The sequence below is a fragment of the Galeopterus variegatus genome, unplaced genomic scaffold, assembly GCF_000696425.1.
Source record: "Galeopterus variegatus unplaced genomic scaffold, G_variegatus-3.0.2 Scaffold3663, whole genome shotgun sequence".
In the NCBI taxonomy this organism is placed as follows: Eukaryota; Metazoa; Chordata; class Mammalia; order Dermoptera; family Cynocephalidae; genus Galeopterus; species Galeopterus variegatus.
This window is the reverse complement of record NW_007729774.1, coordinates 120,780-189,961: the sequence shown is the minus strand read 5'-3', so window position 1 is coordinate 189,961 and position 69,182 is coordinate 120,780. Positions and strand designations below refer to the sequence as shown.

The following is a 69,182-nucleotide window of genomic DNA, read 5'->3' as shown; positions in this document are numbered from 1 at the left end:
ACAGTAAAAAAAAATAAATGACCCTATTAAAAAGTAGGCAAAGGAGCTGAATAGACATTTTTCAAAGGAAGACATACAAATGGCCAACAGATACATGAAAAAATGTTCAACATCACTAGTCATCAGGGAAGTGCAAATTAAAACGTCATTGAGATACCACCTCACTCTAGTTAGACTGGCTATGATCAAAAAGATGGTGAATAACAAATGCTGGCGAGGGTGTGGAGAGAAGGGAACACTACTGCACCATTGGTGGGAATGTAAATTAGTACAACCACTGTGGAAAACAATTTGGAGTTTTCTCAAACAACTACAGATAGATCTTCCATATGATCCAGCAATCGCTCTTCTGGGTATATATCCAGAGGAATGGAAATCATCATGTCGAAGAGATACCTGCACTCTCATTTTTATTGCAGCTCTGTTTACAATAGCCAAGATATGGAACCAACCTAAATATCCATTTGATGATTGGATAAGGGAACTGTGGTAAATATACACTATAGAATACTCCTCTGCCATAAGAAAGAATGAAATACTCCCATTTGCAACAACATGGATGAACCTGGAGAAACTTATGTTGAGTGAAACAAGCAAAGCACAGAGAGGTAAATACCTCATGTGTTCACTCATATGTGGGAGCTAAGAGAGAAAGGAAGGCAGGAAAGAAAGACCACAGTAGTGCCATGATCCAACAGAGGGAGGGAACATTCCTAAGGCTAAAATTGAAGTTGAGGGAAGAGGAGGAGGAGGAGGGAGGTTGGGGGATAATTGGAAGGGGACAAAGGGTACAAAAGCAGTTTCTGGTAATGGGTATGTCCCCAATATGAATCTGACCCCCACATCATGGGCAGGAGGGGGGACAATCAGCTTTGTATCTCATGAATATTCAAATAAATTTAAAAAAAATAAAATCCTCGTCAGATAATTCCAATATCCGTGTCATCTCAGTATTGATAATTGATTGTCTATTGATTGTCTTTTCTCATTCAAATTGAGATTTTCTTGGTTCTCCATATGAAGAATGAGTGTTTTTGTTTGTTTGTTTCCAAATGTATCCTGGACATTTTTGGTATTATGCTGTGACACTCTGGATCTTATTTAAATCTTCTGTTTTAGTACTGATACCTCTGACAACATACTGGTAAGAGAAAGCAGGAGTCATCTCATTACTGCCCAGTGGTGGTGGAAATCCAGGTTCCCCACTCAACCTCCACTGTCACCCAGGGTGGGGATGCATGCCTCATTACTGTTAAGTGACTGTGGAAGTTATGACTCCCCCCTAAATCCCCACTGACACCATCCTCATGGGAGGCAGAGAGGTTCCTCATTACTGCTGGGGTGGCCCTTCACTGACATCACGGGGGGTGGGGAGATGGCCTCATCAGCTCTGGGAGTGGTGAAAGTCCTTGCTTCCCAGTCGTTTTCCCTGACACCATCACACCTGGGAGGGGTACCTCACTATTGTCAAGTGGTGGTGGCTGTCGCAGCTCACCATTTGGCCTTTGCTGACAAGGGTGGTAGTGGAGCCACAACATTTCCCATGATATTTGTCTAGAGTAGAGTGGTTATTGTCCAGACATTTTCTGTCTTGTTGGGCTGTGTCTTTCTTGCTCCTTTGTCTAGAGAGAGCAGGCTTTTCTTGGAGCTTATTTTGTCTGTGCCCACTGGTGGTTTCAGGTTGCCAGATTCTCAAGTCCTGAGTTTTGGATATTTGAGGCAAAAACTCAGAAAAGTCACCACTTGTCATTTTTCTGGTCCCGAGGCCTCTGGTTTGCCTTCTCATTCTGGTTTTGCCTTCTTCCCTATCTTTGGGAGTCTTCTTATGCTTGTTTCATAAGTGGTACCCATGGTTTTAAACTGTACATAGCAGGAGAAATAGGGAGAAGTACATGTACTCCATCTTGCCTAGAACTGGAAGTACAGAATGAGACTTCTATCCTTGTAATGACCAAAATAGCTCAGTTTAAGTCTAAAACTTAGAATTAGGGAGAAATAACACAAAGAACTCCCATCTACTGAGAGCCAGCTGTAAGCCAAGAACATACAATCATTTGTTTCTAATCCTTACAATACCATTATAAGGGAGTTATTAGTATTCCAATTTTATATATGAGGTAAATAAATTCTTAGAGGTTAATAATTTGTCCAAGATTTTACAACTTTTAAATACCGGATCCAGGAATCTAACCCCTATCTGATTCTAAAGACTGAGCTATATCCATATACCAAAATATAAAGATGAGGGAGGCATAGAGGTTGAATCTGCAGATGGAAAGGAGATTGAGTGCCCCAAGTTTCAAGCTATTAGTACGAGGATATAAATGTAATGATGTAAATATTGTAAGATGCCATCATATACAGGCAGTGTGTGCTGGACTATATGTGCATGTTGACAGAAGATATTCCTGCTAGTAGTGAGTGAGTACTCCCTCTTTTTACACTTCGATTGTTGCAGTAAAGAGCTCAAAATACGAGTATATGATTAGCATGGGATTCCATTCCATTTATTTGACTCATGATTCTTTGTAGGTCATAATGGTGATATTGGATAAATATTTATTGAATAATAATTACCATTTATGACACACTTATTAGGCCCTGAATTAGGTGTTTGCAACATTATCTCCCTTACAACTATCTTTCAAGTGGGCATTATTATTACAATTTTTTACATAGAGAAATGAAGACTTTGAGACAAATTAGGTGACTTGTCTAAACTAACATAAGTCAAAGAATTGGCTGAACTGGAATTTGAATGCAGCACCCTTCTAAAACCTCGGTTCTTGGACACAACACACACTGCCAAGGAGTGCTGAAAGAAGCTGAAAGACTGCACCTGACTGCAGCTGTGCAGCAAACCAGTGAGCAGAAGTGTTCCTGGAAGTGGTTCTTTCTTCAAGCCAAGATTCAGGTTATGTAAATTCACAGCTGTCAGTTTGAGCCACTTAGGAAGGTGCTTCAAATTTGCCCTTTTAGGAGGAGGCTGGAGGTTTGTCTGATGTTAAGGTCCAAGGACATTTGTCCTGAATTTATAATGGTCTCTTAGTTCTGTTTGGAAAGCTCTGCAGTAGCTGTACGACTCCCGAGGAGAGTCATGCACCATTATTTTTTTTCTGATCCCTTTGTGGTCTTTTAATCTAAACTTTTGCCACTGATGAATCTGAATATGTAGGTATCTGGATAGCATCTAATATCTGGCTAGTTTGACATTAAACTTTGATACGCCTTTGGGAAAGTGAACCTACACCAAAAAATGGTGTAAATAAGATTTCAAATAGGAATATTTATCTATATAAGAGAGCAAACTAGTTAAAAATTTAAGCAGTTTAACAAGAAACCAAATATCAATAGGTTGAGATAAATGTGTCTTATGCAGATTATCTTACATATTAAGTACAGACCATTTTTATTCATTCTCTGAAGTGAAGCCTTTAATAGTGGTTGGATAATCTAGATCCAGTTAGTCTAAACTTGAAGATAAACTATATTTCTTTTTAACTAGTCTATTTTATATTGCTTCCTACAGTATGAATGAGGCATTCACTGACAATTTTGAGAGAATTCTAGATCTGTTAACTAATTTAACAGTTTACATAGTTGTTGACTGATGGTGTTGATGGGCATCTGGAGAGCTCTGAGAGCTCTGGAGGTAACAAACAAAACAACACAAAAAAATTATGTGCAGGGAAATGGATATGAAGGCTTGAAAGTGTTTCTAATCCAAGGGACTTTCTATATCCTTCTAGTGTCTAAAAAATTCTTTGTGTTCTATGAAGCTGTCCCCAGCAGATGAGGGTGAGCTTCTGTTAACTAACTAGATAAACTTCCCCTCTGGTTTCACTTGTAGTTCCTAATCAGAGGTTGGAAAGTGGCTCAAATTACCTCCCACTCAATGGATTTGAATTTAGATCCTTAGATAGAAATGAATAACGATGTTCATTTCCACAAGAGAATGTTTTTCCTGTTTTCAAAGAAAGTTCAAAGTTCAGGATTGTAAAGAATGTTCCTTTGAGTAGTCATGATTCACAGGAGGGTGAAAGTTTTTCAAGTATCAGGGTCTGAAAGGATTATTTCCCTTTTCAGGGACTGGGTTGAAGCAGCCAGTGCATTTCCATAAGCCAGGAAGTGCTTGATTGGTCTCTGGTGGTTTTGTCCAGGTCCATCCATCCTGGGTCAGATGACCAAGAGGTAAACTGCAGAAACAAATCTCTTGGGTAATCCCTTGCTAGCTGCAGAAATATTTTAACTGCTGTTTTTCTATAAATGATAATTCTCACTCCATGGTAAAATGATAAGGAACATACTATTAATTGGTTATTCTAAATTTTGAACCTAAAACTTAAAAAAATCAGGGTCTCAGATATAGAGGCTTTTTGAATAGGAAAAGATTTAAACCTCAGTAACTAGCTTTAGATAATACAGAAACTCTTAGAAAAAAAACAAACCAAGAATAACAACTCCCCACTCCCCACCCTTTCATTTCTTGGCTCACTCTACTGTGTGTGTGTGCATGCATGCACATGTGTGTGTGTGTACTTGCACACATCTAAAATTACTCTCAAATTTGTTCAATTAATACTTTGGTTTCTAAAACCAGTCAGGGTGAATTTGGCATTTTGTTATAAGAGTGTTATGTAAACTCTTACTGGGAGAAGCTTCAAGAAAGGCATTTTTTTTTCTCTTTTAAATAGTCAGAACTAGCTTCTTTGAGGAAAGAATGTAGTTTAATATTCTTAATTTGCTTCTGCATTTTCTGCTATAAATCTGTACAGTGAGAGTTGGTTATACTTCTTCAAGAAGGACAATATTTTCTCAATTTCTCCAGCAAGATGTTAGGTAAATAGCCAACTTTATAAGAAAGCTTTATGTACTATTTAGATGAAAGCATCAGTATTCGATTATCTTTTGCAACGTCGTATAATTTGCTTTGTGCTGTGATGCGCATTTTGAAAATATCCAGGATTCCTTTTGGCTTAGGTATCAAACTACAATAAAATCCCTCTACTGCACTATCATGAAAGAAGTCACTCTTAATAACAAAATTTTACTAGATCAATAAAATACTTTATTATCTAAGATAAATTGGGGAGGGCATGTTAATCTAGATAGTAAAAAAAAATGTAGATCTAAAGACATCCCTGAGCTAAGTTCAGGTTACAGCCTAAGAAGGTGGTGAAGAAGAATGAAGGAAAAAAAAAATGGGCCTATGGAAAAGTCTGCCATGTTAAAAGATCTGGAACTTCAAGTTCAAGTTTCCCTCTTGGTTCACAGTCTTCACAAAAATGCTGAAAATCAACTTGGCCCTGTTCCCAACTCAGGCTAGAAGTGTCTATTTTGGTAAATTTTAACTTAAATATTTCCTAGAAAATTTTATAAACAAATCAAAAATAGTCTTTCTTTCGTGTCTATTTTGGTAAATTTTAACTTAAATATTTCCTAGAAAATTTTATAAACAAATCAAAAATAGTCTTTCTTTCTTTTTTTTTTGGTCTTTTTGTTTGTTTGTTTTTCTGACCGGTAAGGGGATCGCAATCCTCGGCACGGTGTCACTCGCACCACGCTCAGCCAGTGAGCGCACCGGCCATCCCTATATAGGATCCGAACCCGCGGCCTCGGCACTACCAGCACCGCAATCTCCCAAGCGAGCCATGGGGCCGGCCCAAAAGTAGTCTTTCATAATGGAAAGTACATGAATTTGGGGTGCAGGTAGAATTGGTCTAATTGTTTCAACTCTCTGAGCTTCAGCTTCCTCATTTATAAAATGGGGCAAATAATCTAACCTCATAATATTGCAAAGATCAGATATTAAAAATGTAAGCATTGCACTAAAGTACTTTGCACATAAATGCATAATAAAGGGTCACTATTTTTAAATCAAAACAATTCTATAATTAAATCCTAAAAATAAACAGAACCCTTACAAATAAATAAAGTCATTTCTGTTCACCTCCTTTTCTAGTCACGTGCTAGCTGCATTGGTTTTCTCTCCTTCCTTAGTTTATAATAGGTGCTGAGTATCTATATATCTAACAAAGACTTTATTTTGTTTATCATTGCTCTACTTAATCTAACTTTGAAAGTTTTATTATAGTCATGCTCTCTTTCAGAATGTACAGCCTGATATGCTTTTGACAGTTGTGAATGAGTTTCTGTATTTAGGCAGTGGTTAATTGACTCTTCAAAATTAAGTGCATCTCCAAATTGTTTTGCTGTGTGGCTGTGCCATAAGGTATTCATCTTTTGGGTTATCTTAAAAGTTTGTCTCTCTCTCTCACTTGCTCTCTCTCATTGTCAGTGGCAGATTGTATTTTCCACACAGTTTGCAACAATATCATCCATTCCACGTGCTCTTCTTTCAATATGAACTTGACTCTCCTCCCACTGTAATGTGGGTTCTATGTTTCCTCCTCATAAATCTGGTGGTACTGTGTGACACTCTGTGACTTCCAAGGCTAGGTCATAAAAGCAATAAAACTTCTGCCTGGTTCTCTTGGGATGTTTGCTCTTGGAACCCAGCCACCATGCTGTGAGGACACCCAAACTAGGTCACCTTGAGAGACTGCATGGAGAACACCCAGATAAACTTTCTGGCTGACAGTCCAGTGGAGTCACAGCTGAAAGCCAGCATCAACTGCCAGACATGTGAGTGAAGACTCCTTAGGATGATTCTAGCCCTCAGAGGTTGAGTTAACTTTCCCACCCTCCATCTTCAAGTCTTCCCAGCGGAAGTCCCTAACATCATGGAGCTGTATGTACTCTGCATGAAGTCCCAACCCACAGAATTGTAAATATAAAAAAATAGCTCTTTTAAGATACTAAGTTTGGATATGGTTTGTTACTTAGTTATGGTACAGGGGATGCTTTCCTTCCCTTTTCACTGTTCCTTCTCCCACGGGCATGCCAACAGAACTTAATTCTCTGTTACTTACATGTGTATTTTAAGTGGATGTGCAATGATAATAAAGGCTTACCTTAATCAGTACTTACTGTGTGCTAGGCACCATTCATTCTAAGCCCTGTATATATATATCTTATTTAAATCTTCCAACAGTATCATAAGAGAACCACTGTTGTTATTACTCTACTTGCACATGAAAAAACAGAGTCATAAAGAAGTTATATAACTTGTCCAAAGTCAAGCATCTACCAAGTTCTGGCTCCAAACCCCTCACTCTTACATTCTGGAGTATGGAGGCAAGTGAAAGTAATATTAAAATTCTAGGTCAGAAAGAGCTCAGTTTACTTTTTAGGTACAGAGAGTAAAAATATTAAATTCCAGATATACTAAAAAAATTTATTCATTTAAAACTACTTGCTTTTGGGGGTCTTGCTCTCTCTCATTGTCAGTGGCAGATTGTATTTTCCACACAGTTTGCAACAATATCATCCATTCCACGTGCTCTTCTTTCAATATGAACTTGACTCTCCTCCCACTGTAATGTGGGTTCTATGTTTCCTCCTCATAAATCTGGTGGTACTGTGTGACACTCTGTGACTTCCAAGGCTAGGTCATAAAAGCAATAAAACTTCTGCCTGGTTCTCTTGGGATGTTTGATCTTGGAACCCAGCCACCATGCTGTGAGGACACCCAAACTAGGTCACCTTGAGAGACTGCATGGAGAACACCCAGATAAACTTTCTGGCTGACAGTCCAGTGGAGTCACAGCTGAAAGCCAGCATCAACTGCCAGACATGTGAGTGAAGACTCCTTAGGATGATTCTAGCCCTCAGAGGTTGAGTTAACTTTCCCACCCTCCATCTTCAAGTCTTCCCAGCGGAAGTCCCTAACATCATGGAGCTGTATGTACTCTGCATGAAGTCCCAACCCACAGAATTGTAAATATAAAAAAATAGCTCTTTTAAGATACTAAGTTTGGATATGGTTTGTTACTTAGTTATGGTACAGGGGATGCTTTCCTTCCCTTTTCACTGTTCCTTCTCCAACAGGCATGCCAACAGAACTTAATTCTCTGATACTTACATGTGTATTTTAAGTGGATGTGCAATGATAATAAAGGCTTACCTTAATCAGTACTTACTGTGTGCTAGGCACCATTCATTCTAAGCCCTGTATATATATATCTTATTTAAATCTTCCAACAGTATCATAAGAGAACCACTGTTGTTATTACTCTACTTGCACATGAAAAAACAGAGTCATAAAGAAGTTATATAACTTGTCCAAAGTCAAGCATCTACCAAGTTCTGGCTCCAAACCCCTCACTCTTACATTCTGGAGTATGGAGGCAAGTGAAAGTAATATTAAAATTCTAGGTCAGAAAGAGCTCAGTTTACTTTTTAGGTACAGAGAGTAAAAATATTAAATTCCAGATATACTAAAAAAATTTATTCATTTAAAACTACTTGCTTTTGAACTTTAAACAAAACAAAACACAAGAAGTTACCTGTTCTTTTAGTAAATTAATTGTTTCTGGGATCCAGCACACTGGGAATTAGTAAATCTAAGCTTAGAAATCAAGATTAGCATTAAATTCTGCTTTTTACAACTGTGTTTCTTCTATTTTAAGATATATATTTTTCACCATTTTAAAGCTCCTGAAATGAGAATGCCTTTTACAATTGATCATGTGTCATAGTTGAATTGGCAACATTTTAAGTCATTTATAGTATTATATAAAAAATAATGGTCTTTCTTACAATAGATTGTGTCATGGGAAAAGACCATATTTTACATTTTCAGCCTATCAGGTGCTGGAATCTGCGATTGTTGCAACAATGGCATATATGTACAAGGAAATGACAACTCAAGACATTCTAAATAGTTGATGCAATGCTAAACTGAATAGTCAAAAGACATCAAGCATCCAGCAAGTTCTAAAATGAGGCCACACTTAATATCTGTTGCTGTCTTGCAAATACACATTCATGTAGTAACTGTCACCACATATAGGTACTTGGTAATCAATATTTAACAAAGTCTGGTAGAATGAGACTTCATAGGGACACAGCCAAAACGCAGCGAAATTTATTGGGGAAACTGTTGGTGCTGCCAATTCGTCCACTCTTCTGTACATAAAGGCCTCTCCAATATCGAAGGTCTCTGTACCTCATTTAATCCTGACATTTCTCTTGTAAAGTTTATTTTTTCTAAAGCAATGATCCTAAACTTAGCCTTTTCCAAAATATCACAGCACATTTGTAAGCTTTCATGCCAATGTATAGTTTTTTTTGGTTATTTGTAGTGGTGAATGTACTACATGTTGCTGATTCTTGTTTTCATACCCAGTATCCAGTTTTCAAGGTTTCGTTATGTTCCTAAAGCCTGAACTTGGTGATTCTGTGTACCACAACAGACCAGTCTAAGCCCTTGATATCCATCAGAAGAATGATGCGTTATAGTGAGAGCTGGGATTCTTTCAGACGGTGCTTCCGAAAGGAAGGTGTTGCACTGACCAGGTGCTGAGACTGCTGCTGTAACCACGGCTGCTGCGTCTGCTGTGTCTGCTGTAGATATGATCCCTGACTCAACAGCTCCGAATGTTAGTTTATTTTCCTTCTTTTAATTGAGCTGTTGCTCTTAGAATAGAATTTCTTGTCTGCTGAGGAAGCAAGGTTTCAAGAGATTGGTTCCTTTTAAGCCTCTCTGAGAGTTTCCTTTTGTTTCAGAGGCAGATAGCAATAACTAATTATTTTTAGATGAAATGAAATACGTATTTTAGTTCACAACACATAAATTGTAATTAAAGGTAGAATAACCTTTTAAGTCATTATATTGTATATGATGAAATCGCACAGAGACACGGTGATTTCTAAGGCCACAGTTAGATGGTGCGTATAACTGTCATGGTTTACTAAACAGGCCACAGCAGAAGAGGCAGTGTTCTGAGTTAAGATCAGAAAAACAAAAAGGAACCAGTTTGAAGAGCTTCTGGAGAGGAGTGTTTGAGGTGGGAGCAGCGAGTGCAAATTATTGGAGGTAGGAAAAAGTTTCGAACAATATAAGTCTGAGTACCTGGACATGTTGAGCAAGAGGAGACTGATACAAGACTGTTGCAGAGAAGAATAGAATGGAATGGAAATGAGCCACTAGCACCTACAGGCTATGAATCATTGATATTCTCGGTGGTCTCCCTAACTTCCATTTTCCCCTTTTCCATTTTCCTGATTTTCTGAGTCTTACCCTCCTTCATGCATTGATCATGTACTTCAAGGGGATGCTGACTCTGTCTGCAGCCCCATTTATGGATCCTGGTTGGCTTAGGTCAGTCAGCATATATCAATCCAGTGGTCAAGTCATTGTTTCAAGGGTGAGCCTATGACCCAAGAGAGCCAATTAGGAAAAATCACAACTTCAAGGGGATGCTGACTCTGTCTGCAGCCCCATTTATGGATCCTGGTTGGCTTAGGTCACACAGCATATATCAATCCAGTGGTCAAGTCATTGTTTCAAGGGTGAGCCTATGACCCAAGAGAGCCAATTAGGAAAAATCACAGACCCTTGCTCTCTCCTTTCAGACATGAAAAGAACAAGAAAACCTGTTATCCTGATTGTGTCTTATAGACATGAGCTATCATTAGGTGAAATTCAACACTATGGATGGAAGAAGAAAGCAGAAAATGGGGCTTTGATGACAATTTTGAGCTGTTCTACTTCTGAATATTCCTTATGTGAATCAATAAATCCCCTTTATTGTTAAAGCCAATTTAATTTTAGTTTTCCTATTTCAGTATGTAGGAAGTCCATTGGGAAGCCAGGAAGCAGTTTTATGACAGACAGTAGCCCTGTTCTTGTTCCATTTTTAAAAAACATTGTTCTCATTTAAATAATAAAGGATGTTTATTGACTTGCCAAAAGAAAAAAACCAGGGCAAGGAAAATAGGTAAGATGCCTGTATTAGTCTGTTTTTGTGTTGCTATAACAGAATACCTGAGGCTGGGTAAGTTTTAAAGAAAAGAGTTTTATTTGGCTCATGATTCTGGGACAGCTGAATCTGATGCAGGCCTCAGGCTGCTTCTACTTATGGCGGAAAGCAGCCAGGCAGCCGGCAGGTGCAAGATCACATGGCGAGAGGAAGCAAAAGAGAGGGGAGGTGCCAGGTTCCTTTAAACAACCATATCTCGCAGAAACTAATAGAGTGGGAACTAATAGAGTGAGAACCGACTCACTGTCCCCCACCCCCAGGGAAGGCATTAATTTGTTCTTGAGGATCTGCCCCCATGACACAAACACCAACCAACACTGCCACATTGGGGAACAGATTTCAACATGGGCTTTGGAGGAGTGGGATGGGGGGGCAAAATATACAAACTATATCACAGTAAATATGCCTAGAGTGGTGACTTTGGAGACAGAGAAAAGTACATATGGGAAGAAATATATTTTGTTGTTAGAATCAACAGGACTTGTTAAATAGTTGGCTGTGGGGAAAAAAGAATAGAAATAATCATGGATGACTTTCCAAAAACCATGGGAGGGTTTTGGTTTGAAAAATGAAGAAGTAGCTAGGTTAGGGAATGGTGATAACAAAGGTTTCACTTTTAGATATAATAAAGTTTAAGATAACTTTTTCTTTGACGATGAATGTCAAGTGTGTTTTTTTACATGACTCTGGCACTTGGTAGAGAAATCAGGGTTGGGGATAAAATTTAGAAGTCATCAGCATGTAAGTAGATTTTAAATAAATGAATTAGATGAGTAAACCTATGGAGAGACTGTAGATAAGAAATTAAAGCAGAGCCTAGGACAGAACCATAGCACTTTCAATGTTTGGAGGTTGATTAGAAGAGTTTGGGAGGATATTAGGGAACATTGGGCAGAAAAGCAGGTGGGAAATCTGGAGTACGAAGAGTTATAGTGACAAAAAGACATATTTCAAGAGAAGCATTAACTTTGTGAAGTTCTGTTGAGAGTTTGAGTAAGGTAGGGAGAGAGAACTGTACATTTATTTTGACATGATGGTAATCTGAGATATTAGAAGACTCTTGAATAATCCAAGAATAATTTAATTATGTTGTATATTTAAGACAGATACGTTCTAATATCTACGCTTTGAAGATAATATTTCATGAACGATGTATCATAATTAAGCAGAATGACCAAAGTAATGACTCTAACTCAGATAATTCTCAGGCACTATCTGCCTCCATCCAACAAAAGGAATTAAAAAATATTCCCATTTTTACTTGCACTTCTCGAAGAATATTAATGGAAATTTATGTCATAATTCATTGCCTCACTTTTCTTAATTTCCTTTTCTTTTCTCCAATTCTCTCAAAATTGCAGGGAGGAAGGGAGGGAGAGAGAGAGAGAAAGTAGGTGTGTGTTTGTCTGTTTCTCCCTAGTATTACCCCAAATCTCTCCTAGATGCCCCTCTATGACTTTTTCTTTTATTTCCCTTTCCTCTATGTCTTACCACTCTACCTTCTCCCAGCAGTCGCTGAGATTTTCGGTCCTAGTACCAGCCATCTGAGGCCATTCTTGGATGACTGGAAGACCTAATGACCATATTTCTCTGGATCTTCCTACTGGAGGCAAATGTAAGAAGCCCCTTGGAAATTGTGTTTTTCTCTCACTGTTATTGCTTTTTCCTTATAGAGAAACACAGATAAATCAAATTATCTTTTTTCTTAAATCAAATTTTCCAGCCATGTTGGATGAGAGAGTTTATGGTCCAAACTACTTCTCTTTTGGGGGGAATATTCCTCTTAAATAGATTTTCCTACTTATTAAATTCAAAAGTCAAAATTCCAAATTTTAGGACTTAAAATATTGACTGAACTTGTGAAATAGATTTTCATTCCAATGGCTGAATCTTTCTTTGGTTACTGCTTTGAAGGAAATTATGTGTTTTTCATAACATCATTGCCCCACTTAAGTCCATCTGTCTCTTAGCTCTGCACTGGGGCAGCTCTTTCAAGTTCTGCAGGAAAGCTAGATCAAATACTAATATCCACCTCTTAGACAGGTATATGAAAAATGAAGAGCAAAAAAACAAGCCCATACAGAAGAGACAGGCCTGAATGCCCTTGCTCTAACAGCGCAGCGTGAGACTAATTCTTCTGTTACACTGTTGAACGTTACTCATATTCCTTTATCAGTGCATTCACATCCAGGAAACAGAATGACCACTGTCATACTGTGGAAAGGAACAACATAAATTACTACAGAAAGAAATGTAGATAGACCACATTTTCTGGCTCCAGTTGGAACATTAACATGAATCCTTTTATAAAAGCTAAAATATGCTTATGTTGTGTATTTTCAAGAGCTCTCCAAATGGGAGAAACAGTGATTCGCAAATACTCCTCACAACGCTTGCACCTTCCACACTTTCTTTGATTGGTCAGGGCAGGTTTTAAGCGGAAGAAACAGGAAAGAGAGGACTCATGACTCATTTACTTACTTCCTACAGTAGTTTAAATGCTGAGGTGTCCTAAAACTTCAGATATTCTTTGAAAGCTAAGCTGAGGAACTTTTTTCTTATGTATTCCGGTCCAGTGCAAATATTTGTCTATTGAGAAATACATAGCACATTAGAATCATAAACCCACCATCTGCTTAAAATGAGCCAACACCCACTGGTAAGGAGACGGATATGGGCTGGTATCCTGTTCCTCCAGCTCCTAAGTGAAGGCAACTGACGCTATGGGGCCCTGGTTTGTTTGAGCTGCCCCATGCTATGATTGCCTGATAAAATTCCAAAAGGGTGTGTGCATTTGTGGCAGCCCATAAAGATTACTTTCAGGCTCTCATAGAGAAACCTTTTTACAGTAAAGGGGTAAGAAAGAGGCTAAAATGCCATCAGATTTGGGTGAACAGGTGCATTCATGAATTCTGCACTTGGATGTTCTAGTGCAAGGAATGAAATAAATGAACAAAGCATTTGGCGTTGTGCCCTTATGTCAACAGGTTTGACTGCTCATAGTAGCTGAGCGAGAAAGAGATCTTTATTGCCCTTTTCCTAGCAAAGGCAAAGAGGTTGATAGCAAAAAGGGACACTACTCATAGTGGGTTATCTTTTTTAATGAACATTTGTCTTCATTTTAAACTGACAGACGTTTGGCTAATACTTCACTTTACAGTTCTCCCTGAAATGTTTGCTTTTGTCACTTAACAGTAAGCTTATGGAGTCTGGAAAATGAATTTGTAGTGGAGAGTTATTCCTTGAAGTAGCTACCATTGCTTTTGCAAGAAGCTCTCCACAGGACAAAAATTCCAGATTAATCACATCACATAAAATGTTTCTTTGAAGGGCTTGGCTCTGAGATTGTCCTTCTTTGGGAAAACCCTAAAACAAAATACAGAAAATTCACTAGTTATTTTTTAGAGTTTGACAGTTTCAAAACAAATTACCAAGGAATTTTTACCAAGTTTCCAGACTGGTATCAACATGCCTGAACCAAGAAACATAGTTGTCTAAGATTTCTAGGGTGATTTATACAAATTTATACATGTCATTTGCCAAATCCAGCTATGAAAGCAAATCAAGTTAAACCTGCTCTTTTGAGGCATATTGCTTTACTTTGAAAATTTTCTTAGGATACCAAAGAGTTACATGATTACTGTAAATAAAATTCTTAAGTGTTCCATAAGATTAATAAAATTGGAAGAGTTGGACTTTAATATGGTATCAGATCCAGGATTTGGGTAGATAGAACAGATGGTTTTTAGAAGTAGTTGAGCATCCCATTTATTCTACTTCATCGCCTACTACTGACACCTTGGAACTCTAAAGCTTTGATGTCCCCAGCTTTCCACTGTTAAACATGAAAATACAAGTGGAAGTATCATTAATCACAAATACCTTACAGAACATTAATGTACTGAGCTGTTTTAACCATGAATTTTTTCTAAGGGAAATCTGAACAAAGGACAGATAAGGTTTTGAAAGAACCGGGGAAAGCACAAGAGATTGATGAGGGGAAAATTCTCAAAGTAAGGGTTACTTAAAACAGGTCTGGTGGGGGGCAATGGTAGTGGGTAATGTTAAGAGGGCAGTGTATGACTCAGGAAGAGGTATGAAAGGAGTGAAGGACGGTCACCTGCCTACAGTGTTCCTATGGGTAATAGTGCACAGCATTATGAAGTAAGAGCACTGGGTCATTTAGAGCAGTAATTTTTTAACAGGGTTGCATGTGTACAGGATATTGAAATAATACTGCCTTATCTCTCCCCTCCTGGCCCCCAAGATTCTCAGGTTGAGCATCACAGTTATACTGAACCACCAAAGGCTGATAGAACCTCCTCCTTTGGTTTGTTGGGGGCAGGGTGGAAGCTCAAGGCTGGGAATGGAGGGATTGCCTATGATTTTGCTATAAAATGTAATTGAAAACAATGTTAACTGCCCTTCTTTAATAAAGAACATAGTCTAAATATTTTCAGTTGTTGCATAATGTCAGTTTTAGTTTGATCTTCTGTTTTTCACAACAAATCCAAAACAGAATAGTCTGTGGTTACATGTGTGAACTCAGGAGCCAAACTTGCTGGGTTTGAGATCTGGCTCCACTCATTTTTGTGTGACTCTTTTATCCTCATTTAAATTGTCTGTGCACATCTTCAGGCACAGACAATTTAAATGAGGATAACAGTATTTCACATCGGCGGTGAGGTACTAGTGAGATAATCCATGCAAAGACTTCAGCACAGTGCCTGGAACATAGCAAGGGTTCTATGTCTGTTTGCCTTAAGGGAAACTAAAAATGCCAAACACAATAATCAGCTCTTTCTCTGGGAATGACTTTTGCTTTTAAGTTAGAGCCACAGCATTTGCTTTAAGTATTTCATAAACTGGATTAACTTAACCCATGATATAAAACTCTTTACTGAAATAACATTTAATTGGGCGGAAATCTGTTCGGAGGATAGAACTAGGACCTAACAAACTTATTGTAAGAAACAATTCTTCCATTCTAGCAGGGTTTCTTTTTAAGTGTGTGATGTGAAGTCTTGGTGTTTCCTTACCTACCATGGGAAGCATGTAAATTGGGGATGGGAGAAAGCATTTGTATGGGTTTGGTAGGACTGTCATAACAAAGTACAACACATTGAGTGGCTTAAATAACAAAAATTTGTCTCACAGTTCTGGAAGCTAGAGGTCTGAGATCAAGGCATTGTCAGTGTTGGCTCTTTTCAAGAACTATGAAGGAGAATCTCTTCCATGCCTCTCACCTGGTAGGGTTGCTGCCAGCCTCTGGCATTCCTTAGCTTCTGTTGCAGAGACCTCAATCTCTGCCTTCATGTTCATGTGGTGTTCACTGTGTGCATGTCTGTGTCTAAATTTCCCCTTTCTATAAAGACACCAGTCATATTGGATTAGGGACCCCACCATACTCCTGTATGACCTCATCTTAACTAATTACATCTTTAATGACCTTATTTCCAAATAAGGTCATTCTGAAGTACTGAGTGTCAGGACTTCAATCTATGAATTGCTGCAGGAACACAATTCAACCTGTAGCAGTATCCATTTCTGGAAAATAACTATAATATACTTCCAGAACTTGCAGTCATCAGTACTCAGCAAAAATTCAGTTGCATTGCAGTGGATTCATTCCAGAAAAGATGTTCAGAAACTGGTATTCATAAACCGTATCACTGCCAACACCAGGAGAGTGAAGTGTTTAATGGCACCCTATTGTGGGAGCTCCCCACAATCCTGTACTCCCTTGCAGCACTCATGCAATTTATTTTGTAAGATTGTGTGTGTGTGAGCATGATAGAGAGTGGGGGTGGGGGTAGAGATTTTTTGCCTTTCTGTTCCCAAGGGCTTTCCATTTAGAGAAAAAGATAGACATTGCACATGAAACAAGTGTGAAAAGCAGGAAAAAATGCTTATTTTTTTTATCTTGTAAGGATGTTCATGAATGTTCAGATTGTGTATAGTTGTGGTTTAAGAAGTTCTAGTGAAAAAAGAGCTCATAAGTAAATCTCTATGAATCTTTATGTATGTAAGTCAATGTCTTAAAAAAATAAGTTTGACTGAAGCTTGACACACTCTTATTTAATCTAAAATTCTGAAAGATCCTACTAAGAAAATTCTGTATATGTTTGTATTTTAAGGTTAAACCAATAAATAAGAACTTATTTAGTCCCTACAGTATGCCTTATTATTCATTTCATATTAGTTTTCATATTGATGGGATACATTCTCATATCATTCAAGATTCATGGGAGCAGCATCTTGTAAGAAGCCTGACGGTTCTACTAAAAGGTTGGGCCATCTCTTTACTGATTTCACATCATCCTATTACATTGTTTAGTAAGGAGTTATTTTCCATCAGTGATATATCTTACCACTAGACTGTGAATTACTCAGAAAGACCAAAATTACCTTACTTTTATCCAGTTCATCTTTGGATCCACACAGCAACACACAGTATCTGGCACAGAGTAGAATTTAAATATTGGATAATTGGGAAAGGTTAAATACTGTAACATAATTAATTGAGAGTTTTTTTGAACTCAAAAATTGAGAGATTGATTTGAAATATAAAAGAAATATTGCTATTTTTGACCAAAAAAATGGGGAGGACGAAGAAGAGGAGTAGAATCTGGTGCAGTAGTTCTAAACTAAGGTTGTCATATTAGCAATAAAGATACATGTTGCCCAGTTAAATTTAAATTTTTATATAAAGAACAAATATATTTTAGTACAAATATATCCCAAATATTGCACAAGACATACTTATATATTTTTAAATGTTGTTTATTTCTCATTTAAATTTAACCAAATGTCCTGTACTTTATCTGGCAACCCTGTATTTTTTTCTGGGAACCCCATTTTAATCCCTTTAATAGCTTTTTTGACTATTATATCTTTTTGAAATGCAAATGCAAGCTCTGAAAGCTTCTGCATAAAAATGCTTGTGTTCACAGAATTGTGCATACTATTTCAGGTAGTTGATGTTAGTAATCCTTTTCTTAACATTAGATGTGTTAGGGAAGAAATAATTCATTGGAGATTATATGGAAAAAAGTAGTGGAAGTAAAGTGATACATATACACACACTAAGTGTAGTTCTACATTTCAAAGATAGGGGGAACACAGAAGTGATTGAATCCAAACAACTAATTTTATAAAGTAAAGATATTAGGTAGAAATGTCAACTAGGATATAGAGTTTAATTGTTAAAGTACGGTAGAGAAGGAAAGCTAAATTTGTTACAATGCTATACTAACTGATATAACTGATTATCAAATAATGATATGCATAATATATGTGTATTAAATATCAATATACATAAATTATATTCATAATTGAATATATATAACAAAATATGTCTATTAAAATAGAAGGCATACAAATTTTTATTATAACAATTGATTTACTATTTAGTAACATTTTTATACTAATTAAAGATAAATGTTGAATTTTATTCTTAAAACAACAACTAAATAGTCAACAGATCTCTTCTGTAGTTCATTGCAAATGACTGCTGATATTTTCTGCCTCTGCACTATTTATGCAACAATGAAATCAGCTATACAAGGGTACTTCAAAAAGTTCATGGAAAGATTTGTATCTTTCAATTTTATTTTCCTATAAACTTTTTGTAGTACCCTTATATTACTTTAGTCTTCATGTGTTAAACTACTAAATCAGAGAATTCCAGTATATTTTGCTCTTTAAGCATTCATTTAAAAAATTAACTCCAGACTTTGATCTAAAATGCAAAATTAAAATAAGAATAGGATATAATGTAAAAATAAAAATAGGATATTTAATATTATTTTGCAATAGGATACATTGATATCTAGTACTGATGGTTGTGTGACCTATTTCTATCCAAATAGATCAGTTAAAGTCTGCAATAGAATAGTGATCAAATAACACCTGGAGAAAAACTTTCTCTCTCTTACTCATCAAAACCTATGTAAACCTATCTTATATAAAAGTGAACTTTTATATCTCAAAACAATTCAAATTTTGTTAAATGCAGTAAATCCTATGGGTTAGGAAAATATTTGCCCACCTAAAACAGTTTCTACCTTCTGATAATTACTCACAGGTAATTATGGGATTTCCATTAGCAGGAATATTTTTGTGGTTATTTAAAGGAATAGGAAACATGGTATTGACCCTCTGGAGGCTTTCTGTGAAGAATTGAGTTGGTTGTTGGATATTTAATCATTTCAGAATAGATATAATTTTTTTCCTGCTAGTTAACTGGAGAAATTCTTCTATATTCCTGAGAAATTTTCACTTTTCTTAAAATTATTTAACATTTCTACAATGAATTTAGATTGCCTTGAAAACAAAGAAAACTCATTCCATTAAGATCTTTGGGAAAAAATAAATGAGTTGTGTTGGGTCACATATCCTGGGACCTAAATACAATTACTTCTCAACTCTCAAGGCTAAAGAAACCTCTGGGTAATCTACCAAATTCACTTCTGTCAATATTCTCAACCCAACCCCACCCTTCACTGAACAATTTTGGATAAAAATTTTCCCAATTATTAAAAAAAAATCTACCCAGTAATTAAATTAAGGAAAATGTGTAGTTCAGTTTTTAAAATATATTTTTAATTTATTGTATTTAGGTTTTAAATGTCTTTTAATTTAAAGAAGGAAAAGAAGTAAGTGGTTAATTCTGAAAAACATGCTGGTAAAAGTTTAAATAAGAAGTGCACAGGGGCCGGCCCAGTGGCGCACTGGATAGTGCGCCGCTTGGGAAGCGCGGCAGCGCTCCCGCCCGAGGGTTCGGATCCCACATATGGACCGGTTCCTGCTCACTGGCTGAGCGAGGCGCGGGAGCAACGCCGAGGGTTGCAATCCCGTTGCCGGTCCCCGGTCCGCGGTCCGGTACGGGGGCAACACTGAGGGTTGCGATCCGTTGCCGGACACGGAAAAAGTCAAAAGAAAAAAAAAAAAAAAAAAAGAGAAGTGCACAGAGATGCATCTATGTGCTTTGGCAATGTGGAGATCACTTCAGACCTAACCTATCAGGTTCGATAGAGTGGAGAGGGCAGAATTAAAATCAGATCAGTTGGTGGAGTGATTGAGAGGTGAGAAAACGAGTATAGACACCTTTTATTTAGGTCCTCCTATCTCCACCATGACTCTTGGCTTCTGATAAGCTTTCTTTGCTACTGATGCAGGCAGAAATCAAACTACTACATTGTCATGCTCAGGTTTCAACAAATTTATTAAAATATCATTTTACTTCTGTAAGAATATTGCAAATACATTAAAAAATCTAAATAGTAATGTTACAAAATCCATATACTTGCACACTTAGGGTTTGTCAATGAGCCAGTGGTTTTCTTCATGAGATTTGACCTCTTAGAAGTGAAGGCATTTTTCTATCATCTCTTACTACTCTGATTGAATAAGTCTTAATGCTTTCTTCATGTTTTCTATCACTGAAAAAAGGGTAAACATAGGTTATGCTATTAGTAAATGAAAGTATCAAATGTTATAATAACTGTAGAATCTGAAACTGGCCAATTTAAAGTAATAGCTTTAAAAACATGGGGATTCATCTGTGACATTAAAAAATATGCTAAAGGTGTACATTTAAATTTAGGAATTAGACCATTCAGAGCTGGTTGATCAACTTTATGTTAAACAATTTTATCAGAGGGGTTTGAGGGAGTATCTTTATTAACTGATCATTTTGTATTAGTATTGCTGGAACTGGCAAGCATAGTTTTCTTATTTCATGCAATTGATAGTGAATGTTGTAAAAAATAGATTAAAGTCCTAAGTAAAACTGTACATTTTTGTGTATAGAAATTAAAGGTAAGCAAAAAGATTTCATTATTACCCTTTTAGGAAATTGCATGTAATCTCTGACACCAGAATGAACTCTCTCTTAAGACTGGTATCATTTTAATGTGTACTATATTTCTTTTAGTGGTCTCAAAATTCAGTTATCATATGGACCCTCAGGCATCCCTGTTAAAGTAGATTCTGAGGTGCCCAAGAAATTCCGATTTTGGTGGGAGCTAGGCATTTACGTTTTAAACACCATCAAACCCAGCATTCTGATTTGTGGATTGCACTGTTTGTGGAGAAGCACTGACCCAGGGAATCAGGAACCCTTTTAGCAAACCATCAGGGATCAGCTAGTACCACTGATCAAGGTAGTTTATGAAGACTTACATACTGGTAAATCCTGAGGTTCATATGTATACAGTCTATTAGAGTATCTTCCAATTATATCAGCTCTGACTGTTAAAGAAGGATCTGCCAAGAAAAAAAAAAAAAACAAATCACTGAAGTATTAACATGTTCTTACATCATTTTTCCTCTTACTCTAAAACTAATGTCAAGCAAATTTATAAGCAAAATTAGTTTTCATACATGTAGATTACTGAGAACTAAGCCTGAATTCTCCTGTTAGTGTGTCACAGCTGTCTGTCAATCCAGTTTGGGGCTCTGTACTGAAAGTACATTGGGATATTGATTTAATAGCATTAAGTTGCTTTTTAAAATATTTAAAAGTTACAAATTATTAATATAGTGAATTTTGATGGTAGAACCAAGAGCTGTTACTGATTGGATTAGAAATGACTTCCTTTAAAAAGAATAGTACTTGAACTAGCCTTTTAAAAAGAAATAAAAGCAAGAATGCTAAGATTCTATTAATTTTGTAAATCTGATGAGATGATACTACACACATACCCACAAACATGATTCTAGGCACATATTGCCCATCAGGTGATAAATTCTTATCAGTGGTCTCATGCTAGCAGGAGAAGAAAAATATGAATGTTATTGGATTGGATTATTTTTGACAATTTCAAAGATATTTTATGCAAACTAAATTTTCAGTAAATTGTATATGTTTGCCTTTTACAATTCTTTATGACATTCTGTTTCAACCACTACTTAGCTGTTTTTGTTTTAAAAATAGAAAAAAAGGGATTCAAATTTCTCATTAAATTGTGATATTAAGAAAATATTGTAGAGCTCATGTACCATGACATTCAGCATGATGAAATTATTCTGAGCCATTTCTTGTATTTCTTCATTTTGTGCAAATACTTCTTTTAGTGCTGTGGGAGAAAACAAAATGTCAGTTAATTTTAAGGATCAAGACATCTTTAATATAACAGAGCAAAATAAAGCTAATATTTTGCTTTTTTTTCTTGCACCTATAATCTGGGTGTTAATAGTTCATTGGCTTATTGCCACTTTATCCCTCATAGGGAAGCAATGAGAGTCTGTCCATGAAGACTTCAAAGGATAATCACATCAATTAATGCACTAGTTTTATATTTTCACATAACTCATTGATTCATTGGTTAAAACTTCTTTTAGAAAGTTTTCTCACCCCCCTCCATTTTTTTGTGGGAAGAAGAGGAATATCAAATTCCAAACAGCATATAATAGAAGTATATTCAGTAGGTTGCTAACAATCACTGTATTCTTTAAATACCTTAGTAAAAGGGTGGTACTCTGGCAGTTGTCTTTTTTTTTCTTTTCCTCTTGATTAGGAATTGCTGAGTGCCTTCTTAGCTACTCTTACCAGGTCACTTTTCTACTTCATATTGGAAACATAATAAGATCTCAGGAGCTAAAATTACCTTGGCAATATTGACAATTCTCCAAGTGATGAATAACCATCAATGGCTTGTTACTAAACAAAGAAAGTGGAGTTAAGCCAAGTGATTAACTTTTAATCAAAATGTACAGTGGAATTAGATTTTAAGTTTTAGTACTTTCAACAAGACTTAAAGTAAAAATCTCAGGTTTACATATTGTAGTAATGTAGTTCACAGTAGTGTTATTCAGTGTGTGAACTGAACACCAGAACCAACAGCATCAGTATCACCGGGTAGCTTATGAGAGCTGTGAATTCATGGGCTCTATCCCAGAACCACTCAGTCTGGGGTGGGATCAGTCATCTGAAGCTCAACAAGCTTATCTGGTGATTCTTATGTAACTGCAGTGCAGTTAGATAAATAAAAATCAATTCTGTCTCCAGAGATGAAGGGGTATTATGAAAAAGATATTCATTCCCAATGAGCACTTGATATATGATTTCAGGAGAAGAGTCAAAGATTTTTTATTTGTTGTTTTTAAAGTTTTTCAAAAAACATATTAATATTTTACTATTTTCACATCCTTTCATTCTTGTACCAACCTACAATGAATAAAGAACCTAAGTAAAGTTCCCTATCTATACATTTTTCAGGGTCATTTTGATTTTAACTCTGAGCAGAAGTTACTATGGTAGCTGATTGACTTCTTTGCTCTTTAGGTTAAGAGAAAAATTAGAACATTAACTATAGTGAAAGATAAAATAATTATAATTTGGATATATATTATGATTTTTAAAATGCTGCTTTAATCCCAAGAGGATCATGGGCATCAAATGAGATGGACTCTATTGTAAACTTATTCAGCACACATTTTAAAAAATAACAGTTAACAGAAATATATAAAATGCCTGTCATTTCACATGAGCCTAAGCTATACCCAATATTTTTAGTCTCAATAAGTATTAAACACAAACTTTGAATTGTTAATAATTTTATTTAATCCTCAAACTTGGAATATATGTAAATTTCAGCTGAAAATAAATTCTATAACTTACGTTTTAAGATTTAGAATATAGTTAGAAAGCTAGCATTTGCCAACATCCTCAAACTTATTGGTGAAAAGACAGACTAGAGATCTGATGAATGAAATATTATTCCCACTTTTTATTAGTAGAAAACTAATCCTAAAAATACTTATTGATGTTTTTAGAGGCAGATTTAGAACTCATACCTTCTAAACATCAGCCTAGCAATTTTCTACTAGATAACTCTTCCTCTGGTCAAGCTTCGGTAGATATAAGTGTCACAAGTCATAGATCAGTTTAGGGGTGCAAGTTTTTCTGATTTCCTGAATGGATACCATTTCTTCCCAGCATCTGCACGACAGCTGGAAATGAGGGCAGCTACGTGTAGGGGAAAAAGATAGAAGTAACCTTAGGAAAACTAACTTTGGCATCAGATTTCCAGGAAATTAAAGTACAGGAAAAAATTTAGAACGTAGGTGACTCACGCACTCTTAGCAGTTTAGCAGTTTAGCTGTGAGTGAGTTGTTCACACATTCAAACCAAGACACTATTCCATTTCAGTAAAAACACAGGAGTATTTTTGGCAGAAATAGAAGTAGGAACATTCTAACACAGGACTCTGAAAACTTCTTCAGTAGGGACAGATAGTAAGTATTTGAGGTTTTGCAGGCCACGTGGTCTCATTTGCAACTGCTCAACTGTGCCATTATCACACAGAAGCAGCCATACAAAATATGTAAAAAAAAAAAAAAAAGAAAAAAGAAAAAGAAAAAGTGAGCAAAACTTTATTTATGGACTCTGGAATTTGAATTTCATGTAATTTTTACATGTCAAAAAATATTATTCTTTTGATTTTTTTTGAAAGTTTAAAAATGTAAAAATCATTCTTAACTTGCACATTGTATAAAAACAGGTGGTCTCTGGTCTAAAACCTTGTTAACTAGCACTTCAGATTGTGAAAAATCTGAGTGGAAAGAAAGAGTAGCTTTTGGTAGCTTTCCTTTTGATACTGTCTAAAATCAGAGCCTGTAAAAGCCTAGCTGCTTAGCATCATTTGGTGAATTATGTTTTCAAATTCTCAAGTTTCTAAAGAAATAAATTGCAAATTCAGCTGATTTAAAACTCAAAAGTTAAAAAGAGAAAAAAGTTCTCTTTCCACTGCTATGTTCCATAAGTAAACTGTGTTACTATTTCTTGTTTCCTTCCAGAGGGTTTCAGGTCATATACCTGAATATGGATATGTATGTTGTATTATACTCTTAAATATCCATATGCAGGTCCATATTTATGTATATATTCCTTTCTTTGTGAAAAGCAAAAGAACATGTATTTGAATTTTGCTTTTTTAACATATCCTAGATATGATTCAATTGGTCTTCTGTATAATATTCAATTATACAGATATATTTTAATTTATCTAATTAGTCCCCCCAAACATGAGTATTTAAATTATTCCGGTCTCTTGTGTTTAGATTGTTTTTAAATATATACATTTGTAAAAATGTAAACATGCTGTTATTTATATGAGATTTTGCACACATAAATATGGGTAGGTATGTTTGTGAGTAAATTCCAAATGTAGAATTTCTGGGTCAAAGAATGTGTGCATTTATACTTTTGATATATGCTCTCCATAGAAGCTGATCTATTGTGCAGTTTTTTATTGTCTCTGGTAACTGTTTCCTCTCACTAAAACAGGTTATCAATTTTTAAATTTTTCTATCCAATAGGTGAAAAAAGAGAAATTAATGTGTTTTTACTTTCTTATAAAACAGTCAATCTTACTCCAACATTTGAGTTACTTATTTTTCTATTGTACGTACTATCATATACTTTGCTCATTTTTTTCTATTGACTTGTTGATCTTTTTCTTATTAATTTATAGGAGTACTATACATATTAGAGAAATTCAGCCTTGTGATATATACTACAGTTTTCCATTTGTTTTGTTTTTTATCTTTTTCCTTTGCTCATGATAAGTTTTTGGTTACGTAAAAAATTCATTTAATCAAGAATATTAGTTGTTTCTTTTAGGCTTTTTCTTTTCTTTTTTTCCTTGGCCATACTCAAGCCATATTAAAGGCCATATTATGGGCTAGGACTAGGCTGGAGCGAGGGGAGCCTCCAGGTGCATTAGAGGCACCTCTCTTGCCCCATCCTAATCTTGGCCCTCCCCTACTCCAAAAATTAAAGAAATAAAATTTTGCAATAGTATCTTCTAGCACCTTAATGATTTCATTTCTATGATTACATCTTTGTAATTTATTTTGGCATAAATCCAAATTTATCTATTTTTCCCAGATGGCTACTAACTTCTCTTTAACACTAATGAATACATAATCTATTTCCCCTACCCTGATTTAAAATATCACTTCATTAGCTAAAAAATTCCTGTGGTATCTATCTATTTTGGGGGGGCTGGGGTGGTGAAGCTGGCTGGTACAGTGATCCAAACTCATGACCTTGGTGTTATAAGGCTGCACTCTAACGAGTATCTATCTATTTGATGAGTAAAAGTTGTATATATTAATGGTGTACATAATGTTTTGAAATATGTTTATGTTGTGGAACAACTAAATCAAGCTACTTAAATACGAGTGTACATTTCCTTGTATTTTTTTTTGTGGCAAGAACACTTAAAATTTACTCTCTTAGCAATCTTCAAGTATACAATATTGTTATTGTAGTATTAAGTATTGTTATTAAGTATTGTTACCATGATATACAATAGAACTCTTGAACTTATTCCTCCAGTCTAAATGAAACTGTGTGTCCTTTGACCAACATTTCCCCAATACCCCAAACTCTAGCCACTGGTAACCACCATAGAATGGTAAACATTCTAGGAATTCAATGTTTTTAGATTCCATGTATAAATGAGATCATGTGGTATTTGTCTTTCTGTGTCTGGTTTATTTCATTTACCATAATAAACTTCAGGTTCTTCCCTGTAGACACAAACAACAGGATTCCTTCTTTTTAAAGGCTAAATAGTATATGTATATATACCACGTTTTCTCTAGCCAATCACCCTTTAATGGTCACTCAGGTTTCATATTCTTTGGATGCTTACCCAGTAGTAGGATTGCTGTATCATATGGTTGTTCTATTTTTGGTGTTTTGAAGACCCTCCATACTGTTTTCCCTAATGGCTGAACTAATTTTCATTTCTACCAACAATGTACAAGGGTTTCTTTTTTCCTCATCCTCATTCATCTTTTTGATAAGAGCCATTCTGACAGGTGTGAAGTAATATCTCATTGTGGTTTTAATTTGCATTTCCATGATGATTAGCAATATCCAGGGTTCCCCCAATATATTTGTTTGTCTTCTTTTGAGAAATGTCTATTCAGGTCCTTTACCCATTTACATATTTATTTACGTATTCATGTATTTATTTATCTATCTTCTTATTTTTTTAACATTTACTTGTACGTATTTGTGGGGTACAGAGTGTTGTTTCAATACATGCATATACTGCACAGTGATTCACTTAGTGTAGATAGTATAGTTTTGTACCCTTTAGTCCACCACTTTTCCTCCCTCCCTAACCCCCCAGCCTCTGATAACCGTTGTTCTACTCTCTACTTCTGTGAGAACCACTATTTTCTCCCTAGATTCCACATATGAGTGAGATCATAGAGTTATTTGTCTTTCTATGCCTGACTTCACTTAACATGATGGTTTCCATTTCCATCCAAGTTGCTCCAAATGATAGGATATCATTACTTTTTATAGCTGAATAGTTTTCCATTGTGTATATATGCTACAGTTTTGAAAATCCATTTCTCCATTGATGGACATTTAGGTTGATTCCATCTCTTGCCTATCGTGAATAGCATTACAATGAACATGGGACTGCAGGTGTCTTTTTGATATATCCATTTCATTTCCTTTGGGTGTATACCCAGCTGTGGGATAGCTGGCTTTTAAGATAGATCTATTTTTAGTTCTCTGAGGAACCTCCATACGATTTTCCACAGTGACTATACCAATTTACATTCCCACCAACAATGTAGGAGAGTTTCTTTTTCTCTACATCCTCTACAGCATTTGTTATTTTCTGTTTTGTTGATAATAGCCATTCCAATTGCGGTGAAATGATATCTTATTTTGGTTTTAATTTGCATTTCCCTGATGATCAGTGATGTTGAACATTTTTTCATGTGCTTATTGGCCATTTGTAAGTCTTGAGAAATGTCTGTTTAAGTCCTTTGCCCAATTTTTAATTGGGTTGTTTTCTTGTTATTGATTTATTTGAATTCCTTATGTATTTTGGATACTAGCCCCTTAGATGTATGGTTTGCAAATAATTTTTCCCATTCCATAGATTGTCTCTTTACTCTGTTGATTGCTTTCTTTGCTGTGCAGAAGCTTCTTAGTTTGATGTAATCTCATTTGTCCATTTTTGCTTTTGCTGCCTGTGCTTTTGGAGTAATATCCAAAAAATCATTGCCCAGACAAATGTCATGGAGGTTTTCCGCTATGCTTTCTTGTAGTAGTTTTACAGTTTCAGGTCTTATATTTAAGTCTTTAATTGATTTTGCGTTGACTTTTGTATATGGTGTGAGATGAGAGTCTGACTTCATTTTCTGCATGTGCATGTCCAGTTTTTCCAGCACCATTAATTGAAGAGACTGACATTTCCCCATCGTGTGTTTTAAAACTCTTTATTAAAGATCAACTGAATGTAAAAGTATGAATTTATTTATTCTAGCCTCTCTATTCTGTTCCATTGGTCTATGTCTCTGTTTTTAATGCCAGTACAATGCTGTTTTGATTACCGTAGCTTTGCAATAGGTTTTTTTTTCACTTTTTTTTTATTGTAACATAGTTGATTGTACATATCTGTGGTGTACAGAGTTAAATACTAATACCTGTGTGCAATATGTGATCCTCAAATCAGGATAATTAGTATATTCAACATTATACAATGAAATTGTTTTCATGTCCCTTTACCAATTCTTCCCTTACCCGTCCCTCCTCCTTTCCCGTCTCTGGTAACCTCAGTTCTGTTCCCTCCTTTTGAAACTTCAATGCATTATTGTGATTGTTGTATCTTTCTTTCTTCCTTTTTAAAAAAGTTATTTGTTTATTGTTTAGCTCCCATTTTTGAGTTAGGACATGCAGTGTTTCTCTTTCTGTGCCTGGCTTATTTCACTTAACATAATTTTCTCTAAGTTCATACATGTTGCTGTGAATGGCAGTATTTCATTCTTTTTTATGGCAGAGTAGTATTCCATTGTGTAAATATACCACATTTTCCTTATCCAGTCATCTGACAGTGGACATATAGGTTGGTTCCAACTCTTCACTATTGTAAATAGAGCTATGATAAACATGGAGGTGCAGCTATCCCTAAGACATGATGACTTCCATTCTTTTGGGTATATACCCAGCAGTGGAATTGCTGGATTATATGGCAGTTCTATCTATAGTTGTTTGAGGAACCTCCAGACTGCTTTCCATTTTTGAAATGCCAAAAAAAAATGCTGAACATTTTTCATGTGTCTGTTGGCCATTTGTATATTTTCCTTTTAGAAATGCCTGTTCAGCTCTTTTGCCCATTTTTTAATCAGGTTATTTATTTTTTATTGTTAAGTTGTTTGGGTTCCTTTTATATTCTGGATATTAATCCTTTGTCAGATACATAATTTGACAATATTGTATCCCACTCTGTAGGTTGTCTTTTCACTCTTTAATTGTTTCTTTTGTTGTGCAGAAGCTTTTTAGTTTGATATAATGCCATTTGTTTATTTTTGTTGTTGCTGTTGCCTGTGCTTTTGGGATCATATTCATAAATTCTTGGCCCAGTCCTACTTCCTGAAGTGTTTCCCCAATGTTTTCTTTTAGGTATTTTAGCTGTTCAGGTCTTTTGTGGTTCCATACAAATTTTAGGATTGTTTTTCCTATTTCTGTGAAAAATGGCATTGGACTTTTGATAAGGATTACATTAAGTCTGTAGATTTCTTTGGGTAGTATGGACATTTTAACAATATTATTGTTTCAGTTCATAAACATGGGATTTTTTTTTCCCATTTATTTGTGTCTTCAATTTCTTTCATCAATGTCTTCTAGTTTTCAGGCTAGAGGTATTTTACCTCTCTGCTTAAGTTTATTCTTCAGTACTTTATCTTATTTTATTTTTGCAGCCATCGTAAATAGGATTGGTTCTTTGATTTCTTTTTTTGATAGTTTGTTGTCAACGTATAGAAACACTACTGATTTTTGTATATTGATTTTGTATCTTACAACTTTACTGAATTTATTTATTAATTCTAACAGTGTTTTGGTGACATCCTTAGTGTTTTCTATGTATAAGATCATGTCATCTGCAAAAAGAGACAATTTAGCTTTTCCTTTCCAATTCGAATGCCTTTTATTTCTTTGTCTTGCCAGTTACTGTGTTGAATAGGAGTGTTGAGAGTGGCCATCTTTGTCTTCTTGCTGATGTTAGAGACAGAGCTTTTAACTTTCCTTGTCGAACATGTTAACTATGAACTTATCATATGTGGCCTTTAGTGTATTGAGGTCTATTCTTTCTACACCTAATTTGTTGAGAATTTTAATGATGAAAAGATGTTTAATTTTGTCAAATGCTTTTTCTGCATCTATTAAGATAATCATATGGTTTTTATCCTTCATTCTGTTAATGTGGTGTATCACATTTATTACTTTTTGTATGTTGAACCAAGGATTTTTTTTTTGACCTGAAGTCTGTTTTATCTGATATTAGTATAGCTACTCCTGCTCTCTTTTGGTTTAGGTTTGCATGAAATATCTTTTTCTATCCCTTTGCTTTTAGTCTATGAGTGTCCTTAAAGGTGAAGTGAAATCTCCTGTCAGCAGTGTATAGTTGGGTCTTGTTTTTTATTCCATTGAGCCACTCTAAGTGTTTAATCTATTTATATTTGATGGTTTTATTTCTGTGCTCTCCATTCTGTTCTATTCATTTACTTGTAACATACTGGTTTATTATAGCTCTGTACTTAATATTGATAAATGCCTAATACTTACTGTTTTCTTTTCAAAATGTTTCTAACTATTTATGACCATTTTTTATTTCAATTTTAGAATCATCTTTTAAAAAATTCTTATAGCTATTTATTGTGATTGTTTTAAAATATTTTAAAGTGTAGAAAAAATTGGCATTTTTATGTTGTTAAGTCTTCCTATTCAAGAATACGATATGCATTCTCATTGGTTTGTGAATTTTTTTTCCTTACTGCATTTAGATTTACATAGATCTTGTACATTTCCTGTCATATTTTTGTCTGGGATATTTTCTTCTTTGTTGTTTATTTGTTTATTTATGTATTTATTTATTTACTTATTTATTTTGGCAGCTGGCCAGTACAGGGATCAAACCCTTAACCTTGGTGTTATCAGCACCACACTCTAACCAACTGAGCTAACTGACCAGTCCTTTGTTGTTGTTTTAAACTTTGAAAGTGTTTAGTATATAAGTGTTATTGATTTTTCTATATTAATTTATTCTCATCTAATTTAACTAAAATTTTCATTGTTCTGGATGTGTTTTGTTGATTCTCTTTAGTTTTTCTAGTATACAATCATCATTTGCAAATAAAGGTAATTCTACCTTTCCCTTTCCAAGTTTTGTACTTTTAATTTTTATCATATAGTTAGTTGCATTGGTTAGTGCATTGGTTAGTTGCATTGTGTTTGTAAATATCCTTGTCTTATCCAGACTTTAATGGGACACTTCTATTTGTTTTCTCAGTAAGCATGCTATTGCGTTTTTTTGTTGTTGTTGTTGTTTTTGGGCTGGAATAAATATTTCCTTGTTAGGATAAATCTAAATAAGTTAATATTTTTAAATACAAGTTTTTAAAAAAATTTTCAGTCATGATATTTTATTCTATTAAATGTGTTTTCGTCATTTGTGGAGATAGGAGACACTTGTATGTATTGTCTCCTTATAAATATTAAATTTTTTTAATTCATAGATTTCTTAATCTTGAATTATCCTGGCAGTACAAGACTCAATTTTGCTTTATCAGGGTGCATTCTTTAATTGTTCTGCTGGCTATTCTTTGCTAATATGCTGTTTGTTACATTTATATTTGGAAATGAGATTATTGTCTTCCTTTTGTAATATTTGTTTAGTTTTGAAACAATGTTTTGCTCAATTCTCATTTAATTTGGAATATTTCCTTTTCTTTTCTTTTTTTTTTAATATGTTAAAGTCCTACACCTGTGAATGTAACCTTATTTGGAAAGAGGATCTTAGCAAATGTAATCAATTTAAGATGAAGTCGTCTGGGTGGGCCCTGATCCAGTGGATCTTTCTGCTTCTTTAAAGAGTATTGTATTTGAATTTTCTTTAGGTATTTCTATAAATTCTTGGGTAGCTTTAAAAAATATGTTTCTCAGCTCCATCCACAAATGCATAGTAAGTCTTTCAGGATAAATATCATGTCACAATTGGTCATTGAACCTGGAACAGTGCGAGTCATATAGCAGTAGACACTAAGTATGTGACTGATTAACTGTGAATATGGATTTTAAAGAAAGCTCCCCCAATTGTTCTGATGATCAGACAGGCTTAAGTATTGCTGCTCTAGACCTGTTTCCTATTTAAGCTTGTATAATGCCTAATGAGTGATAATGTTTGTTTATTCAACTTATATTCAAAAGCTTGGTTGGATAATGAAGAAATTAATATAAAGGTATTTAGAGTTCTTGTTTATTAAAAACATTCTAATAGCAACTATATTAGTCCAAACAGCACACAATAGCAGAAAAAATACTGTGGTATCCTTTCAAAAGCTAATACACCTGTTTTGGGCTCTTTTATAAGGTATCTCTCTTATCTATTAAAATTGAGAGGCATTTTACCTTTGCTGAGCATGAAAGAGACCTTCTTCATAAGTTTGTGCCCAAGTTATGTCATCTCCCCACCCTGAAATAGAAGAATGAAATCAATGGATTAACTCAAGACTATAGATGAGATTCAAAATGGGTATTTAATACACAGATAGCTACCTACAGAGATATTTAACTAAGCCACCAAGCTGTTCGCTGACATATACAAACAATGTAGAGGATTCACAATTTTAACTAGATAGGAAGAGATGATGCCCTTTCAGATTGTAGTACTGAGGTTTTTAATACTGTGTTTTACATTTCAAGGCTCATGGCTTTGAATTTACTGAGTACTTAATACATGTTGTTATGATTAGTGGTGATTGAAAGAACATCTCTGGATCATGCAAAAGCTCTGGCTTTCAGAATGTACAGGAAATAACAGTTAATCTTTGCATATTTTGTAACACTGTCAGGAATACTTTGGACTGTACTCCACAGTGCCCTTGTATCTCGAGTTCCAAGAAATACTGACCTTTTCTGAGTCAGCATACAATGTGAAAAAGTTTGCTCTGAGTTCTTACGTGGAAAAAAAATCTGATGTGGGTATTTTATGGTTGAGAGACACAATAAAACACATGTGTTTAGAAATACCCAAAAGAGTAGAGAAGAGGGGAACAGAAAGCAGTAAGTAGAGAGAGAACCCATTAGCCTTAAAGAAGTGATATGAGTAGTTGGCAATGTGTATTAGAAATTAAAGAATAAGATTGTCAAGGAGAAGAATGCACAAAATATCCCAAAATATTGCAGAGTATTTTCAGAAAATATCTGTCTATGGATGAGAAAAATTAAATTAACTTGAGTTAATGTGAAAATAGAAATATTTGGAGGCTAGATTGGACCAAGATTTTCTTGTTTGTTTTAAATATTGTCATAGAATAAAAGTTGTTCTGAAAACAGCAAGTGAGACTAGGCCCTTGCTTAGTTTTCCCTCTTTTGTTATAAATATCATTAAATTCTGAAGCTTTAACAATGGGAAAAATTTCCATTCTCTGCTCCTGTTCAGCTTAGTTACACAGATATTAAAGGGACATCTGCTATATGCCTTACTCCACTAAGCCCTAGAAACACAAAGGTAAAACAATATAATTCCTACTCAAAAAATCATTCATAGCAAACGTAGGGGAATCACATTGTATTATAATTATTTTTATACACTCTCATAATCACAACGGGCCAAATATAGTAGAGAGTTTAAACTCTCCTCTGGGTTTTTGTTTATTACCACAATTCTATCTCTAGCTCTGGCTATGCTTTCTTGTCTTCTGAGATTTTATTTATTCATTTAATATGCATTTATTATCTACTATATGACAAGCACTAGACTAGGTGCTGGGAAGTTCTTTCGATTCAAAGGAAGGATTTTTGGGGTCACTGTGTGTTTGTATTTTTTATTGAACCTTCTATTGCCTTCTTCCAATTATTCTTCTCTTTTCTCCTTCCCAGTCTCTCTACTTAACTGTTTGGTGCTGCCCTCTGCTCTAAGGGGCTCTATGTGCTGCTCTGAACCCCGTACCCAAACTCCTCCTGCTCACCCCTACCTTTAATCCTCATTCATTCTGAGCCTTATTCTCTCAGTTGTTTCCTACATAGCGATAGATGGTAAAAGGCTTAGCCAAATATAAATTAATTCTTAATAATGGGTTTCTGAGCTAATATCAGTCATCTTCTTAATTCAAATAATTCCTTAATAACTGAAATAGACCCATTAAGTTGTTGAAAATATGCTATACATATTCAATATAATTTTTATAAAATAAGCCAAAAGTTTTAAATAGACATTTAAAAGTGAGCATATAGAATGTTGACACTTTGTGTTGTAGATATAGCAATGCTGCTTAACTCAGCCCTGGAAGTTCTTTAAGGGCAATGACTAGGTTCATCTTTGGCACTTTAAGGCTACTGAGTTCACTGTTTCACAACTATTATGTTTACATAGAGAGACATGTGATAAATTATATTTAGAAATATATTCCTCCTTTCAATTAATTTCCTTTGCAAAAACCTACTGAATTTCTAGATAAATTGTTTGTGTGATTGTTAAAATGAGGTAGAATTAATTAATTTAGGTAAATATTGATGGGCACTTGGCTGTCACTCAATACATTTGTTAAGAAACAAATGAACTTGGAAAGCAAGTCAATGTTTTAGAATTTGAAATTATACTATTGTGGGTCTCCATTTGTGTGCAGCATTCACATTATATTACAAATAGTGCTCAAGTGCTTTTTGGTTATACTGCTAATTCTAAATTAGCCATGTAGGGACAAATGATTCTGTCATACAATTTCTGGAATTATAGAATCTTGAAAATTTTTTCTTTATAAAAGTGTTTCTTTACAGATGAAGATATGTTTGTTTCTTAGGCCAAGCTGAAATAGTAAGTACAAAAATGGAAGCGTTTTCTAAATACATAGCCAATGACAAATCTAGATTATGATGTCTAAAACCACTGCGTCTGTCTTCTGGACTTAATGTAGCAAGAACTTCGTTACCTAAAAGTTGCAGGTGTTGGGATAGAGTATAATTTTCTGGGTAGCCTTTTATAAAATCATTCCAAATTATTTTCTTGTTAATAAAGAGAAGACTTGGAATTTGAGCAGATTTTGAGAAATCTTAAATTGCTTTTAGAACACCATTATGACATATTAATCAATCATTATTTTCTAGGATCTGATTACCATGTTATAGACAGCAAGCTGATTCTTCACTATTTCTGCAAAAAATACAGCAAATTGTTGTTCTTGTTTGCCAGTTGGTTTGATTCACTGCCTACAATCAACCAATCCTTTCTGTCTTTTTAAAAATATATTTTGAAGTCATACACAACAAAAATGTTCCAGTTAATTGAGTTTGCTTTACTAGACTAGGGTAAAGACAGAAGGTATTTCTTAAAAATCCAAATGATTGAATTTAGAAAATAAAATGAGATTACAGTACCTCTTGAGAGAGTCTGAGGTGGTCTCTTTTCCTTTTTGATTGCGATGGCAAGATTGGAAGAAACTGTGATGAGTATAAGGCATAGTGCAAATGCTGTGTGTAACATCCTTTCTCCTGGAAGGTCTCTCTTAAGAAGCTAGGTAACAGAAGATAATTTTCATTATCCAGTAGGTTACTTCAGGTTGTCATGAAAAGATATTCGCTAAGAGGTGGACCAAACCTGTGCTGACAGATTGCTCTGGTTCTTGGATTGGACATGGTAAAACCACCTAAACTGTCATTTACATTTTATTTTTTAAATATATAAAAAATTCAGTCTAACTCAATAATGCTCAGTTGATGAAAAGTCATGTTCTGAGCATCCTGGGCACAGGGCAATGTAATCAAAAGAGAAGTGGATGGGGGCACACAAAGCCTGCTTCTCAGCTGCAGTGTGGTGCTCACAGCGCCACTGTGAAACTCAAATAAGGTCAATTTGTTAACGGCCTTTAAATCGTAAAGTGCAACACAAAGGCGACTTTTAGCATGTAAAAATATTCTTTGCCTTTCGATTCTTTTGGTGCAAACAAATGGATGTCAACAATAGGTTAAAACAACATTTTAACTCCATACCAAGATAAGATTAGGCATGAATAAATATTGCTTAAAAAAGGTATGAGAGGAAAAATAGTATATGGGGGATTCTTGTCCTTTAATTCCTCTATAATCATTTACCTTTCTCATTTTTTCAACAGTTACTCAGCCTTTTACCCGTTAGTTTATAACATAGCTCTTTTAAAATTCAAGTATTAGGGCCGGCCTGGGGCTCACTTGGGAGAGTGTGGTGCTGATATTACCAAGGCCAAGGGTTCGGATCCCTACATAGGGATGATCGGCTGGTTAACTTACTTGGGAGAGCGTGGTGCTGACAACACCAAGTCAAGGGTTAAGGCCAAGGGCTCAGATCCCTATGTAGGGATGGCTGGTTAGCTCACTTGGGAGAGCGTGGTGCTGACAATACCAAGTCGGGGGTTAAGATCCCCTTACCAGTCATCTTTTAAAAAACAAAATTCAAGTATTGTCACAGTCCTATAAATTAAACATGTGTAGAGAAGAGTAGAATTGTGATTACTTTCTCTGTTAGCTAGAATCCAAATCTGTTCTTAATTCACTGTGCTGTACTTTATACTTTTCATGTTAAGATATAATCAGAAGTTCAGAGTTGAGTCTGATCTGGCCTTAAGCCTCTGGATAAATATATTACATGAAGTGTTTAATACTTGTGAAATGTTGTTTAGTTACAACATTTTTAGCATATAAAACCCATTTGAAAATGGTTGACACATGAAGTTTTCAAACTTCACCTGAAAACGTGAAATAAATGTACAGACATCCTTGACATTTATTTAAAGTTCCTTTAAGACATATTTTGCTGTTGATTTAAGTTATTTAGTAGTGAATTTTGCATCAAAATAGTGAAATTCCCTAGCCAAAATATAGTGAATGATGATATAGTGATTTTGTTCAAACCTGGAAGTTGCTGTATTTAACTGCACTAAGCATTGTGGAAAACTGAAATATTAATAAAACACAATATTTTGGCAATGGTAAGCATTTGGCAATTGTAATAGTCTAGTTTTGTAAAGTAGCAACTGTATTGTTTATGGAGAACAGTAACTTCCTGGTGGAAAAATTTTTAGATCCTAGGTTTCTCCAGACATTTTCTCATTCCTCTCATTCTAGTATTTTTCCTTTCCTGGTAGTGTCTCCTGTCCTCTCTCCCGATTGAAAATGGTTGCCACTCTAGGTTTGTCTTATTTAAATTACTTTCCTCCCTAATTTGCAGTAGACCCATTTTTAACTTTCTTTGTATTCAGGTATTTAAAAACCCTGTTAAACAATAACCATGATGCCTGATAAGGACCTCAGTTTAAGTTCCCGTAACTTATTAAACCGTAAAACATTTCAGAGTGTCATCTTGTACCTTAGGAATGGTCATTTTATACTTTAAAGACTGAAACAAGAAAGGGTAGATTTTACTAGGGGATAGGGACAACTGAATCTGGAACACAACCCGGCCTGGGGAGGGCAGTCTCAGTCAGGTTAAAAGCGGCAGTGGGGAAAAAAAAAAGCGGCAGTGGGGAAAAAAAAGCACAACTGTCCAGGTAGGTCTTAACCTGGATCCAGTGGGCTTCTAGAAGGTCTATGGATGAGCTACAGGAAGCTCCAAAAACCCTGAAATTATTTGTAAAATTTCATGTGCCTCTTCATTTTCTGGGAAAGAGGGTACAAAATTGTCTTGAGATTCTTACAGGGATATTGGATGTAAAGAAAAGTTAAGAAAAATCAATCTGGAGTAAGCGTTAGAAATGTTTTCTACGTTGGAGATAGAGATAAACATGTGGAATCTACATTGAAAAAAGATAAAATACAACTTAATCATTTTTGCTAATTTAAAGCTGCCAAGTTTGGAGTTGAGTGGGAACCAATTTTTTTTTTTTTTTCAAATTTCAAGTATTTATGTATTATTGTCAAATACTTTCTACTTAAAAAATAAAAATTTTGGTTTTCTGTTTTACATTGTTTGATAAATTATAAAATAGATATTAAATATACTCTATAACAAACAATAAAATTTGTACATTATTGTTTTTGAACAAACAATGCTGCCCTTGGTAAAATAGAGTGTAATTGCTGAGGGTCGTTTAGTACCCATTGCAAGGTTATATTACTTGGGAGAAAACAGATGAATACAACATGGTTTGGGCCTGGCAGCAGCTTACTGTGCACTTGGGAGGCACATAACCAAATTAGGTTTTGTAAACATAAGCCAGTTAGCATTTTCTGACACCAGTGTTTTACTTTTCAAAAGTAATTTAACATAACTTATTTACTTAAACATTATATTTCAAATTTCTTTATTTTTAAAATAAAGCAAAATTTGAAGGAATAGAAGGAAGAACCATTGTTACTTGTAGAATAATTTTTAAAGAGTCATTTTTGATTGATGCCAGTTTATTCTAATATCATTAATATAAATAGGGAATAAAACTATGAAACCAGCAAAGGAAACCCAGTTCAGTAAAAGAAGAAAAATACAATTTCATCTCACTCTCTGCATCCTTTACTGAAAGCCTCACTTCTAGATTGCAGAAATTGGTCATTTAAAGATAGCAGAGCTTTACCACTGATTAAATAATCTGGAAATTTTGCTTGCTTACCTGAACTGGCCAGTGCTCTTGTTGGAAGTGTATTCTGGATGTTTCTGGTTAAAAATGGGTGTGGATTTATAGACACACATGCACACACACCTGACCTACAACCCCTCCTGCAGAGAAACAAGAGCGTAGTCACCTGCAAATTTACAAAAGTAGGCTTGTCTGAAAATCTCTACTTTCTAGTTCTCATGCTTCTCACGCTAAAAAAAACCTCTTTTCTCCTTCTCTAAATTAAGATTGAGTGTCCTTGTAAAATGAGGCCAAATACCATCGCCAAGTTCTTTCTCTTCTACCTTTCACTTCCCAAGGTAATTTAATGTTTGGCTGGAGTTCAGCACCAAAAAAAGAAAAAAAGAAAGAAACTGGAGTGAATGTAGGAACTGTGTGTATGCCATTGTTCTTGATGAGTGTCCAGTGAGGCTTGCAGATTAAATATAAAGCAAATAAAATTCCTAGGGGTTACTCTGTTTACAGAAATATAACTAGCAGTTAGAGAGATCAGATGTTTTCTGAGAGAGAGCAAGAAGGAAGGAAATAAAAATGCTGTTTTAAAATCCAGCACTTTTTTCGTAATTTGATTTCTCTTTACAATCTTTCTATAAAACCTTTACCTTATTGTGCAAAAAATAGGAAAACAGGCAATTAGATAAATTTCTTTATATTTATCAAATGGTTAGATACTATTTAATTAATTAACTGCCAGTAATTAAATTAATGAAATTAATTACTGTTAAAATGATCTAGGGAAGGGGTCACCAAACCTGGTCCACCTGTGTTTGTACAGCCCAGGAGCTAAGAAAGGTTTTTACAATTTTAAATGGTTGGGGAAAAAATTGAAAAAAAATATTAAATTTTGTGATATGTGACATTATATGAAACTCAAATTTCAGTGTCCATAAATAGAAATTTAGTGGATGGAGCACAGCCATGTTCATTTGTTCATGTATTGTCTATGGCTGCTTTTGCACTACAACAGCAAAGTCAAGAACTTGGGACAGAAACCATATGTCCTGCAAAGCCTAAAATGTTTACTCTGTGGCCCTGTTTCCTAGTCCCTAATCCCAGGGTATTCCTCATAAGTTCTTTCCTTTCCTTCCTTCCCTCCCTTCCTTCTATCCCTCCTTTCTTTTTTTCTTTCTTCTACTCTCTCTCTCTCTCTTTGGTTTAATTGCTCTGAATGTATTAATACATGTGCTGCTGAAGAATTTGATCGTCTTGCTCCTGAACGTAAAGGGAGTGTGCTTTTAGTGTTTTAACTTTACACATAGTGCCAGATTTGGTTTACCATGTTAAGAAGGTAGCCATTATTTCTATACTACATCTCTGAAAAGCAGGAAGGTTGAATTTCATTCCATAAAGATGGATATATGGGTTTTCTTATTCTATATAGTAAGTTTTATTATTTTCCTAATGGAAACTTCCTTGTGGCCAGGTTGTATTATTCTTTTACTGTCCCACTGATTTATGTATTTGTCTAATTGTGCTTTCTTCCTGGTATAGGATTCTTAAAGGGAACCTTCCCTGGAATGTGCTATTCAAATGGATGTTTCCTGCTGAAGGTTAAGGCACTTGATCTATAACTTTAATTTAAATCCAGCATTTACGAAGCAAAACAACAGCTGGGCAGTGATGCCTAAATTTCCCTGTTACAGGGAGGTCTGAGAAAGCTTTCAACTTGTTCTTGACATTTCTGTTAAACTTCTTACATATTATTCATTTTTAATAGATAACAAGATGAGATGAGAAAGAGGAAGTTAAGTTCCTATGGGGAAGTGAAACTAGGTCCCGTGGTGTGTGAGCTTATCAATGTCTTTGGTTCTTTCCCATCAATGTGAAAATGTAATTTGTTTTTCACACCAGGACAATTTTGAGAGTAAAGGAGGTAATAAAAGTCATTGGAATGATACGATTTTGAAATATTTGTTAGCAAAAATTGGTTTTATTGTATAATAGACCACAAATGGTTCAATTCAAAATTGTTCTCAAAAGTAAAATTCTTTGAAATATATTCATGAACATTGTGGCAAAATAAAAAAAAATATTTGTAATTAATATTTAAATGAGAAATACCAGGTAGCTGGTATTTTTCTGAAGTTTTCTTTTTCTTTCTTTTTATTAAAACATAATTGATTATACATACTTGTGGGATACAGAGTTGAATATCAGTGCCTGTGTACAATGTGTGATGATCAAGTCAGGATTATTAGTACATTCATCATTACAAAACCTAATTTTTTTGTGTGTCGAAGGCATTTGATCTCTTCTCTTCTAGTCATTTGATTACATGCAGTAAATTAATGTTAATTATAGATGCCTAGCTTGACTGACTGTACATCAATAGAACTTATTTTTTGTTACTAGTTGTTTTGTGTCCATTAACCCATTTCTTGTATCACTCCCCCCTTTCCCACCTTGTTACCACAGTTTTGTTCTTTCCTTCTGAAAGTTCAGTGTATTAAGATCTTCCTTCCATCCTTCCTTATTTATGTATATTTTAGCTCCCACTTATGAGTGAGAACATGTAGTATTTCTCTTTCTCTGCCTGGCTTATTTCAGTTAGCATAATTTTCTCCAAGCTCATCCATGCTGCTGCAAATGGCAGAATTTCATTTTTTTTTTTTTATGGCTGAATAATACTTCATTGTGTATATACACCACATTTTCCTTATCTAGTCATCCGTTGATGGACATTTCGGTAGATTCCATATCTTGCTATTGTAAATAGAGCTGTAATAAACATGGCAGTTCAGGTATCCCTTCAATATGATAATTTCCATTACTTTGGGTATATACTCAGTAGTGGGATTGCCTGATCGTAAGGGAGTTCTATCTGTAATTGCTTGAGGAACCTCCATACTATTTTCCATAATGTCCATACTAATTGACAGTCCCACAAACAGTATAGACTTCACCTTTCTCCACATCCTCACCAGCTTCAATAATTCTGTCTTTTTGATAATAGCCAGTCTAACTGGGGTGAGATGATATTTCATTGTGGTTTTGATTTGTGTTTCCCTGATGTAGTGTTGTTGAGCATTTTTTTCATGTACCTGTTGGCCACTTGTATGTCTTCTTTTGAGAAACATCTATTCAGATCCTTTGCCCATTTTTTAATCAGATAATTTGCTTTTTTACTATTAAGTTGTTGTAGTTGCTTGTATATTCTGGATATTAATTCCTTGTTGGATGTATAGTTTGCAAATATTTTCTCCCATTCTGTAGATTGTCTTTTCACTTTGTTTATGGTTTCCTTTGCTGTGCAGAAGCTTTTTAGTTTGATATAATTCCATTTGTTCATTTTTTTCTTTTGTTGCCTGTGCTCTTAAGGTCTTATGCATAAAGTCTTTGTCTAGTCCTATATCCTGAAGCATTTCCCCTGTGTTTTCTTTTAGAAGTTTTATAGTTTCAGACTTTCTATTTAAGTCTTTAATACATTTGAGTTGATTTTGGTATATGGTGAGAGGTAAGGGTCTAGTTTCATTATTCTACATGTGGATATCCAGTTTTTGTGGCACTATTTATTGAAAAGGCAGTCCTTTCCCCAATATATGCCTTTGGTGCCTTTGTTGAAGATCACTTGGCTGTTTGTGGATTGATTTGTGTGTTCTCTATTCTGTTCCATTGGCCTGTGTGTCTGTTTTTATGCCAGTGCCATGTTGTTTTGGTTACTATAGCTTTGTAGTATAATTTGAAGTCAGGTAGTGTTATGCCTCCAGTTTTATTTATTTATTTATTTTTGCTCAGGATTGCTTTGGCTATTTGGAGTTTTTTGATGTTCCATATGAATGTTAGGATTGCTTTTCCTATTTCTGTGAAGAATGTCATTGGCATTTTGATGCTGATTGTGTTGAATCTGTAGATCATTTTGGGAAATATGGACATTTTCACAATGTTAATTCTTCCAATCCAAGAGCATGGAATGTCTTTCCATCTTCTTGTGTCCTCTTTAATTTCTTTCAACAATGATTTGTATTTCTTATTGTAGAGATTTTTCATGCCCTCGTTAAATTGATTCCTAGGTATTTTGTTTTTTTGGTGGCTATTGTAAATGGGCTAGTTTTCTTGATTTATTTTTCTACTAGTTTGTTGGTGGAGTATTAAAATGCTACTGATTTTTGTGTGTTTATTTTGTATCCTGCAACTTTACTGAAATCATTTATCAACTCTATTAGGTTTTTTGTAGAGTCTCTAGGCTATTCTATATATAGGATCATGCCATCTACAAACAAGGACAATTTGACTTTGCCTTCTCCAATTTGTATGCCCTTTATTTCTTTCTCTTGCCTGATTGCTCTGGTAGTACTTCTAATACTACATTAAATAGGAGTGGTAAGACTGGGCATTGTTTTCTTGCTCCTTTTTTTGAGGAAAATCTTTCAGATTTTCCCCATTCAGGATAATATTGCTGGTGGGTTTGTTATATATGGCTTTTATTGTGTTGAGGTATTTTCCTTCTATACCTAATTTGTTGAGAGTCTTTATAATGAAAGGATATTGAATTTTGTCAAATGAGTTTCCTGAATCTATTGAGATAATCCTATGGGTTTTGTCCTTGATTTTGTTGATGTGGTGTATCACATTTATTGATTTATGTATGTTGAACCATCCTTGAATCCCTGGGATGAATCCCACTTGATCATGGTGTATAATCTTTTTGTTGTGCTGCTGTATTTTGTTTGCTAATCCTTTGTTGAAGATTTTACATCTATGATCACCGAAGATATCAGCCTATAGTTTTCTTTTTTTTTTTGTTGTGTCTTTGTCTAATTTTGGGATCAGGGTAAGGCTGGCCTCAGAGAATGAATTTGGGAGAATGGCCTCCGTTTTGGTTTTTCAGAATGTTTTGAAAAGGATTGGTATTAATTCTTTCTTAGAGATTTGGTAGAATTCAACAGTGAAGTCATGCAGTCCTGGGCTTTTCTTTATTAGGAGACCATTGATTACTGCTTCCATCTTGTTGCTCTTTATAGATCTGTTCAGATTTTTTATTTCTTCTAGGTTCAATCATGGAAGTTTATATGTGTCCAGAAAGTTATCCATTTCCTCCAGATTTTCAAATTTGTTGGTGTATAGTTATTCATAATAGTCTCTAATAGCTCTTTGTATTTCTGTGGTATCAGTTGTAATGTCTCCTTTTTCATTCTGGTTTTTGTTATTTGGGTCTTCCCTCTTCTTTTTTTAGTTAGTGTAACTAATCATTTTTCTATTTTGCTTATCTTCTCAAAAAACCAACTTTTTGATTCATTGATCTTTTGTAATATTTTTTGGCCTGTATTTCATTTTGTTCTATTCTGGTCTTAATTTCTTTCTGTCTACCAATGTTAGGGTTGGATTTTTCTTGTTTTTCTCATTCTTTGAGGTATTACATTAAGTTGTTTATTTGAAATCTTTCTATTCTTTTGATGTAGGCATTTATTGCAATAAACTTCCCTTTCAGTACTGATTTTGCAGTATCTTGTACATTTTGGTATGATGTGCTTTTATTTTCATTTGTTTCAAGAGATTTTTTGATTTCCTGCGTAATTTTTTCTTTGACCCATATGTTCTTCAGGAGCATATTGTTTAATTTCCATGTATTTGTATAGTTCCTGAAATTTCACTTGTTATTGATTTCTAGTTTTATTCCATTGTGGTCTGAAAAGATACTTGAAATGAATTCAATTTTTAAAAATTTGTTGAAACTTGGTTTGTGACCTAGTGCTTTTATAAGTCCCTAATGTTAAATGTCTGTAACCTATAGGTTTTTACTCTGTCAAGAATGGTTACACTTCCCATTGCAAAATAATAACCCTTTTATTTCCATTATATATCTCAAGGCCCTGAACTATCAGGGTAGTACATCTAAAACTTCGAATTCTTTTTTTTTTTTTTTTTTTTTTTGTTTGTAGCTGGCCAGTGTGGGGATCTGAACCCATCACCTTGGGGTTATAATGCTGTGCTCTAACCAACTGAGCTAACTGGCTAGCCCCAGGGTAGTACAACTAAATACTCAGTAAACATGTGGTATTCTCACAGTGTGGATATAAATTAGATTTATTTCTTGGTACTTGTCCTGTAGCTAAATAAAATTAAGTAGAATTGTGAATGTAGCTTTTGAATTAGAGATCAAGTTCTTCAGTCAGGCTCTTACCAGTAGCCTGTGGCAATAACCCTTGTACTTTTTTCCATAAAAATGCTTCCATGTCTTGAATAGGCATAGCATTTTTCTTCCTATGGTGGGAGATCAGGGATCTAGACTGGCCTGTTTCCCCAGAGTTCAGTGGAGGGAGGGCCTTTTTTAGAAGATATGGGTGAAGTTATGGAGTGGACAGAATTGAGAGCCAGTCATGGTAAGTCTGAAGAAGAATCAAAAAATAGTTCTCAAATGCATGAAGAGCAGATACAGATAGTGGGAATAAGAAATCAGAGCTGGAGATTCATAGAACTAGGGAAATGAGTGGGAAACTAGCAAGCAGTGTTTCTGGGGAGTAAACAGAGGTAGGGTTCCTGGCAGAGGTGTGAAACAGCCAGCCCATTGAAAAGGCTGGGGAGAGAGTGGGTATAGTCTTACTGTGAGATGAGAGGATAGAGAATCTTTTCAAGATAGCAAATTAATATTCGTTATGTGATCAATTACAATTTTAAAGTTACATTTTGACATGTAAAAACTAAATTTATTCTTAAGCTGCAGATGTGAAAGGGCAAGCTATAAAAGAAATTATGTTTCTAGGGGAACTATAAATCTTTGTGCAGGAAATCATTTTATTTTTATAGCTTTTAAGAATATTAATAAAGGAGTATTCCCTGAAAGAGAATATATTCCCTTCAGTGGATCTTCCACTTCACACAGCCAAATGTAATACTTGGTCAAGGTTCTTAAGGGCTAAATATTATATACACAAACCCATAATGAAAATTAGTACTCAAAGACATATTTGTAAAAGTCAACTAAATTGTCTATTATAATTCTTATAGTACAAACTAATATTTTGTGTGCTTGATGATCAAACAACACACTAACAGTCCTCAATACTGCTAAAGCTCTTCATTCATTTCCCTCTTAATTTTAGGTTCATATTATTAACATTTGTTGTTATGTATTATCATACTAAATACCATTGTTTTCTTACTTAAGACTATTTTTCTTTCATATTGGCCTCTTTTCTTGAAGATATCAATTTAGTTCAGGTATTCTCTTTCTTCTGTGTTCCATTTTTAGGGAAGGTAGACTCCATAATTAGCCCCAGAGAGAAGTCTTGATTAGTCTGTTCTAGTGGCTGTCAGTCAGGGGACATTTTGCAATGCCTGGAGACATTTTTGATTGGGAGGTGGTAGTGCTATTGGCATCTACTGTGTGGAAGTGAGGGATAATTTTAAACAGCCTACAGTGCACAGGACAGCTTCCCACAACAAAGAATCATCCAGCACAAAATGTCCATATGCTTAGGGTTGAGATCCCCTGGTCTATCAACCCAGTTGTGGTGGTCCCCTTTCTAAGCCACTGTTGGTTTAAACATAAACATGTGATGTAATTATTGTGCATGAAGTATGAGGGGAAATGTAAGGCAAATTTTTTCTTATTAATAAAAATCAATAAATGTAAAGAAAATGGCTTCCTTTTCCATTGGGAATAGCCATGTCTAGATGTAATGCATGGAACTGTGGCAGCCGTCTTGATATCATGAGGGTGGTTGGAAGGACAATGTTGATATATTTTAAAGAACCTGATAGAAAGATGGAGAGAATCTGTGTGTGTGTGTGCATGTATATATGCATGTGTGTGTCTGTGTATTTGTGTTTAAATAGCACAATCACTATTTTAATCAATCTGAAACTATTGTATCTTACGGTTTCTCTAAGAAAAAAGATATATTTGCTACTGTTTAAGCCAGCTGAGTCAGAGTTTTCTGTTACTTTTAGCCAACAGCATCCTAATTAATAAAATTATTTAGCGTTTGCTTGTTTCATAATTAAATTAAAAATTAGGGGGCATTTAGTTTCATTGGCTTCATTTCTCATTGACATTTCTCTTATGTCATATCTTTCTCATTGCTTATTTATTTTGATTTACTAATAGGCTGGCTGTAATTTTGTATGTGAGTATGTGTAATTTTATTTTATTATTTATTTATTTTTTTTGTCTTTTGTCTTTTTCCGTGTCCGGCAACGGATCGCAACCCTCAGTGTTGCCCCCGTACCGGACCGGGGACCGGCAACGGGATCGCAACCCTTGGCGTTGCTCCCGCGCCTCGCTCAGCCAGTGAGCAGGAACCGGTCTGTATGTGGGATCCGAACCCTCGGGCGGGAGCGCCGCCGCACCTCCCAAGCGGCGCACCATCCAGTGTGCCACCGGGCCGGCCCCAGAGTATGTGTAATTTTAGAGAAAGGGCACATTGATGATATTTACTAATCTAAGTCTAAAATGTCTTTCTGTTCCTCTCATGGAAATGAGAGCTTGCTTGGATGTTGAATTATTTGTAGTTCAGTATATTATACATATAGCTGTTCAGTGTTTTACTTAGTGTACACTACTGTCTAGTGTGGAAGAAAGGTTCGAGGCCAAGCTGATTTTCTTTGCTTTGTGACCTTTTTATCACCTGTCCATATGTTTACAGGATTCTTTGCTTATTCTTAAAATTAAAAGAAATTTCATCATGGGGCCGGCCCGGTGGCGCACTGCTACAGTGCGCCGCTTGGGAGCGCGACTGTGCTCCCGCCGAGTGTTCGGATCCCACATACAGACCGGCCGCTCACTGGCTGAGCGAGGTGCGGGCGCAACACTGAGGGTTGCGATCCGTTGCCGGTCACGAAAAAAGACAAAAAGGAAACAAAAAAAAAAAGAAATTTCATCAAGATGTTGTAAAGTATAAATTGCTACTCCTTACTTTTGCCTAGAACTCAATGAATTGGTTTAATATAAACACCCAAGTATGTGTTCACTTCCTAGAAATATTTTTTTCTTATTATCCAGCTGGTTATTAATTTTCATTCTGTTCAACTTGTTTTGTGTGTATTAGAGATACAACACTATTATCTATGTGTCCTTTATAATTTTTATCTCTTTGGCCTCTTCCTCAGAGCCCTGAATTTCTCAAGGTCATTTTCTAATTAGCTTATTTGATTCTTGTAGTATTCAATTTATTCTTTACTGCTTCCATTACAGTAAAAGAAAGTTAGCAATCACACTTTTTTATTTTAAACCTCTTTTCTGGTTTCAAATTATTCTCTGTTTATGACCACAGATCTCGTTTTTATATACATATGATAAGATGCCTCTATAAGGGATGCAGCCAGCTCTTAAAACTTGAGAGTGACCTCAGTTTCCTAAGCCAGCATCTCTGCCCAGTTTATACTGTGGGTGTCTTTGTAGCTCCCCATTGTGTGGAGACTCCAAGTTTGTCTTTGTATTTCCTGGAAACTGCAACAGAATTGAATTTTTCTCCCATATCATCCAGTGACTTATTTTCAGGCTCCACTACAAATCTGTTGCGGGGTGTGTCCCTTCATTTATGTCCCATAGTCTTTCTTTTATATGTATTAGATGATGGGCATATCAGTCCTTCTCTCCCTCTGATATTGCCTATAATATCTTAGAGAGATTCTTTGAATTTTCAATTTGGCTGAGTATACCTTCTTGTCATTTCCAAGAGGGTATAGTTTTTTCCTTACTCTATTGGAAGGAGAGTTTAGAAGAATATGGGCTCAGGTTGACACTTTGTAAAAGCTTCCACTTACCCCACTTTAAATTGAACCTACAGTGGATTGAGTGACTTGCCCACGCTCATAGTAAGTTGCAGAGCCTGGCCTGAGACTTAAATCTTTTAAACCCAGATTTTGTCTTCTTTTTGCTTTGGAAGGCAGTGTACATAGTGGTTGAGATCAGGGGTCCTAAGGGAGGGAAGTAGACAGGTTCTAACATCTGGAGGAGGGGGCCCGTGGTGGGCCATGATGGAGAACTGATTCTCCAGTGCTGATTGGAAGGAAGACACAAACACAAAAGGAGAACTTTCTTTTGGCTGTATACCTCACAGTGTGACCACTGATTTTAATTGCACATTTCATGATGCTCCTCTAGCATTTTCCTCACTGCCTTAACAATGGTCATGACAGCTTATTACTTACAGGAGTTATGTGAGGAGCAATGATCACAGGGCCATTTTCCCTCTGCAGCCAGCTTCCTGCCATCCTTCTCTTCTAGGGCCAGGATATCTGGGTTCACATCTGAATCTGTAGCCACTGTGACCTCAGACCAGTTATTAATGTATATAGAAACAATGATAATGTTCATCTTATAGGGTTGTTATAAAGTTTAAATGACGGAGAACATGAAAAGTGACAGAAAGCAGATACTATCTTCCCAGACATGTAGGCCTACTCTGGACCAGGCTATCTTGTATTTATTGGAGATAAGACAGAGAATGCAAAGGTCAAGTTGTTCTCTTTTTTGGAAAAGAAAATTAAAAAATGACATTTCATGATGATTTTCCAATAAATACTAGCTTCTCTTATTTATTGTATAGCTATTACAGTGAGCCCACTAAACCCAGGAACTAAATAAGATAACTCTTTCAGCATAGGGTGAGCTAATATAATATTAGGTATTTTCCAAAAGTGTATGACTTCATAAAGGGGAGACTTCTCTCAGGATGAGAAGCAGCCAGTTTTGAAAATTTATGATTCAAAGTGTTTCAAGTACTAATTTCATTTTAATTTTAAACTAGTTTAACTCCATTTCTTCCATGTTTTTCTTGGGCCAACAAATTATCCTAGTGAGCTGTCTGTCCACTGAGAACGTAGGTTTGCAACCCAAAGAACCCAGTCAATCTGAAAGCTTGACAGGGGCTGAGCTGAAGTACTCTCTGATTGTGACATTAGATGTCACTACAGTCAAAGGAAAGCAGAGTGAGCAAATGAGCAGAGGAGGGCGACTTGAATGTGGAGGGAAAAGACACATTTAAATTGTGGTACAAAGTACTTGGATAAGAACCTGTGACATTATGATTTGCATGTCCACATTGCCATGGTGTGAAAGAAACATCTTAATTTATGTATGGCAACAGTGTCCATTTTCTTAAAATGTTAACTAGGAATAACTCCTAATCACTTTGCATATCTTTCTGTTTCTTTCCCTAATTGATAATAAAACTGATAGAGACCCTCAAGGATTTTCAAAGCAGAATAATCCTTATAGGTTATGAATGAGAATTTCACTAGACTAGATCACTGTGAGTCTAGTTCTTCTAATGAGCTTAAAGCTTAAATCTTTTAAAAAATATTCTTTAGTTATATAACTTATTAGGTGTTCCAAAAGTTGTTTTGCTTGGTAAAGATGTGAAGAATTAAGATTCAATAATCTAGAGTTAAAAATTTGTTTCATATGGAACAAATTTTTTTCTTCCAAGTTTCTAAAATTTGTGTGTTAAGTGTACAGTTATAAGTATGTTCACATTTGTTTACTTAGGCAAAATATCTAGACAATTGGAGGGAGGGGTGGTCCATTTGATGCTTCCTTCCATTGTTTAGGCAACATTGTGAACTGAAAAGTCCATCCTCCTAAGGGATATTGTAGTAAATTTGTCTTTCCATGTGTATGAATTGGTACACACTGTTGGAATAGATTCAGAATATTAAAAAATTGAATGGCAGAGGTACCAATGAATCAAATCTAGCGGTGGCTAGGGCTTCCAGGGAGAAAAATGGTGCTCCATACGTGCATGTGTGTGTGTGTGTGTGTGTGTGTGTGTGTGTGTGTGTGTGTGTGTGTGTGTGTGTTGGAATTACTTAATGGGGAGCACCTATTTATCAATTCACAGGGGAAACATTTTAACATGTCAACAACCAGAATGGCTGCACCTGTACCTACTGGTTGAATATCAGCCTTGATTGTATATAATTTAGCTTATCAAGGGGCCCACACGATCACTGGTTTGAACTCCAAGTTCATTCTTGTCACCCTCTTGATAATGGTCTCAAATGCTAATTTTTGCATAATAATGGCTTTAGTGATGAGAAAGTCCTACATGAGAGTAAATCGGTGAAAGATGTACAGAGAAGCTTGGTCTATAAATTTCCACATCTTCTTTCTTTGAACTGCGATAGAGGCCTTGATTCATCTGCTACTATGATTCTGATGGGCATCAAGAGGCTAATACATTTCTCAAGATTCAGAAAGGCAAATCAATATCTGATATGCATGCATTACCTTCATGATCCCAGGGAGTATACTGATAGTGGGGATAGGAGTGGAGTTCTCATTACTGGTGACAAATACAGTTTGTTTTAAAGTATCTTGAACAATGATTGTTTTCTCTTTGCTCCACCTTATAACTGATATACCAGCTTGCATTAGATGCAAACTGTTGCATGTAGATTGGTTGGAGAAGAAAGATTAGATTGTAAGGGCCTGAAGGGCAGGTAGTTTTCTTGTTCAAGGTGTTTTCACATCATTTGCAGTGCTTAGATTATGATCCCAGAGTGGAAGTCCAACTCTTATTTGATATTTGATTGATATTTTTATTTTCTGTTGATTGTCCTCATTGAAAAGAAATAGACCCAAGACTTATGTCAAACCAGTGATTCTGGTAATGTTTTGAATCTGCTATAATTACTGAAGCTGTTCTTCTGGACACCTGTGTCTTTATCTTGCTGTTTCAGAACCAAACGTACAATTAAATTATCTGTGTTATATTAATCTTTGTGTGACTTAGAACTACTAATTTTCTATAGCAGTAAAGAGAAATATCTTTATATGTCTCAACCTGCCCCTGTCAAACTGTCTCAACAATTATGCTAAAATTTTGAAAATTTATGATTCAAAGTTCACTGACAAAAGTATGGATGAGTTATGTAATTTAAAAGATATGAACATATTCTTTGGCACTATAACTTTGAGAGTTAATAATTATCATCATGATTGGGACCTTGTCTCACCAACATCAGGCATTGATATCACAATAAGCTGTACTTTTTTCACTGTTATATGAAAGTACTTTTTTCTAATCATACCATTTTTCATTATTTACCTACCCACTTTCACTTGAGGTTTTCTCTATACTGTATTTCATTGATACACGTATACTTTTTATTCCATTGTCTTAACAATTCCCGTTCTTAAGACTGATCCTATTGTACGTTTATGGATTTCACAGCATAGATATGTTGTGCTCTTGTCATGATGAGAAGCTACCTTGATGCTATCATAGCTTACAAGCATGCTACCAGAAAACTATTTCAGAGGTCAGAGTCTAAAGTCTCACAGACCAAATTAAGATACTTAAATCACATGGTTTATTGAATCAAGACACAGTGAGAAGCAAGGGGAAAGAGATGGCATAGATTAATATAACTTTATTGGGATGCAAATGGGGAGGAAGGACCCCAATACCTAAATCCTGGGCTACATAATATCCATATGTCTAGCCCCTTTCTACTGCTAATTGTAGAAAGAAGTTGAAAAGAGGGCAAGAAGGCACAGCAGAAGAAAAGAGCCTAAAGACAACTTGCTCTGTCTGAAAGACACAGAGAAAAACATCCAACCAGTAGCTATTGCCAAATAGCAATGGCTTTTTATCTGTATGGAGAGGAACACATTAGGAGCCAGAATGAGTGTCACCAATGGGTGACTGCTTTAAGGATGAAATCACTGTTAGTAACATGATTTGATTTTAGGAATATGTACAAGTCCATGCTTTTTACATCTTTATTGATAATTTTGAACACAATAGAATGCATTCTTATAAAATCACATTTCAATTACTTTTTTATATATTTTTTTAAATTGAAACATGATTGTATATATCTGTGGGGTACAGCATTGAATATCAGTATCTGTGTGCAATATGTGATCCTTAAATCAGTATAATTACCACATTTATCATTACACAATGTAATCATTTTCTGTGGTTCTTTACCAATTTCTCACTGCTTCCTCCTCTCCTCTGGTGGCCTCAGTTTTGAGGGAAGTGTATACTCATGTAATCACCAGGACAATTACGTTATAGAATATTTCCATTAGCTCCCAAAATTCCTTTGTGCCACTTTACAGTCAGTCTCTTACTCCCAGGCCCAGGAAAACACTACTGTACTTTCTGTGTCTATAGGTTAATTTTATCTTTTCTAAATAAAATGATATAGAATGTAGTCTTTTGTGTTTAGCTTCTTTTGCTAACCACAATGATTTTGAGATTCGTCTTGCATGTACCAGTAGTTCATTCCTTGTTATTTCTGAGTATTATTCTGTTGTGTAGATATACCTTAATTTGTTTACCCACTCACCTCTGTTAAACATTTGCATTGTTTTCTAGCTCTGGGTTATCATGAATAAAGCTGTTATGCGTATTCAAGTACAAGGCTTCCTATGGATATGTTTTCATTTCTCTTGGGTGAATATCTGCAAGAGGAATTGCAGGATCATATGGTAAGTGTATGTTTACCATCACTTTTTTTAAAGTTTATTTATTTAGTATTATTATTATTTTGGGTGGCTGGGTGATATGGAGATTCGAACCCATAACCTTAGTGCTATAAGGCTGTGCTCTAGCCTGCTGAATTAATCAGCCAGCCCTGTATGTTTAATTTAATAGGAAACTACTAAAATGTTTTCCAAAACAGTTGTACTAACTTACATTGCCATCAGTTGTTCCACATACTGGCCAGCACCTGCTGTTGTCAGTCTTTTTAACTTTAGGCATCCCATGGATGTGTTGTGCTGCCTCATTATAGTTTTATTTTTTATTTATTCATTTTTAAAAATTTTTATTGAATCATAATTGATTATACATATTTTTGGGGTTCAATGTTGACATATGTTGATCAATTCAATATTACTAGTATATATATTGTTACAAATTGTACTTATTCTTTATGCCCATTGTCCAATCTCTCCCTATCCCACCCTTCCCCTTCCCACCTCTGATAACCCTAAATTACTTCTTTCCCTCTGAAAGAGTAATGGTTACTCTGTTGTTTTGTTGCCTAGATGATCTGTACAATGCTGAGAGGTGTGTTCAGGTCTCTTAATATTATCACAGAACAGATGTTGCTCTGTCACTCTGGAATGGGCTTTGTGGAGAGAGACATCCTCTTCTTTTCTTTGGTCTCTGCTGGTGACCAATTCTTTCCCTATGTAAAGCTCCTTGTGTCAATGTACTCCAGTGGCTGGTGGACCATCTATGTGCTGGTTGTGGCATCTAGCTACTGTCACAGCAGCCACGGTTACTGTGCTGGCTGTGGCAGGCCACCCACATGGAGGTGATATTTTTGGCATGCTCCTTATCATTGGCAGTATGCCTGGTTGTGGGGGTTCTGGTCCCTGGCTCTGTGCCTCAGGACCCCCGAGGTGCCGGCAGTGTGCCTGGTTGTGGGTGGGTGGGGGTCTGGTCCTCAGCTCCACACCTCAGGTCCCCTGGTTGGAATTAATTTTTTGTCCTTTGCTTACTTCTAGCATGGGGGAACTTTCTGTGGGAACCAGTACTTGAGCTGTGTGGTTGAGCTAAATTGCTGCTTTGCTGCTGTTTCCCTATGTAAAGCTTTTTGTGCAGCTCAGGGTTTAATGGTTGACCTTATAGGTACTTCTGGCACTCCAGAGACCTGGTGCACCTGGGTTGTGTAGAAACTTTGATCTGAGCCTGAGTCTTTTCATCAAACTACACCCCATGTAATTCTATATTCCTGACCTGTCTCCTCTGAGTGGTCCTGGGCTGATTGGGTGGCAGATCAGCTGTCCTTGCTGTGCCCCAGTGTACTCCCGGTGGGCCCATCTCCCCCACTGCCCATTTTCCAAACACTTCCCATGGGATGGGCCATGTGCAGGTCACTTTCAGTGACTCACTGGCCTCTGAATGGCTCCTTTTTTTCAGTTATTGTGGCTTCTTGCTCCTGTGTAGGTCCACAGGATCCCTATTAGTGGTCTTGCTGTCTTGGGGGCCACCAAGGCCCTCTTCTCCCATGCTGCCTCCATGCAACTTCATCTGAAGGGCACAGCTGCAGTTTCTGCTGGCTCCTGCTCTGAGTGCTCAGCAGCTGCAGCCTTAAAGCAGCTGTGGCCCGTAACACTCTGAGCATTTTTTTCTTTCTCTCATCGTGGCTTCTCTTGGTTTCATGAACTCCATAGGTCTCTCCTCCTCTTCCCCTGAGCTCTAGTGGCCCCAGCTTGGCTGTTGTTGCTTTTTTATAGTTGTAAATTGGTTGGTTTGTGGGACAGAGTGACACTGGGGGCCGTCTATTCCACCATCTTGATTGGAAGTCTCTCATTATAGTTTTAATTTGCATTTCTCTAATGACTAATGATGTGGAGTAACTTTTCATGTACTTAGTGACCACTCATATCTTCTTTGGTGAAACTATTAAGATATTTTTCCTTTATTTAAAAAATTACGTTGTTATTTTATTTTCTTATTACTAAGAGTAGTTTTATCTTCTGGAGACAGATTCTCTGTCAGAGAGAATATTGTCTCCCAGAATGTAACCGGCCTTTTTATTTTCCTTACTATGTCTTATAAAGAGCAGACATTTTAATTTTTAAGAAATTAAATTTATCATGTTTTAAATTTGTGTTTGTGTTTTCTGTGTTCTTTATGAGAAATCTTTGCCTACCTCAATACTGCAAAAAAACTCTTCCTACATTTCTTCTAGAAATTTTTTAGTCTTAGCTTTTATGTTTAGGTCTATAATCCACATTCAATTAATTTTTGAGTTTCATGTCAGGAAAGAGTTGAGGTCCATTTTCTTTACATATGGCTGTCTTCTTGCTCCAGCATTATTTGTTGAAAAGCCTAACCTTTGTCCATTGAATTACACTGGCACAATTGTCACAAATTAATTGGCCATATATATGTGGGTCTGTCTCTGGACTCTATCCTACTTCTTGGTCTATATGTTTATGCCTGTGCCATACTCTCTTGATGACTATAGCTATACAGTAAGTCTTGAAATTAGGCAGAAAATAGGTCTCTTTTTCTTTTGAGAGTTGTTATGGCTGTTCTAGATCATTTGCCTTTTTATATAAATATCATTCTCAGTTTGTCAAATTCCAGAACACAAATGTGGCTCCTTCTTTCATGAAGGCATCAGGTTTGCTTTCTGAGTTCACTGTGCCCATTTTAACAATTTCAAAACGATGGCAGGAAGTGCCTTTGAGTAAATTACTAAAAACCCTTGATTTAACTTTCTACTGACACTTGATTAAAAAAAGAAAAAAAAGACTCCATATCACTCTTTATGACAGAGTTTAAGTTAAAGCTTTTGCTCTGAATATTTTACTTAAAGACGGACCCTTTGGAACACTATTTGCAAATTCATCTATCCTTCTTGGGCTCATTCCACAGTATTTTCATAGATCTGTCTACATTAGATATCACACTATTCTCTTGGGATTTAGTTTAAAATAATATTGACTATTGCATATTGTGCAGTAAATCCAGCTATCTGTTTTTCTTGCCCTTTTTGCTGTCATTCTTTCAATACCTTTCCTCCACTTTGGAGAAACCATTAAACCCTCTAGCCTGACTCATTTTAACACTGTCTCTTTGCCCTCTCTCCAACTCCTCCATGGCAAATGTATCCCAATTAACTATACATGATATGATGCAGACACAAACCCAAGATTCTAAACCTCAAATTCAGGTTCATCTTGGCTTCCTGAGATGCTGAGTAAGATACTCAGGGTAAAAACATTTTCTTATGAAAATGTTTCTCTATAAACAGCCTGGCTTACTTAGGCACTTAGAAAAAGTAGAACCTTGGGTTTGGTGTTTTTCCTATTAGAGAAATGCCTCTTGCCCATCGGGCCAGTAACTGACTCCAAAGGAGATGATCACAACCCAGTCTTTTTTCCTGAGAGCACGTTTAGCCCAATTCTAAGGAAAGAAGACCTAGTTCTTGAAAGCCTGAGGAAATTAATCGATTAAATAGAACGAAGTGTCAAGTACACGCCATGCTTTCATATGTCTTTTTCTCCTAAGAACTAATTCATTTTAAAGTATTAGCTGTGTCGTGTTTACACTGAAATGTTAACAATACATGAGCTGTACAACAGGAGAAGTTATACATCCTTATGGAATATAAAGATATTAGATAATTCAAATTTCCTTTGTAATGGCATGGAAGTCCTCTGAGAAGCATAAAGGAAGCATCATTAAACAAGTGTCTGGGCCAGTCAACTGCAAATATGTATGTATATACTACTGGTAAGATCAAAGGCAAACCTGACCTCAAATATGAGCTAATTAGTTTCACAGAAATGAAACTACCTTCTGACTACAAGTAACCTAACCCTTAACCTTAACTCTGGCCATCAGCCTTGCAAATGGATGCCAGGGGTTATCAGAAGAACTCTAGGTAGGGGCTGGCTCAGTTTACTACTTTTTCTGAGTAAGGAACAGAGCATTGATTTTCACTGTGATGCTGGTCACATGCCCAGAGAACACACTTCTTAAGAACACTCTTTTTCCTCAAATCTGGAAAGAGGAGCTTTCAACACCTGACTTTATCTTTGGAGGACTGTGACTAGGGCATTCACAAAATGGAATCAAGCAGCTTTCCCTATAGTATCTTATGGGAATGGAACTGAAGAAAACTAGTCACATTCTTTTCTTAAAGAACTTTAAGGAAACTCTATGCCGCTTCACAATTTATGATGATTAAATGCTCTGGGTGGGTGACTGGAGGGTCAACTTCTACCACAAAGTGGGTGATAATCCTAAAACACTTGTATCTGGCTCTGGATTCTAAATTTAAATCTGCTGTCAGTAGCCATGGAGACGTCAGGAAGGTGGTTCGGCATTGTGGTGGCTGGGGAGAGCCATTTCTGGGTTATCATCAAACAAAATGACTAGACCTAATTTACCTTCGCCTCCCCCTTCTTTTGGGGATACAGTATCATCTTGTTACCCAGTGTGTGAGCAGATAAGCTACCGAAATATATTGATATCCAAACAAATTCCATAGTATGAAAAGTGCAAGGAAAGATGCCACAAGACCAAGTCTGCACAGATGATGATTCCCACTCAACTTCAGCCCAAATACCCTATCCCTGGAGTTCTTATAAGACTTTCTATTGGGAAACCGAGCATTTGGGAGAAATTTCTGCCCTCATCTTGAAAAACTTGAATCCGTGTCTGAGGTCTGTCAGCCCCACCCACAGCAATGTGCTGCCCCAGGTTGTTGACACCTATGGCTTCACACCAGATCCCAAGCCAGGATATTCCAATTGGCGTGATTTGGAGAGGTTCTTCTGCTTGAGTTGCGCATTTCATTCCAAATGAATCATTACTTTGTTTAGGCTCAAAAAACTTGAAACTAAAATGGTTTCTTAAACATTGTTCTACCATTATCCTTCCTGCCAAGGGATCTGTATGTGAGGTTTTGGATTATTCGCTGCATTAATGAGAAGGAAAACTGAATTTAAGCTCTTAAAAGTTGGACATTTGGAATGAGAGCATAGTTCTTCCCAGATGCAATCTGGGTGCGGAGGCCACCAGGCATCTTAATTAACCTCTCGTGAGCACCCCATTAGTGCCTACTTCTAGAAGATGGAGATTGTCTCCTTTGAAGTTGGGCCCCTTTGCTACTAAGAAATCTGCCTGGTATAAAACAAAACAAAACAAAACAAAACAGAAACCAGGAACAGAGTATGAAGGCTGAGGGCTGCTTTGCTAAATATGAGGCAATAGGAGTCTTGACTTCCTTTCCTGCTTTTGTGGTTATGCAAAGACTCAGTGAACAGTACCAGACCCCAAATTTTCAATTTACCAGGTGTTTTAGTCCGTTTTGTGCTGCTATAACAGAAATACCTGAGACTGGGTAATTTATAAAGGAAAGAGGTTTATTTGGCTTACGATTCTGGGACAGCTGCATCTGGCATGGACCGCAGGCTGCTTCTACTCATGGCGGAAAGTGGCAGGCAGCTGGTGGGTACAAGCAGATCACATGGCGAGAGGAAGCAAGAGAGAGAGAGAGGAGGTGCCAGAGTCTTTTTAAGCAACGAGCTCTTGCGGGAACTAATACAGCGAGAACTCACTCATTAATCCCCTTCCCCCAGGGAAAGCATTAATCCATTCATGAGGGATCCACCCCCATGACTCAGTTTCCAACACTGCCACATTGGAGATCAAATTTCCACATGAGTTTTGGAGGGGACAACACATCCAAACTCCATCACAGGGTTGCTGTAAAGCTTGTAGCTTAATTAACCCGTGAGTGCTGCTTCATCCTTTGTCAGAAGCATGGACTTACTGAAAAGGACACATTAATTATTGGAGAATTAGGGGAGAAGCATGTTTCCTACTCAGGGTGAAACAAACCATAGGAGGATGGGAGGATCAGCTGCGAGCATCCCAGAGAGAGAAAAGCTCTGACAAAGGGTGGACTCACAGCTGGCCCTAATCCTGAAAGTCATTAGAAGCCATCTGAGAAAGTGGGGCAATTCTCTGGACAAGTTCATCCACCTGGGGTGAGTAGTGCATTAATATCTCCTGGTCCTCCAAGACATCCTTTCTAGCAGCTACCAGGTTAGTGAGGGATTTGCTTAGGACACACTGGAAATCCACATGGTGACTCTTTCCTTCTTTCGTTTCCCAATGACATCTGGATAAAGAGGTGTTGCACATACTTATAGATGACTTCAGACCAGCTGACAGCTCTTCTCTTAATTTTTTCTTTACAGGTAGGGTAACCTTCAATTCCAATGAGTATGTTTTTCAGGCCCCATTCCTTTAACACTGTTTTTGCAATATCCCAAATCTCAATATATTTGAAAAATCTATAGAGCTTGGAGCTATAAAGAATTTGGGAATAGTCCTCTCCCATTGGTGAGGCGGTGGTCTTCATCGCAGTTCAGAGGATCCTCATCTGCCAGCACAGCAACGAGGTGCTCTGTCTCTCCCTTTTCTTGGCACAGTCCACCATGGGCAGGATCAGTTCTTTAAGGTAGTGGTCAAACTGCTCATGAGCATCGTCATTAGACAGTTCATGCAGTAAAAGCACACAGATCTTGATACTGGATGTTGTTGAAGTCAAAGTTAATGCAAAAATAATCACAGGTATCTCTCAGGTCTGGGATAGAGATGCCATCGGGACAATTGATGATACCAGTTTTGTAATAATTCAGCACCATGCGAAATGCAGTTGCATTGATTTCTTCATCAGTCTCATACTCTCCCTTCTCATTGGGCTGTGTGAAGTTGTACTCTCTTCCTGGTCCAAACATCCTTCCCAACATTGTATCTGGATGCGTAGTGAAAATTTGTGGATTCCCAACAAAACATGTGCCATCTACAAGAAGCATCAGTATCTCTGGTGCTTGGGAGTGGGTGTTACTGCCAAAGTCCAGACTGCTGTTTCAAAATCTTTCTGGACAGAATTCATGAATATGACCCCAAAAGCATGGGCAACCAAAGGAAAAATAAACAAATGGGACTATATCAAACTATTCTGCACTGCAAAAGAAACAATTAACAGAGCTAAAAGACAACCAACAGAGTGGGAGAAAATATTTGCAAAATATACATCCGACAAAGGACTAATATCCAGAATATATAAGGAACTCAAACAACTTTACAAGAAAAAAACAAGCAACCCAATTAAAAAATGGGCAAAAGAGCTAAGCAGGCAATTCTCTAAGGAAGATATACAAATGGCCAACAGTCATATGAAAAAATGCTCAACATCACTCAGCATCCGGGAAATGCAAATCAAAACCACACTGAGATACCATCTCACCCCAGTTAGGATGGCCAAAATCCAAAAGACACCAAAAGATAAATGCTGGCGTGGTTGCGGAGAAAAAGGAACTCTCATACATTGTTGGTGGGAATGCAAAATGGTGCAACCCCTATGGAAAATGGTTTGGAGGTTCCTCAAACAGCTGAAGATAAATCTACCATACGATCCAGCTATCCCACTACTGGGAATATACCCAAAGGAATGGAAAACATCAAGTCGAAGGTATACCTGTTTCCCAATGTTCATTGCAGCACTCTTCACAATAGCCAAGAGCTGGAATCAGCCCAAATGTCCATCATCGGATGAGTGGATACAGAAAATGTGGTATATCTACACAATGGAATACTACTCAGCTATAAAAATGAATGAAATACTGCCATTTGCAACAACATGGAACACACACACACTCTCTCTCACACACACTCACACAAAAACAAACAAACAGCAACAACAACAACATCAACAACAACAACAACAAAAATAAAACCGGGGGGGGGGAGAGGAAGATATAACAACCACAATTTTTTTTGAAGTTCTTACAACAAGCAAATGGAGGGGACACACTTGGGTGGGAGGGGGGAGAGGGAGGAGGGAGGGAGGTTTAGGTGATGGGACATAATAATCAACTACATTGTATATTGACAAAATAAAAAAATTAAAAAAAATGAACATGTGGACATGGACTGCGTCCCCTAGTTGTGGAAGGAGGGGGCATATGTGCACCTGCTTATGTGAATCTTTAAAAGATAGTTATATAAGATAAAAAAAAAAAATCTTTCTGGAGTAATAAAGTGTTCATGGATCTGTTCATTTCCACTTTGGAAGCAAGAATCGTTGACGTCTTCAGAAAGTGGCATTACATCAGGGAACTGAAGATTTTCTGGCTGAGGGTCATGATCAAGTGAAAAGTCTTCATTCCTGGGACCCAGGGGATAAGTAAGATTATGAAGACCAGATGAAATCAGGCTATTTGTTTCTTTTTCTTGGGCTGCAGCTGAGGTTTCACTCATGAGGCAGCTGGCCTCCTGCTACAATAACATGTCATCATCACTGCTACGGTGGACATTCATCACTGGACTCTGTATCCTGAACTGTCTTCTTGATCAGAGAGAAATCCATGGTTCAATTCTGTAACCATCTCCCAAATGAATCTCGGTCCTCAGAACAGATTTGTCCTTCCCCACTGTGCTCTGGTACTTGAGGCTGGATTCTGCCTAGGAGGCAAGTGCAGTCCACATTCCCACAAGCCTCTGTGGAAATGGCCTTGCCCCGTGTTCCAGTGATGGACCCGCCTGCCCAGGCCAGTGCAGTTTTGCGGCTGAGTTACCCAGTGCTTCATGTTTGTTTGTTTGTTTTTTTAAAGATGATTGGTAAGGGGATCTTAATCCTTGACTTGGTGTTGTCAGCACCACACTCTCCCAAGTGAGCTAACTGGCCACCCCTATATAGGGATCTGAAACCATGGCCTTGATGTTATCAGCACCACACTCTCCCAAGTGAGCTAACTGGCCACCCCTATATAGGGATCTGAAACCATGGCCTTGATGTTATCAGCACCACACTCTCCCAAGTGAGCCATGGGCTGGCCCCTTTCATGTTCAGTTTTCAAATGTTAAACCAACCTTGCATTCCCAGTGTGAACTTTACTTGATCATGATATATTATCCTTTTTTAAATCATTGGATTCTGGTATATTTTTAGGGATTTTTGCATCATATTTATAAGACATATTGATCAGTAATTTTGTTTTCTTCTGTCTCTTTTTGTTATTGGAATAGCGTAATACAAATAGTCCCCAATTTACAATGGTTCAATCTATAATTTTTTGACTTTCTGATAGCGTGAAACTGATATGCTTTCAGTACAATATTCAATAAATTACATGAGATATTCAACACTCTTATAAAATATGCTTTGTGTTAGATGATTTTGTCCAACTGTAGGCTAATGTAAGTGTTCTGAGCATGTTTAAGGTAGGCTACACTAAGTTATGTGTTCGGCAGATTAGGTGTATTAAATGCATATTCGACTTAACAATATTTTCAGTTTACAATGGGTTTATCAGAATGTAATCCCATCATAAGTTGAGGAGCATCTGCAGTGGCCTCATAAGAAGAATTGAAAAGTATTCCCTTTTCTGTTTTCTGAAAGACTTTGTGAACAATTGGTATTACTTCTTTTTATTTTAAATATTTGGTAGAATTGACCTTAAAGGCACACCTAGAGTTTTCTCCATGAAAAGTTTAAAATTGTTCTTAAAATTTTATTTTGAAATAATTGTATATTCATAAGAAGTTGCAAAGCTAGTACAGAGGGGTTCTGTGTAGCCTTCACCAGTTTCCCCCATTGGGTGTGTAGTTCTGTGTAGTTTAATCACAGTTCTGTGTAGTATTTTCCATGTAGTTTTATCACGTGTTTACATTTGTATAACCACTACTGCAATCAAGATACAGAACTATTTCATCATCACAAAAATATCCCTCATGCCATCCTTTTCTAGTCATGCCTATCTTTTCCTCTCCTCCATTCCTAGCCCATGACAACCACTAATCTACTTTTATGGAGTTTTACTCTCCCCTATTTATAATTGTCTCATAATTTTTCTTTATGTAAGTCAACAACTACTACAGAGTGTTATCATGTTTGCTTCAACCTTCACACATAATTTAGAAAACTCAAGGGAAGAAGGTAAGTCTATCGTATTGACTTATATTAATTCTTTCTGTTGTTATTTCTTCCTTCCTGATGTTCCAAGATTCCATCTTTTATCATTTCTATTCTGTTTCAAGAACTTCCTTTAGGTATTGTATTAGGCTAGATCTGTTGGCAACAATTTCTCTGAACTTATCTTTATCTAATATACTGATTCCTTCCTAATTCTTGAAGAGTATTTTCACTGGATATAACATTCTGGATTGACAATTTTCTTTCTTTCTGCTCTTGAAAAATGCTGTCCACTTCTTTCTGGTCACAATAGTGTCTGATGATAAATCTGCTGTTATTTAAATTGTTGAATTGTTGAATTGTTTTTTTCCTTTAGGTAATGTATAATTTCTCCCCCTTCTTTCAAAATGTTTTTCTTCGGGGCCGACCCCGTGGTGCACTCGGGAGAGTGTGGCACTGGGAGCGCAGTGACACTCCTGCCGCAGGTTCGGATCCTATATAGGAATGGCCGGTGCACTCACTGGCTGAGCACGGTGCAGGCAACGCCACACTAAGGGTTGTGATCCCCTTACCTGTCACGAAAAAGAAAAAAAAAATGTTTTTCTTCGTATTTTGTTTTTTAGAATTTTGATTATGATATATCTTGAGATGGCTTTCTCTGGGTTTATCTAGACTGTGGTTTACTCAGAATCTTGAAACTATAGGTTTTTGTCTTTTACCCATTCTGGAAAATTTTTGGCCATTGTTTTTTCAAATACTTTTCCAGCCCCACCCTCTTTCTCTTCTCCAGAACTCCAGTGATGTGGGTGTTAAATCTTTGGTTATGGTCTCAGGTTCCTGAGGCTCTGTTTATTTATTTTATCCCACAATCAACTTTTTCTTTGTTGTTAAGCTTGGGTAGTTTCTTTTGTACTATCTTCAAGTTCTCTGACTCTTTTCTCTTTCTTCTCCATTCTGCTATTAAGCCTGTCTACTTAGTTTTTATTTCAATTATTGTAGTTTTCAGCTCTAAGATTTTCTTTTGGTTTTTAATATCTTCTGTTTACTGAGACTTTTTCTTTTTTTGCTAAGCCTTTCCATTTTTCCATTTTTTTCAATCATGTTACTAATTGTTCATTGAAAGATTACTATCCTTGTCAATAATTCTAACATCTCTGTCATTTGTTGTCTGTTCTCATTCAGGTTAATATTTTCCTGCTTCTTAGTATGATGAGTATGATGAGATTCACTGAAACCTAGACATTTTTGGTATATGTTATGAGACTATCTCATTCAGTTTTCTATTTTAGCTGTCCTCTTTGACTCCACTCTTGTGGAAATTGGAGGATTGGAAAATAATGCTCACTTATTTCCGGGGAAAGGTGAAATTCCAGTTTACCCAGCTGGCCTCAGTTGACACCTGCGGCAGAAGTACTGACTCCCCACTATGCTTTTATTACCACTCTGGGAAAAATAGGAGGGCTTGTTATTTCTCCCCATGTACACTCCAGTTATGCCACAGGGGAGATGACCTCATTACCACTGAATGGTGGTGAGTATCCTGACTCTCCACTACGTTCCTAACACTAACCTGGAGAGGAATGGAAGGAATAGTCTGTAATGACCTGGTGGGTGTGATAGTCCAGGCTTCCCTTGTGGTCTCTACTGACACTGGGAGGGGACCTCATTATCACCTGATGGATATCAAAATCAAAATTCCTCCTTGGCCCTCTCTGACACTAACTACTCTAACAGGTGAATTGAGGTGCCTCTTTCTATCCTGGAAAAGGTAGAAGTCTAGATTCTTTACCATCTGGGCTGGTGGGAGTGGGCTTGCAGGTTTATTTCTAGTGGTGTGTGGCTGGAGTAAAGTGGTATATATATATTCTATTTTTCTAGGTTGCCCCTTTCCTGCATTTTGGTAGAGTGAGCTAGGTTTTGTTGGGATTTTTTTTTTTTTTGGGGGGGGGGCCTGTACCTGCTGGTGTTTTGGCTTGCTGGCTTCTTTAATACAATGTCTGTGATGTAAGAGATGAAAAAGAAAATCCAGGAAACTCCCCACCACTTTGTTTCTCAGGGGCCTGAGGTCTCTAGCCTGTCTGCTTTCTTCTCTCCAAATTTCAGAGTCTTCTTATGTTCACATTTTATGTAATGTCTAGGGCTTTTAGTTGTGCTTAGTGGGAATAATAGAAAAAAGTATTCTATTCCATATTTCAAAAAGTGAAATAAAAAAAATTAAATTATGAATTCAATTTTATTATATTGGTATAATGCTACTCAGGTTTTCCATTTCCTCTTGAGTCAGTTACTGTATTTTGCATATTTCAAAGAATTTGACCATGTTATGTATGTGTTCAAATTCGTTGGAATATAGTTGTTCATAATGCCGTTTTCTTATGCTTAAAATCTGTGCAGTGATATTCTTGGCATTCTTTTATCCCTGATATTGGCAATTTGTTCTTCTCTCTTTTTTCTATATAAGTATAGATTCTACATTATAAATTTTATCAATCTTTTTATTGAGCCAGCCTTTGTTTTATTGTTTTTTCTTTATTTTCTACTATCTACATCAGTGATTTACACTTTATTATTTTCTTATTTCTGATTCCTTTCAGTTTAATTTGCTCTTCATTTTCTGACTTCTTAAGGTAGGAGTGTAGGTCATTGATTTCACATCTTTCTTCTTTTCTAATAAAAACATTTAATTCACAGATTTCCCTTTACACACTGTTTTAGTTGCACTCCCCCAAATTTTGATTCTTTTTAAAAAGAATTTTCAATCAATTTGAAAGATTTTCTAAATTTCTCATCCTATTTCCTTTTTTATATATTGGTTGTTAAAACGTGTTTTTTAATTTCCAAATATTTGATAATTTTCCAGATATCTTTCTGTTATTGATTTTTTAAAAATTTTCATTCTGATGGGGTGAAAGAACATAGATGTGTGTGTGTGTGTGTGTGTGTGTGTGTGTGTGTGTGTATGCTTTTAATTATTTTGAATTTATTGAATTTTTCCTTCACTGAGTACTTGGTCTATATTGGTAAATATTCCATATGCACTTGAAAATATGTACATTTTATTATTCTTGGGTGGAGTGCTCTATAAATATTAGATCAAGGTGGTTGACAGTATTGTTAATATTTCTGTATCTTCACTGATTTTTTGCCTACTTGGTCTATCAGTCGTTAGAAGAGAAATGTTAAAAGACCCCTATAATCATGGATTTGTCTCTTTTGCTTTTCAGGTCTGTCAGTTTTTGCTTCATATAAATAAGGCTCTGTTCTTATATACATACTCAATTTAGAATTGTTATAACATCGTGATAAATTGACCCTTTCATCTTTATGAATTATCCCTATTTATCTCTATTAATATCCTTGTCTTGAAGTCTACAATGTCTGATATTAACATAGCACCTCTCACTTTTTTTTTATTAGTGTTTGTATGGTATATATATTCCCAACCCTTTGTGAACTCAGGAAATTGTTTAGCTTACAGATCCCTGGTATTTGTTCTTTCCCAGTAGCTGTTCTTCCTGGCTTCCTGCAGTGTCACTTCATACCTTTGCAAATTGGCATTCAGCATTAAGCAAATCCTGTGCATATTTCTGTAGCTCTTTCTCTACATGACCCTTCCTCTATATAACCATTCCTCTGGCCTGAAATTTCTATCTCTCATGGCCACCTTGAACTCGGAGACTTTTCCCATCACCTCTGATAATGTTAGTCTTCTTTGTGCCGTGGTCCAGAAATTACATCCAGGCAAAAAGCTGGGGCAATTGCAGGACTCATTTCATTATTTTTCCTGTCTCAGGAATTGCCTCCTGTACTGTTTTTTGCTCAGTGAATGAAAACAGTTGTTTTGGTATTTTGTTCACTTGTCAAGTTTGTAAATTACTCCTTTATGGAAAGAAATGGAAGTTTGTGTCTTATGGGTAGTTAATATTTACTTGATCGTTTTATCCCTTATCCATCCACAAAGAATGTTCTTGTATTTTTCCTTCCTTTTAAATCTATGTAAAACACATACACACACTACTTGCTTATTTCATTTATTCTATAGTAACATGTCTCACAGGTTATTTACTATCTATACTGGACATATCTTACACATATTTCCCATCACATTTTTTGTTGTTGTTTTTCTCTATGGAAATTTTTCAAATTTTATGTTTAAATTTTTCAAGTACCTGTTAAAAATTGTGATGACAAATATTATAGAATGATCCATTTCTCCACAGATGTAAGCATGTGGGTGTGTTCTTAGATAAAAGGAAAGAATGTCTTTCAAATTTTCAGTCAATAAAATCCATAGTACATTAGGAGACTCGTTAATTTTTCATCAAGCATTAGTGGCATGATTTTTTCCTACAAGGGTTATTCAGGTCAGTGTGACTTATGAAATTGTTCTGGGTCTTTTTTCTAGTTCAAATGATTTTCTAAAGCTGGCTGAAATTTTAGGAAAAAGATTATCATAGGTGCTTTATTAAGCATTTGCTAGATCACTTTGGTCTGGCTAGAGGCAATTATAAGGGCAAAACCAAGTTTGAATTACTCTTTGGCATCCCTGAACTCTGATCCCTTTCTTCTAGATGTTTAAAACTCTCTTTTACTTATTTTATCACTGGCAAGGTAGAATTCTGATCTGGGTCAAGGGTGAAATTATTACTGGGCTATTGTATTAGAGATGAAATTTCTTTGTGAAGCTCAAGGAGGTTGAAAGCTTTTGTTTCCTTATGGCATGTTCTGTTTGGTTCCTACTCTCAAGGTGCATATATGAAACAGACATTGTAAAAGAGCTCAAGGTGCTTCTTTCCTGAGAGAGCTTTATCAAGGAAGATTATGGTAGCTGGCTTAGCTCTTTTTTCTCTTATTGTATTTTTCCTTAGTTTTATTTTTCTTTGACTCTTCTTGATAGAGCTGCAAAATGCAAAGGGCCAAGGTATAGGTGCAAGTTTAAAGGCCAAAGACAATGTTAGCTATTACTTTTCTAGGCCTAAAGCCAAGACTCCAAAGCAATTCAGTACTTCATTAGAGCTGGCCATTTAACACAAGACTGACTTCAGTGCTGTATAGTAATGAAAATGTACATTGCCTGAGTGTTCACCCTGTGAATCTTCACAAACTAGGGCTGTTGATAACAGTTTGGACAAAGCTTTAGCATTCCTTATATCTATTTATCTTAACTTTTTCCACCATGGAGACCTGGGTAAATTTTAACATAGTTTGACATATTATAGTTAGTATGGGTAAGATACACATCCTTGAGAAGCAAATTTCCTCGTAGAAATTAGAACTCTGTCAGCAGAAGCAGCCTCTGCTGTTAATATCACAACCTGTGAGTGTTGTAACTGGTGAGTACAGTTAGCGAAATCTGCACTGATGAAAATAGTGATTCTGAACCTTTACCTCAAAGTTTCATGTGGAAAGACAACTTTGGCATTGGAGAATATCTTGATGTCTGACTCTTGTTAGTAGAAAAATGGTGCTACTTAATTATTTTTTGAGGCAAAAAGGCTCACCTCAAAACAGGCAGCATTTCAATATGTACCTTTTTGGATTTTGGATTGATGGTGCTGTGATTGGTGGGTTGTACAGGATTTAATCACCTAGACTATTCTGTATCAGCTTCAGCTTCAGTTTCTCTTATGTGACCATAAATAATATACAACTGCCAACATCTAGAACCAAAGAGGCAGTCAAAGGAGGAATAAATTCCTGATTTCCCCACTCCTCCATAGACCATCAATTTAACTCTGATTTATTTCTTTGATATTCTCTGAATACTGGAATTGTGTGTGTGATTATATCCAAAAAGAGAAGAAAAATGACCAAGTCCTGGTGATCCAAGTGATTTGAATATGCGATATCCAAGGATTCCATTTCTGGTCAGGGATCTTCAGTGGAAAGGCATGAAGTCTCACTCGCGGTTGTCATTCAGGCACTCAGAATGTAGGTCAGCCACTGATGGATAGTAGACCAAAGGACAGATACAGACTGAGAGAATTTATGCCAGATATGTTAATATCACTTTGTTTAGAAGTGGAAGAACGATTTGACATATTGTAAACCCAAGGGTAACAGTTAAAAGAGGCACTGTGGGAAAAGGAAAGGATGAGGAAGCTCCTCAGACTGAACAAGTGGAGTTTGCACAGCGCAAGAAGAAAGATAACATTGTACAAAACCAGCTGATCCAACTAAGAAGATTAAGAAAACACTGGAGTGTCAGAGGAAAAGCTCAGCCTTGCTAGTACAGAAGAAAAGGCCCAGTAAAGTGGTGTTTTCATAGCTGTCAGTGAGGTGACAAACACTCAGGGTCAGAAGAATTGAAGAGCT

The 69,182-nt window shown here is 36.1% G+C and overlaps 1 protein-coding gene and 1 pseudogene across 1 annotated transcript; both read right to left on the bottom strand.

The window, feature by feature from the left end:
- Positions 1–20,282: 20,282 nt before the first annotated feature.
- On the bottom strand, positions 20,283–35,413 carry AGR3 (anterior gradient 3). The gene is made up of 7 exons (XM_008585672.1): positions 35,308–35,413; positions 32,341–32,404; positions 22,499–22,551; positions 21,891–21,967; positions 21,594–21,657; positions 21,072–21,155; positions 20,283–20,329 (listed from the first exon to the last, which is right to left on the bottom strand). The coding sequence occupies exons 1-7, from the start codon at positions 35,411–35,413 to the stop codon at positions 20,283–20,285; spliced, it is 495 nt and encodes a 164-aa protein (XP_008583894.1).
- A 23,448-nt stretch (positions 35,414–58,861) lies between these two features.
- On the bottom strand, positions 58,862–61,273 carry LOC103601281 (annotated as a pseudogene).
- Positions 61,274–69,182: the final 7,909 nt, after the last annotated feature.

Excerpts from the sequence above, each read along its gene's own strand:
- AGR3 (XM_008585672.1), bottom strand. The coding sequence starts at position 35,413 with ATGTTACACACAGCATTTGCACTATGCCTTATACTCATCACAGTTTCT. Across the intron at positions 22,552-32,340 it reads CTCTTTCATGCTCAGCAAAG|TAACAAGCCATTGATGGTTA; the intron begins GTAAAATGCCTC and ends TTCTTTGTTTAG. Across the intron at positions 21,968-22,498 it reads GAATTGTCAATATTGCCAAG|CACTAAAAGAAGTATTTGCA; the intron begins GTAATTTTAGCT and ends TTTCTCCCACAG.